This window comes from Helianthus annuus, chromosome 7, assembly GCF_002127325.2.
Source record: "Helianthus annuus cultivar XRQ/B chromosome 7, HanXRQr2.0-SUNRISE, whole genome shotgun sequence".
In the NCBI taxonomy this organism is placed as follows: Eukaryota; Viridiplantae; Streptophyta; class Magnoliopsida; order Asterales; family Asteraceae; genus Helianthus; species Helianthus annuus.
The window spans coordinates 11448134-11519478 of NC_035439.2; the positions used below are offsets into that span (position 1 = coordinate 11448134).

The 71345-nt window shown below is 34.1% G+C and overlaps 6 protein-coding genes and 3 long non-coding RNA genes across 25 annotated transcripts in view; 4 read left to right on the plus strand and 5 right to left on the minus strand.

Annotated features, from left to right (window-relative positions):
* LOC110877691 (probable acyl-activating enzyme 1, peroxisomal) overlaps positions 1-572 on the minus strand; it is a 9176-nt gene extending 8604 nt beyond the window's left edge. The window contains exon 1 of the mRNA XM_022125881.2: positions 478-572. Coding sequence (XP_021981573.1) covers positions 478-493 — 16 coding nt within the window. The 5' untranslated portion in view covers positions 494-572. The remainder of the gene's footprint in view (positions 1-477) is intronic.
* Positions 573-7579: 7007 nt separating this feature from the next.
* On the plus strand, positions 7580-8311 carry LOC110874334 (chloride channel protein CLC-d-like). The gene is made up of 2 exons (XM_022123069.2): positions 7580-8080; positions 8210-8311. The coding sequence occupies exons 1-2, from the start codon at positions 7895-7897 to the stop codon at positions 8255-8257; spliced, it is 234 nt and encodes a 77-aa protein (XP_021978761.1). The 5' UTR covers positions 7580-7894; the 3' UTR covers positions 8258-8311.
* Positions 8312-11757: 3446 nt separating this feature from the next.
* On the plus strand, positions 11758-13532 carry LOC118480366. The gene is made up of 5 exons (XR_004862196.1): positions 11758-11965; positions 12060-12189; positions 12370-12522; positions 13071-13398; positions 13485-13532. It is a non-coding gene; the product is annotated as an uncharacterized LOC118480366 (long non-coding RNA).
* A 2085-nt stretch (positions 13533-15617) lies between these two features.
* On the minus strand, positions 15618-18711 carry LOC110877690 (AUGMIN subunit 8). 10 transcript variants are annotated; one of them, XR_004862199.1, is made up of 5 exons: positions 18187-18701; positions 18065-18100; positions 17712-17828; positions 17552-17648; positions 15643-17468 (listed from the first exon to the last, which is right to left on the minus strand). XR_004862199.1 is itself a non-coding variant. In XM_022125878.2 (5 exons), exons 1-5 carry the CDS (start codon positions 18288-18290, stop codon positions 17448-17450), a joined length of 387 nt encoding a protein of 128 aa, XP_021981570.1. In that variant the 5' UTR covers positions 18291-18705; the 3' UTR covers positions 15644-17447. The 10 variants fall into 10 exon arrangements, 4 of the variants coding, with proteins under 4 accessions (XP_021981570.1, XP_035831061.1, XP_035831059.1 ...); XM_022125878.2 differs by having other exon boundaries at positions 15644-17468; positions 17552-17641; positions 18065-18119; positions 18187-18705; XR_004862200.1 differs by having other exon boundaries at positions 15645-16183.
* Positions 18712-28987: 10276 nt separating this feature from the next.
* LOC110877688 (protein TPX2) lies at positions 28988-42986 on the minus strand. 6 transcript variants are annotated; one of them, XM_022125873.2, is made up of 16 exons: positions 42652-42985; positions 41593-41706; positions 41271-41505; positions 41103-41187; positions 40919-40969; positions 40724-40821; positions 40118-40193; positions 39973-40035; positions 39783-39869; positions 33172-33230; positions 32993-33071; positions 31689-31754; positions 31083-31145; positions 30912-30986; positions 30721-30810; positions 28988-29308 (listed from the first exon to the last, which is right to left on the minus strand). In XM_022125873.2, the coding sequence occupies exons 1-15, from the start codon at positions 42842-42844 to the stop codon at positions 30748-30750; spliced, it is 1407 nt and encodes a 468-aa protein (XP_021981565.1). In that variant the 5' UTR covers positions 42845-42985; the 3' UTR covers positions 28988-29308; positions 30721-30747. The 6 variants fall into 6 exon arrangements, with proteins under 6 accessions (XP_021981565.1, XP_021981564.1, XP_021981567.1 ...); XM_022125872.2 differs by having other exon boundaries at positions 30721-30820; positions 42652-42984; XM_022125875.2 differs by lacking the exon at positions 42652-42985 and adding an exon at positions 41779-41916 and having other exon boundaries at positions 30721-30820.
* On the plus strand, positions 34035-39617 carry LOC110877689. Of its 2 annotated transcripts, none has more exons than XR_004862204.1 (2): positions 34035-35469; positions 37843-39617. It is a non-coding gene; the product is annotated as an uncharacterized LOC110877689 (long non-coding RNA). The 2 variants fall into 2 exon arrangements; XR_002557236.2 differs by having other exon boundaries at positions 34035-35378.
* A 2809-nt stretch (positions 42987-45795) lies between the features above and the next one.
* Positions 45796-50248, minus strand: LOC110877687 (probable LRR receptor-like serine/threonine-protein kinase At1g12460). Its single transcript, XM_022125871.2, has 2 exons — positions 48496-50248; positions 45796-47392 (listed from the first exon to the last, which is right to left on the minus strand). Exons 1-2 carry the CDS (start codon positions 49671-49673, stop codon positions 45892-45894), a joined length of 2679 nt encoding a protein of 892 aa, XP_021981563.1. The 5' UTR covers positions 49674-50248; the 3' UTR covers positions 45796-45891.
* Positions 50249-63306: 13058 nt separating this feature from the next.
* On the plus strand, positions 63307-65626 carry LOC118480367. 2 transcript variants are annotated; one of them, XR_004862205.1, is made up of 5 exons: positions 63307-64085; positions 64725-64825; positions 64932-64993; positions 65067-65249; positions 65417-65626. It is a non-coding gene; the product is annotated as an uncharacterized LOC118480367 (long non-coding RNA). The 2 variants fall into 2 exon arrangements; XR_004862206.1 differs by having other exon boundaries at positions 64747-64825.
* Positions 65627-70706: 5080 nt separating this feature from the next.
* Positions 70707-71345, minus strand: part of LOC110877686 (TVP38/TMEM64 family membrane protein slr0305) — a 1922-nt gene continuing 1283 nt past the window's right edge. The window contains exons 3-4 of the mRNA XM_022125870.2: positions 71248-71345; positions 70707-71166 (exon numbers count right to left, since the gene is read on the minus strand). The exon at positions 71248-71345 is cut by the window's right edge and continues 120 nt beyond it. Coding sequence (XP_021981562.1) covers positions 70983-71166; positions 71248-71345 — 282 coding nt within the window. The 3' untranslated portion in view covers positions 70707-70982. The remainder of the gene's footprint in view (positions 71167-71247) is intronic.

The following is a 71345-nucleotide window of genomic DNA, read 5'->3' on the forward strand; positions in this document are numbered from 1 at the left end:
GTTTGTTTGTTTCACACGTAAACTTCAAATATCACAGACAAAACTTAAGCCACCCGGGTGGCCTAAAAGTTTACAACATCAAGAATTATTTGCATGTGTGTATATAAAAGAAAGTGGTAATAATAAAACAAAATATATAACATCAAACACCACATGCCATCAAGTAGATCCTAAATTCAAAGTTTGACCAACAATAGTCTTGCTGACCCTACAACCCCTTTCTCCATAACAATTCCGGAAGCGACAGCCATGGTGGTTAAGTGATTACCGACGGCCCTCGAAAAGACCGGGTGTGTATGTGAAGACGCGTGGGGATAACAAAGCGCCGGAACTAAAAGAAAAAAAATCTTTGGTGGCCAATTTTTAAAAGAAACCAACTTAACTGGCGCTAAGCAGTTGGTGTTTTATATATAATAATATCATCTTATTCAATAGTACTGAACATAAAATAATAAATAAAAGAAAATCAGATCTAACCTTTTATGCCTAACATTAGAATAATGTGATATCTTTCGGTGAATTATTTGATACAATTTATGATCCCTAGTGTTCGTATTTATATGCGAATGATAAGGATCCCAAGAACAACAAAGTGGACTTGTGTGGTATGATAAGTGTGAACTTTAGTTAAAGAGCCATATCGATCCCTACGATATCCACCCAACTCACACTCTCTCACTCAACCAAGAGAGATAAATGTCCCACCCCTTGAGGTGTGGTGGCAACTAACTTTCTAAATTTTAACTAGTGTTACAGTGGTGGTCACGGGTATTAAGTTTCATCTATGGTAGGTCCGGTGAGTTTTCTCCTCCAGGTCTTAAGTTCGAGTCTGAGTGATAGTGGTTTCGCATTGAGGGGTTTAAATTGAGGATTTATTGTGGGAGGGGGCTCTCTAGCGCGAACCCAGTTAAGATAACGTATGCTCCCGACATTCATAGATAATTCACATCTTTAAAAAAAAAAAAAAACTTTCTAACAATCTAACTTGGAGGTATGGGGTTTGATCCCCACTTGGTGTGAAACATTAGCCGGTCGAGATCGAGAGAGAGAGAGAGAGAGAAAGAGAGTGAGAGAGAGAGAGGTAAATCGATCACTCATTCAATAATAAAAAAGTAACATGATACCTAATTCAAGGGTTAGGATCAAATACAAAGGATAAAATAAATAAGAAGGGTAAGAAGGATTCTAGTCCATTGATCTTAGATTTGGATGGCTAAGATTAGTTGTAGGGAAAAGAAGATAATAGAAGGGCATAAAGGGAATCCTATATTTATGGATTTTCTCTCTCCACATGCAAGGCACATGCCAATTCCCCCATCGATTTAAAACGTCCATAACTTTTTCATACGACATTTTTTTTTTAAATTTTTACCATAATAACGAGCGTTTTTTTATCTTTAATATGAGTACCATATTATCATATAAAAATAAAATAAAAAATTTCATTTTTACTGGGTTTTTTTTGTATTGTGTTAAAGGTTCAGGTCATTGTGTCTTTTAACTGGGTTTTGGTCACTAGAGTTTCTATACATTGTGTTATTATCAAAACCTATAACACAATGTTTATTTGGGTTCTATCCATTGCGTTTTTATAAGAACCTATAACACAATAAATGACACAATGAAGATGGTGTTATATCTGGGTTTCAATAAATTGTGTTATTAGTTCAGATCATTGTGTTTAATATGTTATTCATTGTGTTTTAATATGTTGTCCATTGTGTTTTAATTATTTGTTCAATTTTTTTTATTATCTTTGTTCATTGTGTTTTAGTTTGTTGTGTATTGTGTTTTTGGTTTGTTTTCCATTGTGTCTTCATCTGCTCTCCATTGTGTCTTTTATCTGTTGTCATTAATTGTGCCTTTTATCTGTTGTTATCAATTGTGTTTTTATTTAGTCTGATACTTATTGTGTTATATGTTATCGCCATTGTGTTATACGTTATGGTCATTGTATTTTAGTATGTTGTCCATTGTGTCTTTATCTAGTTGTCATTGATTGTGTTTTTGATCTACTTTACATTGTGTTTTACATCATGTCCATTGTGTTATTATCAAAACCTATAATACAATGTTAATTTGGGTTTTATCCATTGCGTTTTTATAAGAACCTATAACACAATATACGACACAATGAAGATGGTGTTATATCTGGGTTTTCTATGAATTATGTTATTAGTTCAGGTCATTGTGTTTAATATTTATTTATTGTGTTTTAATATGTTGTCCATTGTGTTTTAATAATTTGTTCAATTTTTTTTTATTATCTTTGTTCATTGTGTTTTAATTTGTTGTGTATTGTGTTTTTAGTTTGTTTTCCATTGTGTCTTCATCTGCTCTCCATTGTGTCTTTTATCTGCTGTCATTAATTGTGTCTTTTATCTGTTGTCATCAATTGTGTTTTTATTTAGTCTGATACTTATTGTGTTATATGTTATTGACATTGTGTTATACGTTATGGTCATTGGGTTTTAGTATGTAGTTCATTGTGTCTTTATCTGTTGTCATTGATTGTGTTTTTGATCTACTTTACATTGTGTTTTACATCATTTCCATTGTGTAATATGCAACTGGGTTTTTGAATTTTTTTTTTTTTGAAAAATATAACAATATGGTACTCATATTAAAGATAAAAAAAAAGCTCGATTTTATGGTATAATTTTTTTTTAAAAACAAATGATGTATAAAAAAGTTACGGACATTTAAAAATTGAGGGGGAAATAACATGTGACTTGCATGTGCATATTCTCTTTCCTCTTGTAGACAAAATTACCCTTTTCATTTAATTACTCATAGGACACTTGTCACTCTCTGGTGGCTTCTTACCCTTCTTATTTTTAAATACTTTGTATTACAACTCAACCCCCTAATTCAATGATCTCTTAGCCTATTAAGTTAAAGGGGATGTGGAAAACTTTGCTTATTTTGGAGGTTTTGGGTTCAAGTCCAAGCATACTAAGTTTGTGACACTAACTTGGTTAACGATATCCTAACCGTACGCCGTTAAAAAAACATGATACCTAATTAATACACTCATTCAATAATCAAAAATGTAACGTCATAATTAATTAAGACAAGTGTACATTGTAATTCTTGAATGAGACTTGTCTTAACTAACTCAAAAGTTAGGCTTATGTGTGTTCTAAGTTTCATTAATGAAAGAAAAGAAGAGAAATGGAAGAAAAAAACTTGATTGTGTTTTGAAGATATATTTTTTATAGAGAAATTGAAAGAAAAAAAAATCAGGCTAAATTATCCTTCCAAATTGGAAGGAGTTGGAGGGTTGAAAAAGAAGGGAAAAGAAGAGAAATAAAAGGAAATGAAAATATAGTCTTTTTCCTATTTTCCCTCCTTAAACTCGGAAACACAACATAATAAAAACAATTATTTTATTATTCGTCTTTTAATATTTTAGTTAAAAAATTAATAATTAGTTTCATATTAAATTAATTTGGTTGATGATATGAAAAGTTAAAAATTATCTTTAATTAAAAAAAATAAGTATCCAAAATTAAGTAGGAGAGAGAGGCATGATGGTGGCATTCACACAAATGGGTTAGCAATTTTTTCAATCGTGGTAGTCAACAAATGCAGTATAAATGAAACTGCACGTGACTGGATCTTTCGTTTGGTAAAAAACAAAGCTGGTGACTGGTTTTTGATTGGTGAACGGGATTTTACGATCAAGATGTGATCGTTGTGGGAGCTGTGTGGGATAATATGAACAAACAAATGATTAGGTGGGTGATTGTTTGACTCAATCATTTTTGTTCACATAATAAAATGGGTCAAGGCCCGGGGGTTTAAGTGTCTTTTAAGTTGGGTTTATTTATTTAAAGAGTTTATTTTTATATGTGGAGTCATATTTTAGGTTTAGATATTGAGTCTTTGTTTAGTTTCCTATTTGATTGAGTCGGTTTCTTGTTTTCCAATATGTTTGATTAGGATAAACAGATACTTAAAATATTGTAATCTATGTGCTTTGATTTATAAGTAAAATAGTCGAGCGAGTTTGTTTAATCTTTTGTTTTGGTATTCTATCATTTTGACCAATCTTAGCTTTTAGAATTATATCATCCAAGTAACAACTGCGTAGTATAAAAAACGATTTTGACGTTCCTGTTTTATCACTATTATGCTCACAATCACTTTGTACACATGAAACCATTGTAATTTTAAGTTTATACTTATCCAACATAATAAAGATATTTTTTAGTTTTATATCTCATATTCTACTACCATGATCAGTTCACTTTCACATCTATCTTTCAAACTTTTAGGATATCCATTTCAAATCACATCTATCTTTCAAACTTTTAGGATATCCATTTCAAATTAAGTGACTTTATAAACTCAATAGTCAATATCATTACACCGGTATGTTCATCATGAATTGCCACGTTAGTTATCATCGTCATCAATCGTGAGGTTTCATTTTTTAGCACTCAATTTTGAGGACACCGGTATGTTCATCATGAATTGCCACGTTAGTTATCATCGTCATCAATCGTGAGGTTTCATTTTTAGCACTCAATTTTGAGGGTAAATTACAATTTTTCATCCTCTATGTTTATATCGAATTGCAATGGATAACCTTTAACTTCAATAATTACAGTCACAATCCTTTATTTGTAAAACCCACTACAACATACGTCCTTTAACATTAACCTGGTTAAAATTTTCAGTTAACTTTAATCACATAAGAATAATTTAGTCTTTTTACCAATTACCAAATCATTTAAAAATATTTTAATAAACAATACTAAAATAATACCTAAAATCCTCTCTCTCCCTAGACAACATCTGGCAATCACCACCACCATTTAAGAACCTCTTGTAACAATCCCAAAATTCGATTTGTTTAATCATAGTTATAGTTAGACATTAAGATATTGGGGCTTTTGATTAGAAGATGAAGACAAGTTGTTATGTACCGATTAAATGCACTTTTGAAGGCCACGATCTAAATTTAGTTTAGCAGTTTAACTCTATTGTTTATGCATGTTTTCCATAATTTCATCATTCCCATGTCTTCCATTTTTTATTCCTAGTTTTTAGCAAGTAGTTATCTTCATCCAGTATTTGTACGTTGTTTTGAATTAACAAAGATATGAATGAAAAGAATTATTCTAAAAACTCTCTCTAAATTGCTTTCTTGATTCTTTCTATTTTCTTAGGCCAATCGATTCTCGGTTGGAACCACAACAGTGGTATCAGAGCCGTCGTGATCCCCCCGACCATGGTTGCTCACACTCTATCCGAAACCGAGTTCTACCAATGGATGAACGAATCCCTTGCGAAGCTCGAGTCTCAGTTGCAAACCTTTCTCAACGAGTTCCGATCGATTCGAACCGCATGGGAAGCCCCCCAAACCCATATCCAATCACCAACCTCTTTCATTTCCGAACCATTACCTGCATCAACAGTTGCAAAATCCACCCATTCCGTCCAACCTTCCGCGACAACAGCCGTGAAACCATCCCCAGAAAACGTATCAGCCCTAAAACGGGTGCCCGCAGCCACACCGCCAACAACTACAACACCGTCTCCACCAACCCCTGCACCTCCTTCCACTGCCCTAAAACCCATACTAACCCCAGCTCATGTTTCTATGGAGTCATGTCAAGAAGTTAAACTCATGATCAGTTTCTCAAAAGCACATGATGTGTCTTCGGAGTTATACTCTGATCATGTGGGTGTGCTCACTTCCCAAAATCTCCAAGTACCCACCATGTGGGAAGTGATGGAGTTGTTGAAAAAATATTACAACACATTTGGAACAATCTACCCCTGGGTTCTTGCTAAGGTTGCTAATAGGCATGAGGTTATTCCTGGTAATGATTTCCATGCTATATATAAAGAGGCAGCCTCAAAACGCGAGTGGCGTCCACCGTGGGGACTCGTTACTACTTCTCCAGATGCTACGGTACAAAGCAAGTGGCAACCGTCGTGGACAACTCCAAGTGCTTTTTCGATTTCACCTTGAGGACAAGGTGAATTTGAGCGGGGTGGAATGTTATGTACCGATTAAATGCACTTTTGAAGGCCACGATCTAAATTTAGTTTGGCAGTTTAACTCTATTGTTTATGCATGTTTTCCATAATTTCATCATTCCCATGTCTTCCATTTTTTATTCCTAGTTTTTAGCAAGTAGTTATCTTCATCCAGTATTTGTACGTTGTTTTGAATTAACAAAGATATGAATGAAAAGAATTATTCTAAAAACTCTCTCTAAATTGCTTTCTTGATTCTTTCTATTTTCTTAGGCCAATCGATTCTCGGTTGGAACCACAACACAAGTATGTTGGCGTAAGAATTACGTTGAATCTGTGTGGTCAGAGACTATGGCCGGCGGCGATCTCCTTATGGTGGAAATCAGATTATGAGTGAAATCTGATCAAAACCACAAGTTTATGAAAGGCCAAAAGATGATATGGTGGTGGTGGGCTTTACGTTACAAACTAATCAAAATTGACTTTCTTTTCACCTAAAGAATTTACATTGTTTGCATTTAGTTGTGGCTCAATTGACAAACCACGAGGGAGTTTTAAAAAGGGCCTGGAAGTGGAGCGGGTTTGAGATGATTTACATACTAAAGTGAAAAAATAGATTGTGAAGCCCTAATTCTGAATTCAAAGATGATGATGAGGATGTGGTTGATGTGGTTCACGGTGGGGTTTGCTTCCACTGCTGCTGTCATGGGTAATTCCTCTACAAAGATCTCTTGCACGATCGTCACTCTCTCTTTCCAGTTGAAGAATCAGTTTGATTCGTTGAAATCATGCCTCGATTCGGCGTCACCAAAGGTACTAACTACTATCTGTTAAGGTTTTTGATTTGGAAGAGTTTGAAACAATCCTCAATATATAGATAGATCAAACCCCCTGGCCTGATCTGTAATGAAATGGAAGGATCATAACGTTACAGATCTAGTGGTGGTGGTGGTGGTGAGGTTGGTTGAAGATGGTATCTCTGTGGTGTGGTGGAAGTTAGAGAGAGAAAAAGAGCAGGGAGAGAAGGAGAAGAGAGAGATGAGAGTTATAAGGGCTAAGGGGAGATGAAACAAGGGTGAAAATACATAATTGCCCTCACATGAGGTGTATGTGACTTCACTTAAAGTTAAAAATTAACCAAGTTAGTGTTAAAGGATCAAGAGTGTAATGTTTTTAATAAAAAAAAAAAAAAAGATTGTGCCTGTAATTATTGAAGTTAAAGGTCATCCATTGTAATCTAGTACAAACATAAAGTACAAAAATTGTAATTTACCCCAATTTTTATTTTAAAAACACTTTTGAAACTCTTAAAAACAATTTAGAACCATTATTAGCTATTTGGTAACTAGTTAATACATTTACATTTTCTATCGTGTTGAGTTTTCAAACGCCTTTTTCAACCATTATTTATCTTAAGCATATCTATCTACTATACTAAAGCAAAATAAAGGTTGACTATTTGACCATGATGTGGCATCTCTCTTTGGCCAGATAATTGTGAAAATGGGCGCCATATCTCAATTCTCTCAATTCTCAATCAATTCTCATACCGCCTCACAATTCCATCATTCTTCTTTCACAAGCTCCTTTGATTTTGGTCAATCCAAACCATAATTGTTCATCTCTCTCCAATCAATCCAAACCCTAATTGTTCGCCTGTATGTTTTAAAACGCTTATAAATCCTCCTCCTCATCATAGGTGACTACGAAGGGTTTCTTTCACTTTTGAGTTGGTTGTGAAGAAGAAATAAATTCAGTCATTCTGTTGGATCCACTTGATGAATCAATCGCACCAATCATCAACTTCAAACGTTTTCATCTCATCAATCTCACACAATTGATCCAACAATAGGGCTCCAATTTCACGAGATCAAGTTTCTGGATCGATCTCGTCACAATTATGCTTTCGAATCAACTTCAGAACGGCGTCGAGACCGCCAAACTGATCTGGTCTCGGCTGGCCAACGCCGAAGATGGCAGTGACGCTGAGGGTGATGAGGATGGGGTTTTGAGAAGCGAGGGTTTTGATGCTGTTGAGAGTCTTGATTATGAAGTTATCGAGAATTACGCCTATCGCCAAGAACAGGTCTCATCGTCTTAAATTCATTCTTATTCAGTTTAAATAGTTATAATTATCGTAATTCTTACTGAGTTAGATTTATTTTTATTGTGTTAAATTTGTGACTTATAAACATCTAACTGTTTGTAAGTGCAGGCGCGAAGAGGAAAGCTATATGTTTGGTACAACGTGGGGGTGAAGTAGTTCTTTGCTTTGCTAATTGGCATAGGTGTTGTCATCAAGAAGCCGACCACCACGGTGCGTGTCAAACAATGATTCGTCATGTTTTTCTATACGTGTTTACTAATTATACCTGTGAAACGTTAATTGTAGGTACAGGAGGGATTATGATTCTGTTATTTCAAAAGTCTGAAATCTTTCAATTGGGTCTTGATCACAGGAATTGAATTAGTTGTATCACAATGTGTATTTTGAGTGCACAACTGATTCTAAAGGGGTTTAAGAAATGGAACCATACAGGTTAGAACTTTGATTTTTTTTTTTTTGGTTTATATAAACATTTATTCGTCTAAATTGTGCGTATTATGTTCTTACATACACTTGGTTGAGTTCGGCATAAAAACCCCTATTTAAACAAAATTTTCTTTTTCGGGACTTTTAGATTTTAAGAACACCAGGGGTTTTGTATTTTGTATTCCCACTCTTATTTTTTCAATTCAAAGTTGAAAAGATTGTCTCATATATGATGTTTATATGAGTAGGATTGTGTGTCAAGTTGAAACCGGACCGAACATGGAACTTCTAGACAATAAAACCGAATCAGATGGGAAGTGCACGGTTGCCATTGTTGTAGCATGGGCATTTTTGCTTCTTTTTTTGTATGAAATTGTGATTTTCTTTTATTGTGTATGCAGAATGGAGTGACAACCAGGTTACCGAATACCTGGTGGCAACATTTGGTATTCTATTGTGTATGCAGAATGTAAGTTTTCAAGTTTTAGCATTCATAAAAGCTATATAATTATGTCATTTTATTGGTCATGTGCTCTTAATTTGGGACTAAAGTTGTCTTTCTTTGACCCCCACCCAATATGGTTCGTTGTGCTATCTTTGTCATGTATTCATATCGTATTTGGGACGTTAAAATGATTCATCAATTTTGTGGTTTCGTTGAGTTTAGTAATGGATTCCTATCACTATTTTTTTTTATTGTGTTATTCGATAGTATGTGTTTGAAAATTTCATGATGATTTAATGTTTGGATCTAAGCATTAGGGTTTGGACGAAGAGCTGAAAGTAGTCTTAAAGTTGTGCAAACGGGAACGTAATGAGTGGTATATATATGATGATGGAGACTTCAAAAAGGACCCGTGGGACGTTTCAAAAGCTGATTCAGTGGTATATTCATTTTGACCCATTTCACATTTTTATCCTTAATTCTCTTTAGGACCTTAAATGTACCTGTTATATTGTTGTTGTATAATAAAAGTAGTCATTTACCTATGTTTCTTTAAAAGTGCATCATTCAAATGTTTTTATTCTTTTGCTTATTAGAAGTCTAACCCATATAATACACAAGATATTATTTGTTTTTTGATGCAGTTTATTCCTATTCAGTTTCAACATGAATACACCTTTCTACAGAGTTCTTAAGCTTTGTTCGACCAGATCCTTTCTACACATCTTTCCAGGTGGATCTCTTTTTCTTTATAAGTTGGTTCATGTTAATTGGGTTAGATTATAAATCGGATCATCTTAACTTCAAAACGTTTATGAAACATTATCTTTTACATGAAGGTTTGCATGAGAGAGGATGGAAAACAACAGGTTAGCATAGATATGACATTTTCCCCTATTATGCTATGGTAGTGATGATGTGTCTCTTTTTATTTACACATTAGCATCGGATCTCCTTTTTTGCATGTCTTTTGATCTCATTTCATCGAAATTGTTCATGTGCTTTGCTTCTGCAGTTCCATGAGCTACACTTTCGCCGAATTACGGTAGGTTTCTCATTTTATGTCTTTGATTATTCATGCCTTTGTATATTTTATGGAGCCTCAACAGTCAACCCAGATTGGTGTGTTGTATTGGTTGAGGGTTTAGTGTCCTGCAATTTCCTTTACATGTTAGTTTATTGGTTAAAAAACCATGATAATTTTGATTGTGTTCTATATATTTTTTGTTGCAAGTAAACTGATGAATATTCTTATTTTAATCCGTTATTGGTTAAAAAACCATGAACCCGTTAGTTTATTTAAGTACCATGAACCATGAACCCTTATATGAAAATTGGGTCGGGAAATTCTGACCTAGGCTACGATAGTGTATCGTTGTTGGTTGGATGGTCATGTGGTTTATTTTCCTACCAAAAGCCAACCAGCAACAACAAGCATTTGTTCCGTTCTTACATGAGTAATTTACTATTTATATACATTTTTTTGATATTTTATTTTACTTTAAAACACTTTACACAAACATAAATGACTGCCGCAAAAAAAGATCAAATACGACCCAAGTCATTGGCCTTCAAACCGATCTCTGTTATCAACGAGTATGATGAAGCGGAACCCATACAGATAAAGAGTGGTTAAAAGGTGGATTCCAAACTTCTAGAATATAGATCTCTTTCATATGTTCCTGGACATGCATGTAAGCATCAATTATCTTACAAGCCATTTTATATATTTACTTAAACAAAGACACTTATACATTTTTGTTATCTTGCAGGTTGATATACAACTTGATCTTGCATCACTTTTTAATTTGTTGCCACGTTTTGTTTAGTTTCACAGGTCATGCCACAACCGATAATATGTGCTATCAGCATAGAGGAAAGAAAAAACCCAACTGAGAGGCAGAAAGATATGGAGATGCCAGAGGTGTGTGTATGCAAGAGAGAGCTTGGTATCAATTACGGCAAACCTACTTCAATTTTGAACGATGAGGATGCATATCGAAGGGCGATTAAAAAAGCGTTTCCTGTTTACAACGAATCGAATATGATTTATCACCAGCTTCCTAATCGAAGTGACGAGGTATGATTTTTGTTTTTTTATTTACAGTTGATTGATGATGTTCTTTGTCTTGACCTAGAATTTAAACTTTCAGATATGAGTTCTCTCAGTGAGTCAAACAGTGAAACTATTGGAGTGAATTTTCTCATTAATGCTTGTGATAAACAATGCTTACCTTGCAAGGATAGGTCAGTTATGACTGAGTTGACTCAGTGAGTCAAACGGTGAAACTGTAGGAGTGTGTCGTTGCTCCTACATTTTCTTAAATTTTTAAATTGTGTTTCGTGATCTCTGATCTGCAAGTAGACAATCTTAGATATTTGGATACTGGATTTTTTAATTTAATTTTCTTCTTGAAAATATGTATTTTAGATTAAGTTTTTTGGAAACCCTAGGTTTATTGATTGATTGAATTTTTCAGATTTGAAATTAGCCGACAGTGAAAAATTGGTGATTTGAAGACCTAATTGTAAAGTTATGGACAAGAAGGGAGGAAATGCGATACCGAGTTCACCATCTCAGACTAGGGATGAGCAAAATGGACCCGGTACCGGTACCGAACCGGTACCGGTACCGAATTTACCGAACCGGGTACCTTTTCGGTACCGATTCGGTACCGACTTTTGATATTTTCGGTACCGGTTCGGTACCGGTCCGGTACGGTACCGGTTCGGTACCGGTATTTACCGGTTTTTACCCTTAAATACCGGTACCGTACCGGTACCGAACCGGGTATATTCGGTACCGGTACCGGTTCCCACTTTTGAGGATTTTTTGTACCGGTACTTTCGGTTCCGGTACCGAGCTCATCCCTATCTCAGACTCCGAGATCTGTTGAGAAGTCAGCAAGAGATATTCGACATGTAGAAGGAAATATTAGTGGTAAATATGATAAAGAAAAAGGGGTAAATGTTCAGGTTGTTGTGAGATGCAGGTGTGTACTTTTTTGTCTTCAGGCATTTAAATATAATTTTAAATTCTGAATGTTGGTACACAAAAATTTAAAAAATGGTATTATTGTGTTGTAGACCGCTGAATGCTGATGAGGAAAAACTACACACACCAGTGGTGGTTACATGTGCAGAAAACAAGAGGGAAGTATGTGCAGTTCAAAACATAGCTAACAAGCAGATTGATAGATCATTTGTGTTTGATAAGGTGTGTTTTTTACTAATGCATTTATGTTTATCATCTTTATATACAAATGTAGTATGTCTCCGAAGAGAAATGAAACCAAAGGGTAAAGCTTCTCTTAAAGCAATCATAATCTTTATTTTTTGAAGAAACCAAAATTGAATTTGTGTTGTTTCATGTGCTAATCTGGTACAATATCCGTAGGTATTCAGTCCAAAATCCCAACAAAGAGACTTGTATCATTCAGCAGTGTCTCCCATGGTTTTTGAAGTTCTCGAGGGCTACAACTGCACTATATTTGCATACACCCAAACGGGAACCGGAAAAACATACACAATGGAAGGAGGGAGGAAAGAGGTATACTTTCACCCCAAATGAAATGAACCCGTTTGTTTTTCGGCTTTTATTTTGGGCTATACCGTTAATATCGGTGGTATATCACCGATATATCGGTCCTCCTGTAAGATATCGGTGTTAAATATCAGTCAGAATATTGGTACCAACATTATCAGCGATATTGACCAATATTTGACCGATATATCACCGACTTTCCCGATACCAGTACCTTTCTTCTTAAATCTACCATTCATCTTTCTTCTTATTGCTATTATTAGTGTTTTAAGTCTTAATTGTTAATTGTTAGTGTAAAATGTTAGTGTTTTAAGCCTTCATCACTTGCTACAATTTAACTTTTGCAAGTTGGAAAGGTTAATTTCTTAATGATAGGAGAGTATACTGAATTGTTAGTGTTAAACTGCTATATATATAAATTCTGCATGATATTAAAATTACCGATATCCCACCGCGATAACCCAATCTTAAATATCTGTCTTGATCGATATCTGATTTTTTACCGCGTTAACTGCATAGATTTTGGGTAATAACCAACTTTTTTTTTGTTTTAGAACGGGAATTCCCAAGTGATGCAGGTGTGATTCCGAGGGCTGTTAGGCAAATATTTGACATATTAGAAGCTCAAAATGCAGAATACAATATGAAAGTTACGTTTCTAGAGCTGTACAATGAGGAAATAACCGATCTTTTAGCTCCCGAAGAAGCTTCAAAGTTTCCAGAAGATAAGCCTAAGTAACCGATAGCGTTAATGGAAGATGGAAAGGGTGGTGTACTTGTTAGAGGCTTAGAAGAGGAGATAGTTTCTACTGCTGATGAAATATACAGAATATTGGAAAAGGGTTCTGCTAAAATTTTCACATGAACTGCTATTACGAATTCGTGAGTTAAATCTATTGATTAGGTGCAGACAGAACTGATATTGGTGATAATTTTTCTGATCCCATTATATTTTGTTGTCGTTTTAGTTATTCATTTTTCCCAACGACCATTGTTAGATCATCCAAATATGAAGGTATAGAGCTATAAATATATATTAAGCAGTCTAAGCACGTTATCATCCAAGTTTTTAATATGAAAAATTGTAGTTCTGGATCTTGCTAACATTTCTGAATTTTACAGGCGCTTGCGATTGATGAAGTCGGTAATTTCTTTTCAGACCTCATTTGGTGATGCAAGCGAACTACAATGTATTTTCCAAACACTTAAGGTTAGCTATCTAATCAACTTAGCATCTGATGGAATCTATTGTGCAGGTGTAAGTGTAATTTGAGTGACATATACCTAATCAGATTATTCGGTCATAGATGATACGGGTCAGTAGCATAATTAGTAGTGGAAAGTTAATTTTGGAATGATGAACATAATTCACGGCTTCATTTTCGTCAAGTGAAGCTAGATCATCAAGAATATGTTCATTAGAGACGCTTGTATTCATGGCTTCACAACTCTCTGAGGTTGAAGAAAGGGAACACGCTTTTGCTAAGTGTGGACATCGAAACTATGGATGAGCTCGGTACCAAGCGGTACCGAACCGGAACCGAAAATACCGGTACCGGTACCGAAAATCCCCAAAAGCTGGCATGTGAATTTATATCTATAGAGTTGGATGGATATAAGGCATCATAAGTTAGTTTTGTGTGAAGTCAGGGAGTTGTTATAAATGGGTCTGGCATGTGATTATGTATCTTGGTTGGTTCAGTTTATCATTGTGATGGGCATGTATTATCATTGGGTTTAATTCAGCAGTTGGTTTGGAGTATGAACTAGAAGAAGACGAAGATTACCTAGACTAATGGTTGCTATTAATCTAGGAACGTTTCATTAGTGATAATTTATGACTTGGGGCTTTGAATAGATTAAAAAACACAATTGTTGAGTCCTTTGATGGTTGGTGTGCAAAAAAAGCGGGTCATCAAGTGGTTGTGGGTATAAATATTATTAGTTAAATACGGCTCCAAGGTTATTCGTCATATACAAGTGTGGTTTGCTATATTGGCGGAAAGGAAGTAAAAGGTTGGGTGAATGCGGGTCAATATGATGATCCAATGGCATGATGCTTGGTCGAGATTGTTCATCGTATCCGTGAGAATTTTATAGTCTGCTTTGAGGTGTGGTTAATTTGTTTTTAGCTTCGGTCTGTATTAAGGAAGTAAATTTAGGTGTCATTAGCTTATTTTTGTTTGTTAAGATGGTAGTATTTTCTATAAGTTGGCCTCAGCTGAGGTGAAATTTTTGTACCATTTCAGTAGTATTAATGAAAGTTGTTTGGCTGGTTGAAAAAAGTTTATGGTTTCTGTGTCCAGGCATTTATAGATTGGTATTAGTTATAAGGGTGTAAGGAGTGGTTAACCATTTTGGAGTGGTAAACTAAAAAACCGATCAGTGGTAAAGCTTCTTCAATGCAGCTGGTAGTGGAAAAGATTAACGCTGGATCTTACTGGTGGGCTGTCAAAAGATCCAAAATTATTTGGCTTGTGTTGGAGAAATGGAGCAATTTTGAAAACCTAGACATTGTATAGGGGGCGGTGGCTGTGTCTTTTGGCTAGCAATTTGTTGAACACTTGCGATGAATTATTTTGAGTTAAAAACTTCTCAATTTCCTAGACTACTTCCATGTGCGAAATAATTCATCTGTCATATAATATTTGGTAAACACAGTGAAACAGAATAACGTAAAAGATACCTTTCGCATTTCAAAAGATGCAATTTCCAAAAGCTATATGTTTTGTGATGACGATCAACAAAAGCCAGGGCCAGTCGCTATCTAAGGTTGGTTTGTACTTGAGACAACCAGTTTTCACACATGGTCAATTGTACGTAGCTTTATCGAGGGTTACAAGACTAGATGGAATCAAGTTACTAATACTTGACAAAGAAGGCAAATGTACAATAAAACAATGAGTGTTGTATATAAAGAGATATTCAATGACTTGTGAATTTTTTATGTTTATCATGTATTTTTCTTATTTCACGTAGTTTCTATCATTTATGTTAATATTCGAACGAACATGTAATAAAGTATATACGCATTAAAGTATAAGTTGTTTGTTGTTTAGCAACCCGTGTATTACACGGGTACTTAGACTAGTTATTTAGTATAAGAAAATAATTATATTCAAAGTTGATTACTTTTACCAAATTTTCAGACGCGTGCATATCCATCTACTTGCTAGATTTTCAAACTAAACATGGATGACAAGTTACAAAAATCTCTAATATCATATTACATATGTTTTCTAATTTGTAAGTTATCACTTCCACTTCGCTTCTTCTAGTAATTGTTCGAGACAATGGTGAAGGAGGCGACTGAGATGATGATGGTGACGATGAGATGAATGATGACATGTTAGTCGAGATCGTCTTAGAAAAATCTTGATATCTGATACATTATGCCTCAACTCTCGAAGAAATAAAGAGGATCATACTCCAGTGAAGTTTATAAATTTATAAAAACTAGAAAACTGTCACACGCGCGTTGCGCCGCGGGCAACGAAATTGACTACACGTTAACGTGTAGTCGATCAGCAAACTCCGGTTATAATTAACCTCCGGATCATAGTTCGTAGTAAGTAGTAACTATAACTACAATGTTATATCATGGTTGGTCATGCCAAGCTAAGCCACGCCACACCCCTAATGTGTATATACAATATCCCAAATGACACTTGTCGGATTACACCACAAATGTAAATGGTTAGTAAAGGTAAAATTAAATCAACATGTCTATTTTTGTCAACATTTAGCTTAACATACAAAGAAGAGTTAACAACAGAGTAATTCAAGAACCAATAAGTGGCCTATAATCCAGGGGTGTTCATCGGTTCGGTTTATGGTTTATTTGGTTTATTCGGTTCGGTTTATTCGGTTTTCAAAATTTTGTACCCCAAACCAAATAAGAAATATGCAAACCGATCCAAACCAAACCAAATTCAATTCGGTTTGGTTTCGGTTAGAAACCAAACAATCCAAATAAACCAAATCTAACCAAATTGTACTAAGTACTTTTTTTCCCTAATTTATATTTATGTTTGTGTTCTAACTTTCGAACATCGCAACTAATTTACACCTAAAAATATATGAATACAAGAACGTTTCATTGCGAAATAAAACAAACACATCCGTAAAGTAGTCGTAGACACAACCACAAAGTTAAAGCTTCAAAACGTAGATCATAGAAACTATAAATAGTTAACAAGTCTAACGGCACAAAATATAAATAATCTTCAAACATGAGTCTTTCTCCAAGAAAATGTAGAAATCCTAAACCCTAGTTTCTATAGGTCTAAACTTCTATTATTTTAGAAATGAGTGAGTTTGAGTTGGGTTTTTAGATTTACATTTGGTATTTTGGGCTGCATAAAAAAATAACTATTTTGGGCTAATAAATTGTATATGATTTATAAAATATTTCATTTTTATTTAATAATTAATTAAGTTAAATGGTTTATTCGGTTATCCAAATAAACTGAATAAACCAAATAAAATAAAATGTGGATCCATAAACCGAACCAAAAACCATATTCACAATTCGATTTCGGTTAGAAACCAAACCAAAAACCGAATTCGTTATTCGGATCGGTTTATTTGGTTACGGTTACAGTTCGGTTTACGGTTTTTATTTGGTTACGGTTTTTTCTGAACACCCCTTATAATCCAAGATTCTTGATTTTTCTATCATTTAAATTAGGGGTGCTAAACAGGTCGTGTTTGCGGGTTGGCGGGTCCAACCCAACCCGACCCGAACCCGAAAATTTTATATGAACGCGAACCCGACCCGAGCCCGAAAATTGTCTCATACCAATGAACCTGAACCTGACCCGAATATTCCTGGATTGACCCGAACACGGCCCGTTCAACCCGAAAACTTTTATTATTGAAGGTCGCACTTTCGACCCATTTACTTGTGAATGGGCCGATTTATCAAAGCTTTAGATAATGGTTATCGTTGCCTGTAGTGTATTAAAATCACTCAAGACAAATATTTATGTAATATTAAAATCACTCAAGACAAATCACTCAAGAGAAATCTCACCTTTGATAGTGTTGACTGTATACAGGATATTGTTGCCTGTAGTACTTGGATAGTTGAAAAAACAATCAACTTCAAACTCTTAAGATCTGCCTGCATGCTATAAGTTGATTGTTACTCTATATGTGAAATGACTTAAGTAACCTTTTAGGAAAAGACGTACCTTTACCCCTCCGGTAATTGGAAGTGAAAGGCTTCTTGCTTGTAGATCATTAGTGGTTGCAAATAAGGCAGATTCGTGCTCCTTTTGAATTGAAGCCCACTCATCAATGTACGCCATCTAAGCCACATGATGAAGAGAGCGAACCGGTACCCATTAAATTCTTGTTTTTTTCATCATTATAATATAACAGCATCAAGAATATTGATTCTTCTGATCAATGTAGTCTAATGATACAAAGTTTAGACATTTTATCAAAAGACACCCAGTTAAGAACTAAGAGTAAAAAGTAATTGCATTCTGAATGAAGCTGGTTGAATCACTAAATAAATTTCAACATACAGTGTAGCACATACCTCTGTCTGAACACGAAAGGCTTGCTTCCATAAGTGCTTTAAAAAAACAACATAGCTATGAAATAAAGGAAAGTGAAGTTAAGATTATGGTCTGATGGATGAAGATTTGTAAGAAAACAAACCATGATTGTCGTGACGGAATTTTCTTCATGACAATCTGAAACAACTTCAATCCAGAGGGCCGAGGAAGGTGAAGGAAACATAATCTAGCCACCATATTGTTCATCCTCACCACTGTCGTAGCTCCGCCTCAAACCACCGTGGATCTGTCGTCACTGGAGACTGGAACCTCTCGGTTTCCTTTCTTCTCTGCCCTTTCTCATTTGGTGCTCTCTCACTCTCTCTCTTGCGTAAACAACACCCACGACTTTAGGTATTGGAAGGAGGATGTGGAGAACGCCCATTTGAGTTAGGGTTTGTTTGTGGTTTTAACTGAAAGCTTAAAGATGAAGCTGATGTCAAGTGCACAAAGAAAACAACACAAAGTGCAATAAAGAGATGCCTATAATACAAGTAAAGCCTCCCATACAACACACTAATGCACAGAGTTGTTGCACTGAAAGCTTAAAGATGAAGCTGATGTCAAGTGTACAAAGAAAACAACACAAAGTGCAATAAAGAGATGCCTATAATACAAGTAAAGCCTCCCATACAACACACTAATGCACAGAGTTGTTGCAAATTAGACTATATATAAATAGTTTACCAACAATGAAAGGAGAACCAATTTGAGACAATTCCTCAAATAAAGGTTTATCTGTCTTTATCATACCCAACACAGGCAACTATTTGAGTTGGGCCCAAAACAATTGGGACTAAGCCCGGCCCAACACCTCATCTTATAACTCCTACACCCCTTACTGGGCTTATGTGTGATCCAATAACAACAATACAAAGCAATACACAGTTACACACCGAAATGTCTAATCTGTAAAAGCTATATAATATGAATACGCACAAGATCTAACATATACACTCTATTCTTAAGCCCACGAGACACGAGTAATCCATGATCTATAACCTTTTAGTATTCTTTAACAATGTTAAGTGATTATTTTTTAAATTTATCCCGAGAATGTTATAAAATATAGATTAAGTGATTATTTTTAAATTTATACCGCCGAAAATGTTATAAAATATAGAGTATATTAGGCTAAAAGTGTGTTAACATATCGTTAGCACACGGGTTCTTGTGGTTTTAGTGTACATTCTTTTTTTTTTCTTTTTTTTAATGTTTTATTTTTTGTAACATAAAAATCAAGAGTGTTATAAACTTAAAGATGTTTATTATAGTTTTGGTAGGTATGTATGTAATCTTGAGTTAGTTTCTAAGAGACATTATGGTGGTAAGGTGTTTCCTTTCTGTTTAAAAGATGGATGGTTCAAATCTTATAAGAAGCAGGTATAGGTGGTTAATAACAATATATTAGGATTGGAAGTCAATAAAAAAAATGTAACGTTGTTTAAAGAGCTTTTGATCTGATTACCAAAAAAGGTGAACCTATAGTTAGAAAATCTTGAGTCCGCTAGGCGCATTACGGTTGAGACTCTTATACTCGTATATTTTTACCCTCTTTGAATTCAAAGCCTCTATTACCAAATCTATTCGATATCAAATCTATTCTAATTTATTGAAAGAGAAAAATGCCCGGATAGTCCTTGTGGTTTCGCATTTTTTCACCTATAGTCCCCAACTTTCTAAAATTACCTGAATAGTCCCCAACTTTTCATTTTTTGTTCCCGGATAGTCCCTGGGTCTAACTTCAGTTTGTTTTCTCTGTTAAGTGAGTGTGAAATGACAAAAATACCCTTTCCTTTAAAAGGCCAAACCACAGGAACTATCCGGGCATCTTCTACATTTTTAGAGAAAAACCCTACCACCACACTTTCCGGCGAACTTTTAGAGAAAAACCAAATCCACAGACACCGAGTCAAACCACAAACACCACGTTCCTCACTGGCGACGTAACCGTCACTGGAGAAACCGAGTCTGACTCACCAGCGCCACCGCGAACAACCGTCGATCTCTGATGCTCCACACAACCACCACCTGCAACTTACCTCCGTCGACCAACCTGCAACCTTGTTCCGTTCATCTCCGACCAACCTGCAACTTTTGTTCTCCGTTAACTATCATCATCAAAACAACTTCCACCGATCTTCATCTTTTCATCTCCGACAACACATGATCTTTTCCGATTCTCCGACCTCCGTTCACCTCCGTCACTAACTATCACACCATTTCTCTGTTTCAGATTGCTATTGTATGACGTTTACCCTAAAATGTAAATTGGTTTCTATTTCGTGCAGTTGACACTTTATTTTACTAAACTGAATTGGACAATATTTACACACAATGCAGATTATAAACCAGTCCACAACTTTATTGTACCTAACAGTAAGTGGTTAGTTCGTGAGAGAGAGAGATCTTACTGCATCTTCAGGTGAGAGAACATGTTCAATGGGTGTTACGGTGCCACACTCGGTCATTACTCCACCACACAGTCCTTGTATCTCATCACTAGTTTTTCCAGCTGCACCATCCCGACAAAATGTGAATTTTGGGAGAAGTTCAATGTCCTCTTTGCTTGCTCCCTCCTGCCATGATAATGTCAATGTTAGTTGAGACAAAAGCCACGAGTTCATAGGCAGTTGTAGAATACATAGTTTATAAAGTTCAAACTTCAAACATGTGTAACACCCAAATTGAAGTGGCTACAATGGACTTTGAAGATACAAATAAAGATCCAAATGATGGTTACGTCGCCGGTGAGGAACGTGGTGTTTGTGGTTTGACTCGGTGTCTGTGGATTTGGTTTTTCTCTAAAAGTTCGCCGGAAATTAATTTCGCCGGAAAAGTTCGCCGGAAAGTGTGGTGGTGGGGTTTTTCTCTAAAAATGTAGAAGGTGCCCGGATAGTCCCTGTGGTTTGGCCTTTTAAAGGAAAGGGTATTTTTGTCATTTCACACCCACTTAACAGAGAAAACAAACTGAAGTTAGACCCAGGGACTATCCGGGAACAAAAAATGAAAAGTTGGGGACTATTCAAGTAATTTTAAAAAGTTGAGGACTATAGGTGAAAAAATGCGAAACCACAAAGACTATCCAAGCATTTTTCTCTTATTGAAAACATGTAAAACTAGTCCTTTATGACAAAAGTCCTTTTACAGGAAAAAAAGAAAACAAGAAAAATAGAATTCATTTAGTTGTGATGATGGTGACAAAAACAATAATAAAATGACAGACGAGATTGGATAAAATAAATTAATAGATAATAATAACCATAGTTAGTGGATTAAAATTGGGTCCTAATATTAATACATGACAAAAACTTATTTACACATGGTGTATACGAGCTGTATACAGTTATACGGCCCGTATATAATAAAATAAAACTAACAAAGTCTGTGCCTTCAGACTTTGTCAGTTTTTTTTCATTCCATACGGGCAGTATAACTGTATACGGCCCGTATACACCATGTGTAAAGAATTTGCCTGGTCGTATACAATGGATACGAATAATGTATACGGGCCGTATAACTGTATACGGCCCGTATGAAAAGAAAATTAGATTTTACCCAAAGTATTTAATGGATTTAAGATGTCAATCACACGAGACATTTTACAGTCGTTAGGTGGCCAAATCTTTCTAAAAGTAGAAAAAAATAAAACTTTAACAAGTAACAAAGATTGAAAACAAAAAAACGTGTCGTATGACTGTAATAAAAAGGAAGGGTGAGGCATTTGATGAGAGTTGTAAGGAGAAGCGTTTTAATCACTTGTTTTTAACGGGGATGTAATGCAATGATTCTGCTAGTGGTCGGGCTTCCAATGCTTACACAGGGTGATAAACAACGCTGATATGAACCCAAACCAACTGCTTTGTCTTGAGTCGTCGGGAAAACTTTTCCTCAGGGGAGGGTGAGTAGTATGAGTCTGATTCCATTGTGGTTCGTGAATATTTCGAATCATCATAGAAGACGTGTTGGGTTCTGCTAGAAGAGTATAAGGATTTTGTTGGTTTGTTTCCAAGTAGGGTTTAGAATGTTTGAAGTATTCTTGGTTCAATACCAACTCTTCTGAAAGACAAGAATACAACGTTCATGTATCACAAGGAATGACCGATCTAAGGCAGAGAACCTGATTTAGATACACAAATTCATCACCGGTTTCTACAGGACAAGCACATACACAGTTTGTGTAGAGATCTTTACGTACAAATTTGCATTATCCTTACGGTTACAAATGAAGTATTAAAAGATGTTAGTTTCTTGACAATATGGTTTCTTGACAAATGAAGTATTATCTGCCCTTGCTGCCTCTTCGGTTGGTAAAAGACATAGGATGGTTTCTAATACAGGCTCTTTTAGAGAAGCGTTGGGATTCAAGGGTTTATGAGTAAAAGATGGTAGTTTATTGACAATATGGTTTCTCGACAAATGAAGTATTATCTGTCCTTGCTGCCTCTCCGGTTGGTAAAAGACATAGGATGGTTTCTAATACAGGCTCTTTTAGAGAAGCGTTGGGATTCAAGGGTTTATGAGTAAAAGATGGTAGTTTATTGACAGTATGGTTTCTCGACAAATGAAGTATTATCTGTCCTTGCCGCCTCTTCGGTTGGTAAAAGACATAGGATGGTTTCTAATACAGGCTCTTTGTCAGTTGTGGTTGATTTATAGGAGGAGATTATGAAACGAATATATGTTTATGCGAATTCACAACATCCTTGCTTTATTCTCTTTAATCTATTAGAACGATCCTTGTTTTGTCACGTACATGCGTTTAATTCCCAACATCCTTATTGTATCAGACTATCTCACCTCATTTTCTCTCTCTGACAACCTAGACCCAAACCACCGCAATCAACCACGTTCTGCGAAAAAGACATCATATGTTCATCATTGTTCTTGAAGATGAAGATGAAGAAACGAGGGTTTATTCTCATTAATCTATTAGAACGATCCTTGACTTGAATTTGTGGATTTCGGTTGGGTCAGAAAAACTTAACAAGAGAATCAACTAAAAAAATACAATTGATTACTCAGTCGAATAACCGGTCCGTTAAATTTGAGCTTCCTGATGCAACTTTCACAGTGGTACCAATGTCCTACTACTACAATCCTTCCAACACCTGATTCCGATACAACCCTCGATGTTGAAACCGGTTTTACCTCATGAAAATGAAAGAGTTAACATTCTGATTCAGATTCAGGAAGCAGATGTTTATGAGTGAAAGAGTTAACATTCTGATTCAGATTCAGGAAGCAGATGTTTATTAGTGTTTGAGAAACTAACAAGGTAAACCTGAATTTTCAGAATTTTAGATACCTACTTGAACCGTTAGTAATGCTAGATGTCATTTTGGCTGAACCACAACCTATTACAGCACTGTATGAACCTGTGTTTTGAAAATAGACTTTGTTCTTCGTTTATTGGATCATTCTAATAGATTAAAGAGGTTTTTACCATTTTTTACCATGCGTATACGGGTCATATACCGTTTATATGGCCGTATACGATTGGTAAAAAATATTTTTACCGATCGTATACTATGTATACGATGATTGTATACGGGTCGTATATTTTTATACGGCCCGTATACAATGGGGAAAAAAATGGTAAAAATTGGTTTATTCTCTTTAATCTATTAGAACGATCCTTGTCTTGAGAACCTGATTCTGATTTAAACAATGGAAATAACTCGCCATTCTCTTGCATATGTATACATTGATTGTGGATTTAAGTTGCAAGAATTGTGTCCGTCGCATGGACCCAGACTCATACTATTAGCAGAACCCGACACGTCTTCTGTGATGATTTGAAACATTCCCAAACCACAATTGACTCAGACTCATACTACTAGCAGAAGAACCCGACACGTCTTCTGTGATGATTCGAAACATTTCGAATCACTAGCAGAAGAACCCGACACGTCTTCTGTGATGATTCGAAACATTCCGAATCACTGCGGTTTTTTCTCTTCCGGTTACCAGGCATATCATCTCCGTCTACGTTTGGTTTCAGCTTGGAAAGATGACCGAATAGAGATCTGAATACAACCGGTCAAATCACACACTATATAAAGTGTAAAGTTATCGTGTGTTGTAGCTTGGAAGGATGACCGAATAGAGATCTGAATCAACATTTACGTCAGATGTCCAAGTTTGATCACATTTCACTTTGTTGGAATTTGTGGATTTCGGTTGGATCAGATCTCGGAAGTACTAAACAACAGAAATAACAGCTTCGGTTTCATCAACCGTTTTTTTTTACAAATCATCTGTTTCCTGAATCTGAATCTGAAAGTTAACTAGACCCCTCAAGTTGTCAAGACTGTTTGTCGGGTTTCCAACGTTCTACAGCACAAGTTCATCACCGGTTTCTACAGCACAAGCACATACACAATTTGTTGGAAGAACCCAACACGTCTTCTGCTAGTTACTCTTTTCTTCGATTTCAACAAATCTTTCAAGGTCTTAAGTGATGGACGATTTCAACAATACGTTCACGAACCACAATGGACTCAGACTCATACTACTAGCAGAAGAACCCGACACGTATTCTGTGATGATTAAAATGATCCCACTCACAAGTTGTTGATACATATCGTCCGGTGATTGTTGATACATGGAAAAACAAGGACCATTCACCTCTTTCAACCTACCAAAACACCAAAATCCGTACCGGTGATTGTTTATCCATACTATTCTTCATAACCATATTCCCACTCACAAGTTGTTGATAATGAGCTTCCTGATACATATCGTTCGTAAGAAACTTTTCGTGCACTGAACCTTCAGTTGTGTACTCTTCAATCTTCTTGAGTATTTTTCTAACTTTATGCTTGCATCCACCATAGTGAATATTAACTTTGAGTGAAAGAGTTTGGAAACCGGACGGTAAAAACGAAGTAACTGTTGGAATTTGTGGATTTCGGTTGGTTCAGAAACTTAACAAGAGAAGCAACTAAAAAAATACAATTGTTTCTCTTCATGTTACGGAGAATGTTCTAGAAATTGAAGGAAAAGGAAAAGATTTGTTGAAATCAAATTCAACAGTGATAACTTAATACAACCGGTCAAATCACACACTATATAAAGATTACAGAGGTTTTTACCATTTTTTACCATATATATACGGGCCGTATACGGTTTATACGCCCGTATACTCTCGGTAAAAATTTTTTTACCGATCGTATACAATGTACACGAACGATGTATACGGGTCGTATATTATTATACGGCCCGTATACTATGGGTAAAAAATGGTAAAAAATGGTTTATTCTCTTTAATCTATTAGAACGATCCTTGTTTTGAGAACCTGATTCTGATTTAAACAATGGAATTTGTGGATCAACAGAAATAACTGAAAATAACTCGCCATTCTCTTGCACCTGTGTCCGTCACATGATAGAAGACGTGTCGGGTTCTGCTAGAAGACTATCAGGATTTTGTTGGTTTGTTTCCAGGTAGGGTTTAGAATGTTTGAAGTATTCTTGGTTCAATACAAACTCTTCTGAAAGACAAGAATACAACGTTCATGTATCACAAGGAATGACCGATCTAAGGCAGAGAACCTAAAAGACAAGACACAAACTCTTTTAATGTGAGATTCTTCAAGTTTGCACATTTTGAGAAAATATCAATGTGTTTGTCAGCTTCGTCAACACACAAAGTGACAGAATGATGTGGAAAAACAAGGACCATTCACCTCTTTCAACCTACCAAAACACCAAAACCCGTACAACTTATTAAAAGTAGCAATCACCTCCAATCATTTCCAGATGTTGATTGTTGAATGTTTGAACTGATTATTTGTTATCAGGTGAGTTCCAAGCATTTTATCGTGTGTTGTAATTTTAATGAAGCAATGAAGATTGAATATGCACTAGGGTTTTTTCTCTTCCGGTTACCAGGCCTATCATTTCCGTCTACGTTTGGTTTCCTCAACGAAGAACCATCAGCCATTATCTGCCCTTTTTCCTTTGGTTTGTGGTTGATTTTGAGGGTGAGGGTTTTGCATTGATTCCTGCGCTCAAATCATCTGCTTCCTGAATCTGAATATGAAAGTTAACTAGACCCCTCAAGTTGTCATTCGTAACAACTAAGCGTCTGGAGAAGAGTATGTTGATATAGGAGAGTTGAACCCGACACGTCTTCTGTGATGATTCGAAACGTTCCGAATAACTAGCAGAACCCGATCCACTTACATTCGAATAACGCTGAGAATCCACGACGCTTATTGCTAGATTCTTTCCTTCAATCTTGGCAAAATCAATGTCTGCTTGTTTTATTATCACGAAAGTACCGTATAAACCGAGATAGGCACAATAACAACAACAACTTTCCATGATTTGGAGACTGATCGGAATCGAATCAGTGATTTTACTGGAAGCCGTTTGATTATTTCTTTTTTTATTATCACGAAAGTACTGAACAACCGAGATAGGCACAATAACAACAACAACTTTCCATGATTTGGAGACTGATCGAAATCGAATCAGTGATTTTACTGGAAGCCGTTTGATTATTTCCTCTTGGATCTCGAAAGGCACGTTGTCTGACCTCTTGATTTTGATTACCAACTCACCATATCAATTTCTAGGTAGTTAACAACGCTAATTAGAAAAAAACGTGATTCATATACACAACGGTCTCTTTGCTTCGTCCACTAGAACTATTTGTGTATGCATTATTTTGGTAGTTAACAACGCTAATTAGAAAAAAATCTGTAAAATTAATCATATTGATTGCTATAACAGGATGGATGGGACACACACAGATAGATAAGCTGTCACAGTTGTCAAGACTGTTTGTCGGGTTTCCAATGCTCACACAGGGTGATAAACAACCCTGATACTAACACATGTGTTTCGAAATAGGCTTTGTTCTTGGTTTAATGAAGTTACACGTAACATCTACTTATATTCAGATTTAAACAATGCCCGCCTCAACTGAGATAACGGACATCCATCAACCTCAAAAAGAAAATTTGTATTTCCCATAGTCACAAAAGATTGCGGTTTGTATTTCGCATAGCCACCGTTTCCGTAGTAAAAACGGTTGCGGTTTGTATTTCGCATAGCCACCATTTCCGTAGTAAAAAACGGTTGGGTTTGCACATTCAATCTTCAATACTTCATTAAAATACCACTAGTAGAAGAACCCGACACGTCTTCATGTTACGGAGAATGTTCTAGAAATTGAAGGAAAAGGAAAAGATTTGTTGAAATCGAATTTGACAACTATGACAGCTTATTAAAAGTAGCAATCACCTCCAATCATTTCCTGGTCAAATCACACACTATAAAGTTTAAAGTTATCGTGTGTTGTAGTTTGGAAAGATGACCGAATAGAGATCTGAATAACAAACTGTGGAGAACTTGTTTGTGTCGGGTTCTTCTGCTAGTTACTTGATCAACGGACTGATCGGTAACGTTACTCTACTTGTGCTCCGATTTAAGCGGCGTGTTCCGATCAACGTTGTTTAAAGGTGATGAAGAGTTTAGAAACCCTAGAATGATGGTGTTTTTACGGGAAAAACGTGATAATTGAAAAACATCCATCTATACGGCCCGTATACAATTATACGGCCCGTATACATTTTGTAAACATCAAAAACCTCAGAAATAAATCCATTGAGCCGTATAGTTTTTATAAATTGTATACACTTGTATACGGCTCGTATAACTATATACGGGCCGTATATAGTAAAATAAAAAAAAAACATTCTCTGCGCATTTTCCTATTCAAAAACATTCTATATGGGCCGTATATATTGTATACGGCCCATATACACTAGGGATGTGAAAATAAGATATAGGGAGTGTGGGAATAAGGGGGGCCTTAAAATTGATATATACAATATAAGGTCATTGGTTGTCCAAACAACTATCATAATTATGTTGGGTCAGTTTTAGCGATAAACCCTTTTTCCGCAAATATATTACCTGATTCAGAATTTTTTATAAAGTTATCATATTCCACATGACCGTCTCAAAAAATCACAAAAAAAAAAGTTTAGGCCCTATTCGAGATAAAAATTTAGGCCCTATTCACAAATTTCTGATTCTTTCTATTACCGCCCAATAGCGTCCCTCAATTCATAAATTGGGTTTTGAATTACTTTTGTTTATTCAGTTGGATCTGAGTTACTTTCATTACATTTTCACAAGTTGGGCTTCTCAAAAGGATTTAGTCATTCAGACCCTTTACGAACTTCATTGGCAAATTGGGCCACAAATCCAAATTGGGTTACAAATCCAAAATTCTTAAAACTGTTGGGCCAAAAAAATTTAGGATACCTCTTAACTTTCCTTCTAGATCCGGGTGAAGGGTTGGTTGGTTGGTTAGAACTTATCATTTTTCATAAAATTACACTAGCCAAAGACAACAGACCAAGTGGTTCTACGTTTCAACCGAATTTCGTCCCCACTAATCATATAATTGGCATACACAATACAGTAACAACATATGGAGTATAAAAATGTGTATACTTGATACATATTAAATTACCAAAAACTACCATATAATCATGTCAAGATTTATGCAAAGCAACCATTATCGCCACTCAATAAACATATTCATAATACATCATTAACCCTTGGTACCAATGTTTTTATCTCTTCATATTTGGTAAGACAAGCTTACACACCCGCATGCGATTCATTGATCTCACTAGGAGATTTGTAAAACTCACTACACCATAACCAGCATAGGTGAAGGGTTCAAATCTTGTAAATCACAGATAAAGGTGGGTAATAGGAACATATCAAGGAGTAGAATAGTTTGTCATTCAGAAAATGAATACATAAATAACTGTAACCACCTGTCAGTTATCAAACCCCTTCCAAAGCCCAAACCTCAATTCCACCTACGAGTTGCCCCCTTTCTTGGGCAACTCCAACACGATCTTCTGAAACTATTTCAATGCAATAGTAGAGTTTTTAAAACTAGTAATGATATATTGCAACATATGCATATGGTTAAATGCAAAGTTAGTTTCTTCTTTGTAAGACAAATGTTCTTGATCATCGTTAAAGAAAGTAGAATCAAACCATTGGGGAGCTGTACAATTTTGCTTTTTGTGGGCATTTTATTAACAAGTTTAAGGTCGTATGGTGTAGATGACAAGATTTGGTAGATCCAGCTGCGCCGAAAATAGATGCCATCATATTCGCTTTCATGGTTTAATCTTCCATTAATGGATTCGACGTTTTGATCATTATAACAGATTCCCAAATCTCTGTTTCAATTCAACAGTAGAAATTTAAAAAAAAAAAAAATCACAGGTGTGTTTAGTACATAACTGTTGTCACATGTACATAACCTACGCATACATGGCTCAATTTTGTTTTGCATGGGAAAACACATGGTATTGTCATGTACATAAGCTTAGACTGTTTGTACAAAAATAGAAAGAGTTAATTACTGTTTCCGTCCCTGTGGTTTGTCAAAAATCACTATTTCAGTCCATTAGTTTAAAAATTGCGATTTCAGTCCCTGTGGTTTCACTTTCGTAACCATTTCAGTCCACATCGTAACAATTTCAGTCGCTGTACTTACAAAATAAATGGATTGAAATGGTTACAAAAGTGAAACCACAGGGACTGAAATGGTTACAAAAGTGAAACCACAGAGACTGAAATGGTTACGAAAGTGAAACCACGGGGACTGAAATCGCAATTTTTAAACCAAATGGACTGAAATAGTGATTTTTGACAAACCACGGGGACGAAAACAGTAATTAACTCAACAGAAAATATATGAACCATAGTTATTAAAGCGAGTGCCCAGGCGCGCCTAGACGCAAATAAAGCCCCGGGCCCAACAAATTGCCTTAGTGCGCCTCGCGCCTTTAATAACTATGGTTCATGTCATAGTTATTTAAGCGAGCGCCCAGGCGCGCCTAGGCACAAATAAAGCCCCGGGCCCAACAAATCACCCAAAGTGCGCCTCGCGCCTTTAAGAACTATGATATGAACAAATTAATTTGATGGATTTTTATGTACATAACCTACACATGTGATGAAGGAATATGGATCAAATATTAAAACTAGGTATTGTTAATGGCTGATATTAAAGAATTCGGTATTAACCGGTATCATACCGAAAAACCGGTACCGATACCGATACCATACCGGTACCGTACCGGTATTTTCGGTACGGTATTCGGTATCAAGTTTTCATGAATTTCGGGATCGGTATCGGTTCAGTACCGTGCTCATCCCTAGTGAGCAGTACAAAATTTTTAAATTATAAATCACTAATCAAAAAGTTATACAAACTTGTTATTCCTTCTTGCAAAAACAGTGTTCTAAAATAATCCTCTCCCTACATATATGGAAAAGCACATATGGTGTTGTCACGCACATGAGCTTAGATGTGAATCCTTTCAAAACTATGTTATCAAAACTACGACATTGTTAGTTAAATACACGTAAATTATTTTTCCAAATTTTATTCCCTACATCAAAATTTCTACTCATCATTACATAAGCAAGACGTGTGTGATAAGAGAAACATTGTAAATTTGTAATTAAAATAAATTTTGAGGTGGAGCCGTGGAGGGTAAAATTTAAAAAAAAAAAGGTTTGTAGGTATTTAACGAAAATACACACACGCACACATATATATATATTGTATTCATTGTGTTACCTGCTAATGATTGATGATGGAATGCCTTCAGTGGTCACCTTTCTGCTGTCGAAATGAATCTGTTTTGATCCAAATTTTGTACTCTGTTTTCTTTTGAACCCTTGTGCCAATATAATATTCAACTCAGTAAAAGGTTTAAAAATTGCAAATTTAACGAAAATGTAAAAGTTTAATCAAGGTTAATCACCAACCTTTGAAAAAATAGAGGGAGCCCTAGACAACCTAGGCTTGTGTGATTGACAACCGGATTCTGATGCCAATGAGAGCTACAAACAAAATAATTAACCGAAGTGTTTTTGTTACAACTTTTCCTATGTGAAAAATTATAGCGAGACGATTATCAAAAGATAGAAAATATATACCTTGTTAAAGAGATCAACTGGTGGAGCATGATGAGCTCGTTTTTCGGTTTGAAAATTAAACACCTGTGATGAAATGAAACATTAGAATATAAGGAAATGAGTAAAATGCCATTTTCATCCCCGAGGTTTGGCTACTTTTGCGACTCTTGTCCAAATGTTTGTTTTTATGCATATGGATCCAAAAGGTTTGAAATTTTGCCATTTTCTTCCAACTCGTTAACTCCATCCATTTTTAACGTTAAGTCAGGGGTATTCTCATCTTTTTAGATATTTTTGTGATGTTTAAAGGGTTTGGGTGGGGAGAAAGTCAACAGAGGTGGATCTTTATTTCTTTAAGTGTTTTTATTTTAATAAAAAATGTCTAAGACGACGGAAATGCCCCTCATTTAACGTTAAAAAAAATGGATGGAGTTAACGAGTCGGATGAAAATGGCAAGATTTCAAACCTTTTGGATCCAGATGCGGAAAAACAAACCTCCGGACGAAACTCGCAAAAGTGGGCAAACCTCATGGATGAAAATGACATTTTACTCTAAGGAAATTGATTAATTAAAAAATAATAATGTCATAAAAATAAAAGAAATGGAAGTAATCATGGGGAGTTACCATAGCTACGGTAGTCTCCCTCTTGTTACTTCTGAAAACTCCTAAATCTCCTTTACTTGAAAATATCTGTTGCATCCACAAAAGCATGAATACTTTATTTCAGAACTAGTTTATAGACCCGCGTATTACACGAGTTTTTACAATATAAATGATATAGTTATATAATCTTTAAAAAACTTTATATTACTAACCACCTATGTTAATTAGTAACGAAACTTTATATAAACGAATTTCTATTACAATATAATGGTTCACACAAGTAATTTGAATTTATCACAAAAACAACTGGCCCATCTTAATTAGTAATACTGAAAGTACCATAATAGATGTGTATTACAAAGGTTGAATACTGAAAAACATGTAATAAACAAATTTATATATTTTTAATATGAATGAAATTATGTATTACGTTACATATAACAATGTATAAATAATAATAATTTTTAGCATTGTGTATCTTTTAAATATAACTTTTATTTAAACTAAATCTCTAAGACCTCAATTCTGCTTACAAAATTCATTATTTAAGTTGTTCTTTTTCTCTTTCTCGGTAAAAAGCCTATTTTATTGATATGACATAAATTAGATTTGAAATTTTTCTTAATAATTGTTATGCGAATTTAATTAATAAATAGTATTTGTAAAGTTATGAAATAAGTTAAAGGTTTATATACGATTAATAAAATCTTTTCATTATTAAAGGTAATTGACTATGTTACAAATGGGTATAAAATGAAATTAATATATTTCTTAGCTCTATTAAATTGAAAACACATCATATATCAATGTAGCTACAAATCTTAATATTATCTCATCTATAAAACTTCAAAACCTTAAGTTCTCTCCGTCTATCATTTTAAAATCGAGTTCAATAAAAGTTAGTCTTGTTGCGAGATAGTCCTCTGGTTAATTACTCTTTTTTAGCTTTTATTTATATGTTATAAAAACTCATATATTGAATTTATAGATAATCTCAGATAAGGATAATAATTTTTTTTCTTTTGTAATTTAAACTATTTTATTTTTAGAAGTACTAAAATCATGGTTTTAAAAATTTTAAATCATTTATGTATATTTTTAATCATAAATTAGAAATAGATATTAATTATTATATATTATTAATGAGTTATCATACATTTGGATTAAATATTAATTATTATATATATTTATTATTAATGAATTAAATATGAAAATGCCATGTGGCATTAATTAGAAGGATGTTAAATGAGAAATTGCCATGTGGCATTATAAGTATTCTTTTATTAGTATTAGATTATCGGTATTCTTGAGTCTTGAATCCATACCTTCTTGTTAAGGGGTAGAGCTTTGAATCTGTGAATTGTTTCACAATCCTCTTGTTTTGGAGCACCAGTTACATGTGGTCTGTAGAGAGACAAGTCGACAACGGATTAAATCATATTATACATATACATTATTTCAAAAGAAACAAAACAAAAATTTTACAAAATAATTACTAAAATACCCTTTTGATCCTCTACTGCTACTTTCTACGCCGAAGGCAAAAGTAGGCTTCTGCGGTGTCTGTATAAAAACACATATTTTTAACACATTCTATCTTAATCTCGATTTAAAATTTCCAAATTTGATATGTAATACTTAGGGGTGTATATAGTTTGGCTTTGCCGGTTTGACAGAATTGTGGGCTGGAGTGCTGGACTACTAACTACAAAACCGACAAACAAACCGGCCAGTTTTGGCGGTTTGAACTGATCTTTTAGTACTATTTTCAAAATCTTTTGTTTGTATTAAAAGTTTTAAAAAGTTGAAATGGTTGAATATCTATGTAGTTAATATCGTGATATATCGGTTATCGGTCCCTTGGTGAGATATGGTGCAAAATATTGGTGGGAATATCGGTACTGATATTATCGGCAATATTGGTCCGATATCTGTCCGATATATCACCGATTTTCTCGATATCAGTACCTTTCTTCTTAGTTCTACCATTCGTCTTTCATGTTATTGCTGCTATTAGTGTTTTAAGTCTTAATTGTTAGTGTTTTTTAGGTCTTAATCAGTTCCTACTTGCTACAATTGTAGTGTTTTGCAAGTTGCAAAAGGTTAATTCGTTAATGGTAGGAAAGTACACTGAACTGTTAGTGTTAAATTGCTATATATATAAATTTTGCATGATATTAAAATTACCGATATCCCACCGCGACAAACGATATCTCAAATATCAATCCTTGACTGATATCCAATTTTTTACCGCATTAAAATTACCGATATCCCACCGCAATAACCAATATAACGGACAGTTCGGTTTACACGGCAGGTTCCAAGTTCCAAACCATTAGCCAGACCTTTAAACCGTCAAACCTGTTGAAAACAACTGTCCAGGTGCATTACCAAAATTGTTAATCAGATATAAAATTGTTAATCAGATATAAACTGGTATGTATTAGTTTTTTAATGATTTGTTTTGGTTTGTTTTACTTGTTGCATGTTAGATTGGGCTGAATGAGAGTTGGGCTTGCTGATTAAAGACAAAGGAGCTGATGGGCTGGCTTGCTAAAGATAAAGTATGATGGGCTGGGCTTGTTGTTGCAGAGCAGCTGATCCGGATTTCTTCGGGTCGTTATATAAGTGTGCTTGATGACAAACTTATTGACAAGCCTTCAAATCAATGGCCACCGAACCACCACCATCATCCGTCGTTTCCAGAAGAAGAACCAAGAACCAGGCCAGACAATTTATTTCTCTTTCTATCTTAGGTCTCGATCTCTCTGGAATGTAACCAGAGATCTAGGGTTATTTGTGTTTAAGAACTTGTTAGATCTTGTTGGTTTCTGTATCAAATCGTCGTGTTGTGATCTAAACCGTAGAGGTTGTAGAGATTGTTTGTTCATGAGTTTTCCGTGAGGGTTTTTTGTTTAAATAAAAGTTTTCCGGTGAATAACTCTGCTCTGTACTATCAAATTTGACATGGTATCAGAGCCTCATGGCTTTGATCGATTCTGGTTCTTTCGTTGATATTGAGAGTGGGTTGTCGTCTTGGTTTCTTTAAGTCTGAAACCCTAAATAATTGATGTCTAGGGTTTGCTTCGAATATGTTTTTAGAGAAATTGTCATCGGCTGAAATTTTATTATCCGACTTATTCTTGGTTTTATTGACCACTCCCACATCATCTAGGGCTTCAACCAGTAGGTAATTTTTAGCCACGAGTTAGGATTTTCTGATCGAAGGATTTCTCGGCTGATTACAGTTTCGTCCATATTCTACAGCTATGTAGATCTCTGTCTTCCGCTGTGGTTATCATTAAATCTGGATTTAGGGTTTGAAGTTTATTCTCTATGTCAGTTAACGAAGGATGTTGGCTTTGATATGTGGTCTTGGTGATTTAATTAAGATTGTGTGTGTATCTCTGTTCAAGATATGTTCAAAATCTATTCATGTGAGTGATGATCCAGGTCTGAAGGGTTCTTGGATTTGGGGATTTGGTGTTCCGATCGTTTTTGGCGGTGAATCAAATAGATCTGGTTAGATCTAAGTTATAGTGGAGTCTTGGTGAGCCTGGGTTTGCCGATTTCATAAATGGTGTCTTCAGAAAAAGGAAACTTAAGGAAGCTGCTGTTCCGTTCAAGGTTCAACCCTTGAAGGTTGCAAAATCCTTTTCGGAACTAGAGAAACCCTTGCTAGGGTTTGCTGTCTCGGTGAGATTGTTCCTTGTAATTATTTCTTTCTTTATTTTTCTGTCTTGCATTTTAGGTATCTTGTTACCAGACTAGTCGAGCGGCTTTGTTTTGGGACACAGAAAGGGTACATTCTGTTGCATTGTTATTTTTTGTTGTGTCTAGTGACTTCTGTGCAAAGGCTTGGGTAGGCACCATGAGTGATGAACTTACTATCTGGTCCTTGGCACAGTTTCATCTTTAAGGTTTTACCATCTTTAAGGATTTCTTGATAGTTCTATTGTGATTCTTGTTTACTTTCTGTGTTCTTATTGTGTGTTGTATTGAAATTTGTGCTAGTGGTTGCGCAGTTGATTGTCTGGTTGGTCTCTTATGCAGTGTTTGTTTGTAATGATTGAGTTCTGTTTCTTATCTGAGAGTTCTTTGTGTATATTTTTGTCATGATAATGTGACATGTTGGTTTGTTTCAAACTCTTTAAATGTTAAAAAAATTGTACACATGATGTTTCTTGTTATTTGATCCTCATGCTTATGTGCTATGATTATAAGATCTTATATTCCTTGTTCAAAAGGTGTTTGACTGGTAGGTTGTTTTCTGGTCGGTTCAAAGTATTTGTTCAAGATTATTTCTTGAATGTGATGATAGCCTTATATTTTTCCCTTGTGTATTCTGGTCTTAAAATCATGTGTTTTGTATTTTGCCAGAGTTTGTCTAGGCGATAATTGTTTTCTGGTATAGAAGTGTGTACTTCGTTATTTTCAGATTTGTTTCTTGAATCTTGTTTCTTTATACAACTTGTTAGCTTCTCGGGTACACTTCATAGATTTAAGGTTTTTTTTTGGTTTGAGATCTGTTAAATCTCAGTGTAGGTCATCATGTTGATGGTCCAAGTTATGAATTGCTTTGTATTCTGTGAGAGATTCGTAAGATTTTTTCTTGTGACTCTCGTACTTGTTGTTCCCAATAGTATCTAGGGTTTCACATATTGTGTTGATCTGCTTGATACTTGTAGATATAGTATAGGTTATTTTGCGGTAATCTGTAGGGTTGACTTGTGAGAGTTTATTGTATTTGAGTATCGTCTCTAGTTGCTACAAGTTCAAAGTTGGTTATTGTTGTTCGATACTTGTGTTTACAAGTCTTGTCTTAGTTCATAAAGTCATGTGACTTTATTTGTTATCAGATGTGTATCTGATGATTCTTGAACAATCATGTATTTCTTTCGCCGTGTGATTGTTTTTCTTGTAAAGGTTATGCTATATTGAAGATGTATTCTTCGATAGTGTTTTGTATTTGTCTCACTGGTCTAGGACTCTTCATGTTTTGAGTCCGACCGTAGTGAGGTTTGTGTAGGATCATCGTATTAGTGATCTTATTTGTCTCTTTGAGACGTCATCGCCGATCGTAGTGTTGTTAGTTCACTGATCTAGGCGATGCCTGTTTTTTTTCACACTGGTCTAGGGTCGTGTGTAGATTCTTCGTGTTGTTGAGTCTAGTCCCGTTAGATCGTAGTGTAGGTTTCTATTAGTTCTTCGTGTTGTCGATCTAGTTTTATACAGACCTGTTCTGTAGTTGCACTGGTTTTGAGCTGTCGTTAGTTTCTTGTATTGATCGAATCTAAGCTCTTAAGATCATAGTGCCGATTTGTATCAGACCTTTTTTGTCTGATTTTGTGTATGCGTTTTTAGTATGCATCTGTGTTACATATTGTTTTTATAAGAAATAAGTTTGAAAAAGTTTTTAAAAGGGTTGTTTTAGTCAGTTGTCACGTCAACTCTTCTTGTTTTTAAAAAAATGGTAATGTCTAAGATGTCCGCTGTAGAGCCATGTGGATCTCGGTTTATCGGACTTGTTTTGCTGGTTGTGGAACTATGTGGTTCATGTGTTTTTAGCCAGTTGTGCTGTAAAGATTGTTCTTAGAATGTTATTACAGTCTTGTATACTTTCTCTTGTGTAAGAGATATTGATTTCCGGTCTTAAAATTGTGTGATTTTGTGTTAATCAGAAGTGTTTTTTACTGTAATTTTGTCTGGTGTAGAATCATGTGATTTTCAAGGTTATCAGGCATGTTTTGAATCTTGTGATTCATTTTGTTTGTTATCAGTTTGTGAGCTGTAAAGGTTTTTTGATAAAAATCAAATTAATTTTTTAAGTTCTTTACAAATCGTTGACATGATTTTTAGATGACATTCTGATGCTTTATTGAGTCTCGTGACTCTTATGTCTTTTATGAGTGTTATTTCTCATATTTGTTGTGATTCGCCGTATGATGATAATGGCGTTTCTCGTTTGTATGTTTCTTTCTGTAGTGTTATAAGCAGTTGGTATGTCTTATAACATGTTGTGTTATATTAGTGGTGAATCTAAATTCCACTTGTTGGATTAAGGATGTTATGAGGTTTTTTATCTTGTGACTATTTGTTTTGATGAGATATTTTTCTCGTATGATTATTGAATTAAGTGATTCATTGTTACTCCGAATATTTTTTTGGGTTTCAGTGAACGAAGAACAGAGCCTCCTCAAAAGTTTTCAAATCAAGATCAATTGTCATTTGTGGATTCAAATTCCAGATCTATCTCGATCAAAATCTGTGAACGCTAAAGATTATTCGAACATCAAGGTCAATCTGCTCCCTTTTTCACTTTAATTTCATCTTATGCATACTATATGCATATATGTATACATGCTTCTGTAGAATATCAATTACTGACCCTGTAGTAAATATCTCAATCAATCTGATACGATCATTATTTGTTCATATAAATTGGTGAGTTAAATTGTTAGGTTATCAATTAGGGCAGTTAGAAAATTAGTTTAATTTGTTGAATTTTGGGGACAGTTTTACAATATGGGTTTTTGAATTTGATTAAGTGTTTGAAGGAATGAAAAACAAAAATTGGGAGTGGGTTTTGGGTTTAATATATGTATATTTGCTGTTGCAACCATTTGGAGCTGCTGCGGTTACTGGTTGGTTTTGCGGGCGTTATTGTTCCGTCAAATACGTGTTCAACCCCCAAAGAAGCTAGTGTTGAACTTGAAAAAAAAAAAATCATACGATAGATAAATGATGATCAGTATTACATTGTTGATATGTTAATGTTATTCATCATGGTTTTTCGCATTTTTATCAACCAAATTTTATGAAGGGCTTTAATGGTTTGTTTAAAAAATGGATATTTGTCGTTGAAATATATATATATTTTTTTTTTCTTTCGAACAAAATTTAAATGTTAAGTCACATCCGGAAGTTTGCGTCTTCATTAACAAAGTTTTGACGTAACTATAAAGTTTAAAAAACATTTTTTTTTACTTCAGGATGGCTTCATTATGTTTGTATTTTGGGTTTTGATTTGTTTGAAAAAGGTTGGTCAAAAGGAATTTGTAGGATTATTTGAGCTTTGTAAACACTAAACTTTGAAGAGGAGAAGGAAATGTTATATGAAGTTTAGAGAAGTCACATCATCGTGAAAATCAGGGAAGTTAATTGAATTTGTTTTGTTATTATTTTTCATATACTTGGTATTTGTGAAGTCTCTGTTTTATCTAGCCCTCATCCAAGTAAGTGGTTACATGTTTAAAAGGCAAGTATAAATAGCTAATATTTTTTATCAAAGGTTTATTGGTAAATCAACACGTTAGGTTGTGTAAATTGCTGAACATGTTTAATGTGTTTGGTCATGCAACTGAGGGGGGGTGTTGAAAACAACTGTCCAGGTGCATTACCAAAATTGTTAATCAGATATAAAATTGTTAATCAGATATAAACTGGTATGTATTAGTTTTTTAATGATTTGTTTTGGTTTGTTTTACTTGTTGCATGTTAGATTGGGCTGAATGAGAGTTGGGCTTGCTGATTAAAGACAAAGGAGCTGATGGGCTGGCTTGCTAAAGATAAAGTATGATGGGCTGGGCTTGTTGTTGCAGAGCAGCTGATCCGGATTTCTTCGGGTCGTTATATAAGTGTGCTTGATGACAAACTTATTGACAAGCCTTCAAATCAATGGCCACCGAACCACCACCATCATCCGTCGTTTCCAGAAGAAGAACCAAGAACCAGGCCAGACAATTTATTTCTCTTTCTATCTTAGGTCTCGATCTCTCTGGAATGTAACCAGAGATCTAGGGTTATTTGTGTTTAAGAACTTGTTAGATCTTGTTGGTTTCTGTATCAAATCGTCGTGTTGTGATCTAAACCGTAGAGGTTGTAGAGATTGTTTGTTCATGAGTTTTCCGTGAGGGTTTTTTGTTTAAATAAAAGTTTTCCGGTGAATAACTCTGCTCTGTACTATCAAATTTGACAAAACCACCAACACCCAAACGTGTTAATCTCAAACCGATCGAACCAACTGACTTTTTTTCAGTTTTGGCGGGCTGTGCGGTTGGTTTAGACGGTTTATAGACACCTCTAGTAATATGTTTATTGGCTTTGATTTATAACCTTTGAGTTGATGTTGCAACATGCTGAACTTGATGGTCCTGCAGCAGTGTTTTGTACAGCCCTCTTGGTTGTTTTCAAGTGAAACTCCTGGTTTTTAATATTAATACGATTTGTAATGTAAATATTTAGGTTTGAGAAACAATTATTACCACTGAGACTGATTGAAAAAAAATATGAAGCAACAACTTACTTGAAACTCTGGTAACTGGGGAACGCTTCTTTTTTGGTGTAAAAATGAAGGTGCCTCAAAAATCTGCAGGTGACCAAACAATATATACATAAAATTATAAAAACCGAAGAATACTATAAAATGAAGTTATTATGTGTGTACAAACTTTTCTGTTGAGTGGACGAGCTCGAAACCCGTGGGCTCTTGTTGCTACATGCTCATTTCCACCATTATCTTTTTGCCTATTACCAAAATATTAAATTACTTCAAGATTATTAAACATAAAAACTTGTTTTAAAGAATGCCATTTTCGTCCCTAAGGGTTGGGCAGTTTTGCGACTTTCGTCCAAAGTTTTGTTTTTCCGCATCTGGATCCTAAAGGTTTGAAATCTTGTCATTTTCATCCGGCTCTTTAACTCCATCCATTTTTCTCCGTTAAGTCAGGGGTATTTCATCTTTTTTGTTAACTTAATGAGCAATTCGGTCTTTTTCACTTTATGTAAAAGACTGAATACCCCTGGAAAAGACCGAATTGCCCCTTAAGTTAACAAAAAATACAGAAAGACCTCTGACCTAACGGAGAAAAATGGATGGAGTTAACGGGCCAGATGAAAATGGCAAGATTTCAGACCTTTTGGATCCGGATGCGGAAAAACAAACCTCTGGACGAAAGTCGCAAAACTGGCCAAACCTCAGGTACGAAAATGGCATTTTATTCAAACTTGTTTAAGGTGATAATCATAGGAGTAGAGTTGTGATATGTGGATTGAACCTTATTCTTTGTGCCCTTTGAGCTGTTGCAAGATCAGGAGGTCTAGGAACAGTGATTCGTAGCCTACCATGACCTAAATTACCGTCTACATTGCCTTCCTGTAAACCATCAATAAAAACTTATTTACAGAATGCTAAAAAAACTAATAAACAAATGTGAGGGAAGCGCCAAATGTGTTGAACTTATGCAACTTACCCTTTTCGGTGCCTTGTGGACAAAATGAGCTTGTTGATTTGTGTCTGTGACCTGTTAAGTAAAACATTTCGAATGTTCATAACATGTAGACAAATTTATTTTTGAATCAAAGTGAAACCTGATGCACAAATCACAATCCTTAAAAGAGAAAAACAATATAGAAAAATAATAATTAATTGCTAACCTTACACAAGTGGCCTCCCTCGAGCTTTTGTCTTTTAGCAGCTTGACTTTCAACAACCGAAGAATTGTTCCCCGATTTTTGAAACCTAACAGCAAAACGATAAAAGGTCTTTAAAAATAATGACAATAGAAGATGAATTAACAACGAATAGAATTCAACAGTAATTACCTGAAATTATCCATTAAACGCTCCTGGTTTTGTTTAGCTAGTTGACTTGCTGTAGGTTTCATCAAAGTTGAGGTCCTTGAAACAGACGGTTTCCAACTTGACTTTGTTTTAGATTTACAGTTAGCATTTATTATGCTTTCTTTAAGTGCAGCACCGATAGACTGTTGGTTTTGCAGTGTTTGTAGACAGTAATTCTTCAAGTCCAAAGAAACTCCCTCATTTGCCACATCACCATCTGCAAGATAATTAACAATCTATAATCCAATGCTCTTAATAATATGTATATTGTACTCAATGAAAAATATAGTAGTCTAGTTGATGCCTGTGTTGCTCAAAGCCATTGAGGACTCTCCGGGTGCATTATCAGGACCTTTTGACGATGTAGCACCGCTGGCATTTCCACTTTGTTCTCTCGAAAGTAATCTGACCGCAAACGCTGAAATCATAATTAAACAGAAATGACAAGCTAATCATATTACAATCAGCATGAAACATAACCATTAAATACCCTCGATCGAAGACATATCAAAATTGAAAACGGGACAGTAACCCCTCTAGTAAATGGACTCCTAACCCAATAATGATGGGTGAGAAATGAGAATGAGATGGACCACTCATTCACTCAATATATAAATTTTGGTATCTATATTAACCAAGAATAATATGGACCACAAGTACAAGACACTATATTAACTTTCATCTGCATGAGCCAGGACTAGCCCCACACTTAACAAGCAAGCAAATACAACACGCAAATTTCTATTATTAGTGTATCCGTGTGATCGTTGCAAACTTGCAACAGAGAATCAATTATCATTTATCAACAATACCAGTTCACTGCATACAGTTAGACTCTAAAAGTCAAACCTATAATTTCAAATTCAAAATTAACCTAAATCATCCACCAAAATTAACCTTAACTAACTCACGTGAGTGTAATTTTGCATAAACCGGATCAAGCAACCAATAATTTTGCTAAAATGCTCCAAATGTTAACCTAAAACTCTATAATTCACCTCAAAATTATTTAAAACAACAAAACCTAAACAAAAATCAGCTCATATTTTAACAATCAGTAACAATCTCCATAAAATACAGCAAAAGTTTACCTCAAAATCATCTGAAACCACAAAATCTAATCAAAAATCAGCTCATATTTCAACAATCAATAACATATCAATCACAATCTCCATAATATACAGCAAATGTTAACCTAGAAACTCTACAATTCACCTCAAAATCAGTTCAAACTCCAAAATCCTCAACAATCAATAACATATCAATCACAAACTCACAATCTCCATACAATACATCAAATAGCAATCTCTATAACCGTAACAAACCTCTAAAAACCTACAATAACTAATCAACAACAACTTACGTGAAGGCGGATAACTTTGAGCCGAATCAAACCACAATTCCGCATCACTCGCTTCATGAACCGACTCCTCTCGAGCAAAATCGAAGAACCGAGGCGCGTCAAACTCGTAATCGACGTCGAATTCAACGGCTGTAAACGTAAACTCTACGGCCGTATTGTTACTACTGTTATCATCCTCCATTTCAACCTCCATTGTGGAAAATCTCTACAGAGATTGTGTGATTTTGGCTGCAGATTTGAACAATGCATATAGGTTTGTAGGTGTGTGATTATAGATACAGATTTGTGTATGTATAGATTGAGTGAGGGAGTGTAGCAAGTAGGAAGGGACAAGAAGGGGATTAAAAGGGATTTGGGGTTTGAATTATGTGGGGTATGAGAAGGAAGGTAACGTTATGTTTTATGAAAAGACGAATTTGCCCTTGTTGTTTGCTTGTAACTTTAAACGGCTTTTTTATTGTAATTTTCGGTTTTTGGAAATAAGTTTTGAGGAATGTGTTTTCGTGAAACGTGAACGATGAGAATTTTTGAAATTTTTTAACATTAAGAAACGCGAAATCTTAAACCGAGGCGGTCTAAAAACACGAACATTACATAATTACAAATTTACACTAATTATTTCAAGGCATATTTACTGGGTGTTCGGTTGCTTCTATGTTGTGGTCCTTTATTAGCAGCTGGTGCAAGTGTCAAAACTTCATGATTTTCTCGTTCAGAGACTTAATCGAAGTTCACAACCATGTGGGGTTGAGTGGTCAGAAAATTGAAGTGGTTAAAGGCCTTATTCGCATCGGTTGCATCGGTTGCTGGAGCTTATGGAGAATGAGGAATGAAGCGAGATTTAATAACAAACCGGTGAGTTTAGAGTTTATTATTAGGGAGGTTAAAAATGTTGGTTTTTTGTGGTATAATTCGAGATCCAAAAAAGGGCCTGTCCTTTGGTCGGACTGGTGTAGATTTGTAAATATGTAACTGCTTGTTTTGAGGGGCTGCCTCGGTTTGAGGCTGCGTTTCGTTTGTGAATGAAGTTTACTTTTCAAAAAAAAAATAAAGGCATCCTATTCTTTTTATTTTTACTGTTGTACCATAAAAACCCCATCAACTTGATTTCGCTAATAATGTCTCCAGTCTTTATTGGTTTGTTCTCGAACTTCGCCTTATTTCTCACTCTCCAGATGCTCCAGCAACCAATCCTAATAATCCCTTTGAAAACTTCCTTCTCTTTACCCTTTAATCCCGCGTACTCATGACATTCCAAAAGATCTTAATGAGAAACTAATTAGAGAAGGAATTTTGCACCACTTACACACATTTGCCCAAACCACAGTAGCAATGAAACAAGTAGTAAATATATGTTCTGTCGAGTCTTCACCGTCAATACACATCAAACATAAAGTAGCATCCACACTGATGTCCCTCTTCTTTAAAGCAGTCAATGTCGCAATCTTGTCCATCTCAGCCCTCTAAATAAAATGTTAACTTTACTTGGGATCCACTTACACCATTTTGGCATGTAAAGAAATGTCACGAACCTTGTTTTTATCCAGCGTTCGTTTCACTGCACCCACCGAGAAATCCTCGTTTGCTTCCCCAATCAAGCCCAAGAGTCTTTCATGTTGGACAACAGGGCCGGTTTTAGGCCTGTGCGGGAGGTGCCACCGCACAAGGCCCAAGATATCTAGGGGCCCAAAAATATTTTAAAAATATATAGTTCATATTTATAATTATTGTTAGAAAAGTATTCACAAATTCATCCTTTGGTTCCATGGATGCGGCACTCCCTGATGAACTGGCTATGCCACGTTCGAATCCCGCGCTGATTTTTTTCTTTTCTTATTTTCTTTATGTAGTGTTTTGTTTGTATTTGGGCTTTCAAAGAGCTGATTATAAAAAGGCCCATATAGTCACACCAGTTGTAATATTGCTTGTTTTTTAGTTTTAATTTTAATTTTCACATTTTAATTTGAGCCTCAATAAATTTATAAGTTCTTTCAATTTTTTTTCTTCTCATTTAACCATTTACATAATAAATTTTATATGTTTTTTTTTGTTTTTTATATGTTTTTTTGTTTAAATTTGTAGGTTTTCTATTTCTCATTTAACCATCTACAATATAAACTTAGAAGAACTCAATATTAAACTTAGAAGAACTCAATATCTAGTTCGGTTTATTTTATTTGTATGAAAAGGTTCGTTTTGCCAAATTAGTTTGGATATGTTTAAACATATTATAGTTCTTCTCCTTAAAGGATTCAAGTGTTAGTTATTTTTGCTTGTCCAGAGGGTGTTGAAACTAATGTTAGGTGTATTAATTTATTTGTAATATAAAACTAGGATTTATTATTTTAATCGATGTTGGCATTCACTCTATAAACATGGATAATTATGATACATTGAAATATAGAGAAGAATCGGCATGGTTTATAAATACTTGATCGGGAACTTTACATTCAAAAATGCTAAAAAGCCTCACGATTCGCTTAAGTAATGTTTCAACGTAAGTTTGTTCATTTTGCTACACTACTTTTGTTTGTTTATTTTTACAACAATTATCGTCGTATTGTGATTTATTATATATGATTGATGAGTTTATATTATAGGAAGGGGCCCAATTTTTTTACCTTGCACAAGGCCCAAAAATTTTTACCATTTTCGGAGACGGCCCTATTGGACAACCTGAAAGAAAATAGAATATTGCACAACCCGATTAACTCCTCCACTTCAGTTCCACGTTATCGAGCAAAAAAAAGTCTCAAAGTTAAAGGAGTTGTAACATCCACATCATCGCCAACAAGACACTAGCGATCCCATTGGCGCTAAAAATCAAGAATTTGTCAATATGGCTGAAATCATTGATTTTGAAGAATATGATAGAAAAGGAGTTCATATCATTTACGGGTACTAGGGTGCAAACGAGTCGACCAGCTCGCGAGTGGCTCGAAATCAGCTCAAGAAAAAGCTCGAAACAAGCCGAGACTTATCGAGACCGAGCCGAGCTCGAGCCTAAAATAAAGGCTGGCATGTGAAGCTCGTCAGTCTCGTCGAACCTTAGTGTAATATTAGTTGTTATTATTATTAATATTTTAATAATATTTAGTAAAGAACGAAAGCCGAGTTTATTTAAACATGATAATGATAACCAGCTGATCAATAATGAATGAATCTTATTGAAGACAAATTACGTTAAACAATCAGTAATGTTGATCATAAACTGAATACAAAAGAATATCCCTAGCCCAACTAATATGACCCGGATCCAGATCCGGGCCTCGACCCGGCCCGCACAGACTCGAGAACCTGAACCACCTCCGCCATGCTCGGTCTTCTCAAAGGCGATTCCGACGTGCAAATCAACCCCAACTTCATTACTTGTATCAGTTCGTTATCAACAAAACCGCTTAAACTTCTATCAAAACAATCCGACGCTCTTCCCCGTTCGATCAAACCCCGAACATATTCACACAAAACCACCACCTCGTTGCCGCCGAGGCTCTCCACCGGCTTCCGGCCCGTAACGAGCTCCAACAAGATCACACCGAAACTATACACATCACATTTGTCACTCAACCTCATACTCTGAGCCAATTCGGGCGCAACATATCCAACTGCATTGTGAAATCGGGTCAACCCGTAGTTATCGAGCAATGGCAGCAACTTGACTAACCCGTAATCCGAAAGTTTCGGCTCGTAATTCTCATCCAACAAGATGTTATTTGATTTCAAATTGAGATGGAGTATCTGAGGTTTACAGTCATGGTGAATGTACGATAACGCCCTTGCGGTCCCTAGAGCAATCCGAAACCGTTTCGGCCAGTTTAAGTTGTGGTTTCCGACACCCGAACTTGTCCCGGGATAACCGACCCCGTGTAGATTATCGTACAAGTTTCCGTTCGAGGCGAAATCGGATAAGATTAATTGCATAGTTGAAGACCAATAATACCCTTGAAATATTACAAGATTCACGTGTCGGAGAGATCCTAACCGTCCGATTTCCTGCTCGAATTCATCTTGACTCTTGATTCTTCCTAAAGCTTTAATCTTTTTCACTGCTATTGAAATCCCGCCTTCGAAATCGGCTTTGTATACACTTCCGATCGTTCCCGTTCCAATTAAACAATCTTTATCGAGCAACGCTTTCGTCCCGGCTTCCCAATCTTCGTATTTCGATGGCAAAGTTTTGCTAAAAAGCACCAGTTTTCCAATGATTACATTAGAATCTGATGAAGCTAAAGGTGTGCTTTCGATAATCATCGCTTCATCTTCTCGTCTTCTTCTTCTTCGAGCTTTCATGTTCATAACAGTTATCAAACAAACTCCAATCAAGATCAACGAAGCAGCAACAATGGCAACGATAGTTGAAACGCTTAGTTTCGGCCTTCTTGATTCAGAATTTGTCGAATCTCCCGAACAAGATTGGTCCAATGGGGCCCCACATAGTTCCGGATTGTTGGAAAACGCGGAGGAATTGAAACTTTGGATTGGAAATGACGGGATCCGACCCGATAAGTTGTTGTAGGAGACGTTGAAGTGGTTCAAGTTCGACAGATTTGTTAAAGAAAACGGGATTGACCCGGATAATGAATTTTCGGACAGATCTAATGTTTGGATCTTGGAAAGATTTCCTAAAGGTGACGGTATTGTTCCGGTAAGGTTGTTTTTGTGAAGATCGAGGATTCTAAGGTATGACATGTTGTAAAATGTTTCTGGGATTTGTCCCCGCAAAGAGTTTCCGGAAACATCCCTGTAAATGTAACACAATTAGAATTCGATTATCATCGTTATCGGATGTACATTAGATTTTATAATGTGCGCATTAAGAGCGTGATGCGCATGACGCAATGATGAAATCGCATGACGCAATGATGAAATCGCATCACTGAAGTTGATGCGATGCAATTCCATGATGCGCATGTGATGCGAGCTGATGTGATGCTTTTTGCAGTTGACCAGTATTTGAACAAATTAGACCATCGCGATTTAACGGTGTGTTCCCGAGTTAAAAATTCCTCCCCTTCCCTCCCCTCCCCTCCCCTCCCCTCCATGTCTTTCCAAATTGGAAAGACTATTTTCAGGCAAAAAAAACCCCATTTTCCCTCCCCTCCCCCTGTTAAGTGGATCTCTGGAACACCATTTTCCCTCCCCTCCCTTCCCCTCCCCCTGTTAAGTAGATCTCTGGAACACAGTGTAAGTATTTTAACATATTAGACCATTTATTGAAGATGATGAGAATATCTTACATTCATCATTTAGAAGTTAACAAGTTAAAATATTATCTCTATATAAATTTTTTAATATTGGTGCACACCACTTGCGCATTGCGCATCGGCTTTCAGTAGAGGTGCAAACGAGCCGAGCCGAGCCCGAGCTCGAGCTCGAGCTCGTTTCACATATGAAAGCTCGAGCTCGAGCTCGAGCTCGGCTCGGGCTCGAGTCGTTTAGTATTTATTAATTAATTTATATTAATTATAATTATTATTATACATATAATTTAGTTATTTTTTATATTTATATAAATGGTAATTATTATTATATAAATATATGTTTAATATATTAATAAAAAATATATAAACAGAAAGCTCGATGAGGCTCGCGAGCCGGCTTGAGCTCGATAAGCGAAGCTCGGGCTCGGGCTCGTTTACTAAACGAACTTGTTTTTAGGCTCGGGCTTGAGCTCGAGCTCGAGCTCGTTTAAGCTCGGCTCGTTCGAGCTTTTTTTCAAGTCGAGCTCGAGTAGCTCGACTCATTTGCACCCCTAGCTTTCGGGATCAAAACGCATCAGATCTCGACACGCTTTCTAAACCAAGAATGTACAACAAGGAAAGCACAAGGTATAACTGGACTTACAGCTCGAGAAGAAACCGGCAATTGCTTAAAGAATCCGGGATCCCGCCTTCAAGTTCAAGGTTATGCAGATCAAGAACTTGCAGAAGCTCAATGGATCCAAATTCTTCAGGAATTTCACCATTTATCGAATTATTTCCCAATTTAATCACTGTAAGTCTTTTTAAATTCGAAATCTCAACCGGGATTTCGCCGTTTAATCTGTTATACCCCATGTTTATAACCTTCAACCCACTGCATTGTGTAACAACGCTCATAGGGATCTCGCCTTCGAAACTGTTGCCAGCAACATCAAAAACTTCTAATCTTTCACTACAAGTTTGAATCTTTTGAACTTGCGGATCAAACCCGTTATACGAAATGTTAAAATAGCTCAGATTTGCGAACTGAAGAACGTGAAAAGGCGGAATTCCCGAGAAAAGATTGCTGCCAAGATCCAAAAGTTCGAGTCTTTGACAACTTTTGATCTGTTCTTCAACACTGCCTGTCAACATGTTGTTTCTGACAGACAAATAAACAAGATTCGGAATTTCACAAATCTGTGAAGGGAATCCACCCCTTAAACCGTTGAACGACACATCAAACCCTTCGAGATTCAAGCAATTGTCGATAATAATCGGAATTTCACCGGAAAGATTGTTATGGGACAGTGAAATGAACTTTGTTTTGTCACAAACTCTAAATAAAGACGACGGAATCGGTCCTTCGAACCCGTTTTTCGACAGATCAAGAAACCGAATGCTCGGTAAATCCCCTAAAAACTCAGGGATTCGACCCGATAACGCATTCGAGCTCACATTGATCTTCCACAAAGTGGTGAGTTTTTCAAACTCCAGTGGGATGTTTCCGGTGAATCGGTTCCCAAACAGGGTGAGGATCCTTAAAGATGGTAATTCGGACAATGCAGGCGATAACACACCGGCTAAACTAGTGTTCCACAACACAATCTTATACACATTCCCAAAAGAATCACAAAACACACCACTATAATCTCTACACTGATCTGTATTCAAATCCCATGAAACCAAACTATTGTAAGGGTCATCTGTAATGTTACCTTTGAACTGAAGCAAGATCTCCTTTTCTGTTGTGGCGGCTGCAGCCCCTGGCGGCTGAAAAGCAGCCAGCAGCAACAGAAGACCAGTGGTCAAGTAGCAGCATTGTTGTAATAAGCTTCTCATTGGTTAAAGATCAGTGAAAACATCTTCAACGCTGCTGCTTTGTGTACCCATTTGAAATGCAATCATCAAGAAAGATTAAATATTGAAACTTTTTCAAGATTTAGCTTGTGGGTCAGTCAAGATTCAAGAATTTGGGGCTAAATTACTGGTTTCTTGATTCAATTTTGCAAGAAATGAAATGGGTATTCAAGAACAAGTAAAAAGTTTTGATTTTCGGAAGAATCTGCTTCTGGGTAGTTGTTGGATCAATAAAAAATCAAGAACCCTAGATGTTTCTTGAAAAAAAAAACAAATTTTTGTTTATTAAAAGTTGAAGAAATGAGATTGGTGTGAGCTCAACGGTGGTGGTTCACGGTGGTGATGCGGTGGCGCCGGCGGCGGCGGTGGTGGTGGTGGTGAATCTTGAAAGTTTAAAGCATATACTAATTATGATGTTGTTTGTTTTGTACAGAAATAATGGTTGTCTTCACATACTCTGGTCATCTTCTGCTGTTTTAATTGAAGGCTGGTGAAGAAAGAATGAGGTATTAATTAACTTGAACAAACTTAAAAAAATATAAAAGTTAAAAAAATAAAAGAGGCTATGAGAGTTTATTAATTATATTCTATAAAATTTAATATGTACGAATGGTTTTAATGGAGAGTGTGTGTAGTTGTGTACCAGTTCAGCATTTATTCCCCCACCAACCCAAGCCAGCACCACCATATTGCCGTTACCATCACAACAACACACCCTTTGTCAAATATATAGTTTTGAAACTATGAAAAAGGTTTTGTTTGATTTAATTTGTAACTATCAACCAATCATGAGGATGATTTAAAGTTCATAAAGTTGGTTAATCATTTCATTTTAGTTTCTTGTTAGCTGCTAAAGCCAGTTTTTTTAGAAAAGGGGTTGATTATTGAATCGGTTAAAGTACTGGTTTACTGGTTGAATCGGATTAAAAGGTTTTTGATTGGTAGGTAAATGCTCTCTTCTTTCTATTAAAGGTCTTGATTTCAAACAAAAAGATACGTCCGTATTAAGATATTTATTTAAAACTTGTGCAACCATTTGACCTCTTGCCAAGAGGCAAGAACCAAACGGTCCAACCATTGGTTGTTCAATCCATGCGAGGTATTCAGGGGCGGATCTAGACTTATTTACCGGGTTTCTAGAAACCCACTTGGTTTGGAATTTATAATGACAACCTAACCTATATAGAATTTATAGAATTTTTAGTGAAAACCTATAAAAAACCCACTGAAAAAGGTTTATGGATCTACCACTAGAGATATACTTGGCCAGTTCGGTTTTAACAATGTTGGCTAAAGAAGTCTTATGTCTTTCTATATTTTTAAAGTGATTGTAACTTGTAAGTGAAATGATTGTTTTATACATTATAAGCTATAAAAGGGGTTTTACTCAAATGATATAAATAGTTTTATTAGAAAACTAAAAATGCAATATTTTATATTAAAACTAGATTATAAACTTGTGTATTACACGGATTTAAAGATAGAAATCATGTAACTTTACAACGTTTGCACAAATATACATAAGTGGATTATTTTTATACATAAACCAATTTCCATAACTTAGGTATTCTTTATCTTTGTCGGAAAGCAATGAAAGTATATGATCATTTACTTTTTGTACAACTTTGTTCGTAGTAAGTATGGCTCTGTTATGAAAATATTCAGAATTTTTGAAATACTGAAGAATAATAGCAGTGGTATGGTATTATAATAGAAAAGGTAAATTGCTATACTTTGGTAAAGTTGAAATTGTTATTAGCTGTGATGTTTATAGATTAACATTTAGATGATCTAGAGTATTTAAAATTGATTATTACATTCAATATACAGATGTTCTCTGATTGATAGAACCTGTGAATGAACAAAATTGGGGACATGAGAACCTAATTATTTATACATCGATTAGATATTAAAGTTGTTGAATTTAAATTTAAGATTTAAATTTTTTATCGTCTAGAATATTTAAAATTGCTTATTTCATTCAATATAGATGTTCTCCGATTGATCGAACCCGTGAATAAACAAAATTTGGGACATGAGAACCTAATTATGTTTACATCATTTAAATTTAAATATTGAAGTTGTTGAATTTAATTTAAAATTTAAATTGTTTATCATCTAGAGTATTTAAAATTGCTTGTTACATTCAATATATCATTTAATTCAAATACAATTATATTTAGACAGTATTTATTTAATTAAAATAAATATTCATATATTTAATTCAATTCAATAAGTAAAGTATGATACAACAACTCAAGTAAAAAAAGATATAATGGATTATTTAAATTGTTTATATGATTATCTTTTGTTATGATAAATATCTATTATTTTACTATATACCATAATATTTTAACTTAATATTTACCATAATCATAATCTTTTTCTATAATGTTAAGTTGACAATTTATAAATTTGGCTAAAAATCTGTTGTTTATTACTACATAGTAATATCTTTTTGAAATATGTAGACAGTTGTGGTTTTAGGTTAAAAAATGTGTTTGATTTACTCTAAAAATAAAACCTTTATAAAGATGTTAGTATAGTAGTAGAAACATAATAATTATTAATGTTGTAATATCAACAAAGTACAACATAAATAAATAATTTATAGGTTATCAACTAAAAGGGTTTATGATTATGGGTAAAGATCAAATAGGAAGTTAATTTTCTCTAGGAAGGATAGGAAGCCATAGGATTATGACATGTGGCAAATTTTAAAATAAAGAGAAAGGGTATTTTAGTCAATCCAACTCTTTCTTCTTCCTTTTTCAAAACCCAGTAAATTCAAAAACCCATCATTTTCAAAATCCACCATCTTCAACTATTTCTTCACTTTATATCTCAATAATCACTACATTATAGTGCGATTTTCATCACAAATCAATGATTCAGAACCCGATCAACGTGTTCTTCAGCTTTTTTTTTGAAGAAAACCCAGTTTAATTTCATAAAAAAATCTCGTTTTTTCCGGTGATTTTGGAGATAATCACTCGATTCGTTCGATTCGAGCGTTGATAAGTGTTTCTATCATTCAAATTCCGTCAATTGATGAAGAAATCGGCTTCGATCCATGTAAGAAATTCTTTAATTTCATTTTCATGATCTGGGTTTTTTATTTAGTCATTGCGTTTTACGATCTTTGCGGGGGTCCGGGGGCGGCAGCCCCCGGTAGCGGGGTCCCAGGGGCGGCAGCCCCTGGCGGGGTCCAAGGGGCAGAGCCCCTGGCTCATTTCGAAAAATTGGCTATTAAATTGCTGTACTAAAAACGCATCAGAAAAATTAAATTTCCATAAATTGGCTCATTTCGAAGACAGTAATTCGTAGACAATTCAGACAGTTCACAGTGACAGACAGTTTTATGTGTCCATTGCGTTTTAGAAATAAGACAGTTCACAGTGACAGACAGTTCACAGTGACAGACAGCTATTGCGTTTTAGAAAAAAACACATTTTTAAGTGTTTTTAGTCATTGTGTTTTAGGTAAAACACATTTTTTAGGTGTTTTCAGTCCATTGCGTTTTAGAATGAGTCATTTTTAAGTGTTTTCTGGCCATTGCGTTTTACATATAAGACATTTCTTTGTGTTTTTGGTGCATTGCGTTTTAGGTAAAACACTTTTTTATGTGTTTTCAGTCCATTGCGTTTTAGAAAACAGACATTTTAAGTGTATTCTGGCCATTGCGTTTTACAAATAAGTCATTTTTTTGTGTTTTTGGTGCATTGCGTTTTAGGTAAAACACATTTTTATGTGTTTTCTGGCCATTGCGTTTTACAAAAAAAGTCATTTCTTTGTGTTTTTTGTGCATTGCGTTTTAGAAAAATGTCATTTTTTAGGGTTTTTTTTTCATTGCGTTTTACGATACTGGGGTTTTTTCTATTGCGTTTTACGCAACTGGGTTTTAAATTTTTTTTTTCAAAATATAGCAATAGTATACTCGTTTTAAAGATAAAAAAACACTCGTTTTTTTGGTGCAATTTTTATAAAAAAATAATGTCGTATGAAAGAGTTATTAACGTTTAAAAAATGGGGGGAATTGGAGGAGAGAGAAACTATTGGCTTGGATTGACTAGATTGCCCCTGAAAAAAGTCACGCGCCTCTTTTTTTACTTTCAATTTCCCTGATTTAATCTTAGCCCTTGATTAAGTAAATGGATGGTCAAGATCACTTCCTAGCCTTCCTAGCCAAATAAACTTCCTATTATATCTCCACCCTTATGATTATATATAACATACGATATACGGCTGGCTAAAAATAAAATAACTATAATCGTATACTTGCTTAAAAAATAAACAAATCTTTTTGATATAATACAATAATGATAGTAATATTAGATATTAATATAATATATTAATAAGATTGTTATTAATAAATTAATATAATTCATAACACATCTTCAACAAAAAAATGTATTACGTTTAGTAATTATAATATTAGACACCCATCAGAATTATTGTAGAATTGATTATTATATTAATTATATTTGACTAATATTATTATTATTATTATTATTATTATTAAATTAAAAAATAAATGTCATGTGACATTATTTAGACTGTTTTATTCTAATTAGATATATATAACAGAAAAATAAACTTTTACAACCAACCAGAAATCTTTTCAAATTTCGCTTAAATTCTTTAAAAGGCATACACTAAAAAATATATAAGAGAAATATAAACTTTTACAACTTTTTAAATTTCGCTTAAATTCACTAAAAGGCATACACTAAAACATAACTAATTTCGTCTTTTTCTAAGTTATTATATGCAATTTATTTCTTTCTTTTTTTAAACGGTAGAAGATTCTACGATTATAGAACAGGACCAGCAATTCTGTAAAACCCGCAAACAAAGTACAAGAGGCAGGGCTGGCTCAACCTATTTGGAGGCCCAAAGCGAAAAGAAAATCGAGGCCTTTTCTGAAAAAAAAAAATAAATAAATAACATTTTTAAATGTCCAAATTCATCCTTTCGATTTTGATTTAACTTATATATACGAGAAGGGAACCATTGATGCATATGACAATACCTTATTCCTTTTATGCACAAAAAATCAGAAAACTTTTTTTTATGCCTAGAGAGTCTGCTTACTTAAAACAAAATAAAAAATATTAATTAAAAAACAAAGCTACATGGATTCGAACCATGAATCACTACAGCGACTACTATATTTCCTCACCACTACAATACAAGAGAAATGTGCTTATAGGTCATCAAATTAAATATTAATATTCATATTAAATTTATAACTTTTTTTTTAAATAGAGGCCCTAAAATTTTGGTGGCCCAAAGCCGATGCTTCATTTGAATGGCCCATGGGCCGGCCCTGACAAGAGGAAAAAAGAAACAAAAAAAAACTACAACAACGAGCAACAATTACTATGTTACGACATCTCGAACGTTAAAATCTCACCATCTCATACGTTGAAATCACTTTATTTCTTTTTCAACTTCATGTAACATAATTATAGGCTTTCATCTGTTTTACCTTATGTAGTATTTCCTTAGTTGATAAAAGCAAGATCGCCCTCACGTCTTGCATATAATAATAAAAAAGAAAATTATAAGTATTTCACACGTAACAAAAAGAAACATTTACATGTAAACATAATATAATGAAAAAGAAAATAAAGTAAATATCTATTAAACACAAATTTTAAAATTATATAGTATTTTCTTAGCCTTTTAGGTTAGCTGTGACGTTTGTTCTATTTTTTTCTTAGGACTTTTGGGTTGTTACTTCAAAAATAAAATAAAATAACAAAAACGTTGGTTAATTTAATGTGGGTACCATTGGATTCTTGAAATACAAAATGCCAGATGTTGAAAGCAAATTTGCTTTATTCGGTTTCTATTTTGACTCGGTCCCAAAGAGACAAGTAGAATTTATTTATGTAAATACAATATAAAGGAATAATAGGATTGTTACGTATTTACAAAAAAAAGATAATCAACTTTCGGGTTTGGGTTTGAGTGGAAACTTATTTTATAAATGGATCATGTTTAGACTATAATGTAAATAAACGAGTCACGTGTTAACTCGTTTAAAATTATAAGTTTTAAAAGGAATATATTAAATGAAATATTTAGAATTTTTAAACTTCATTTTGTTTTGGTTTTGAATTTGGATATGTAATTGAATTTGATTGGGTTTTGATCTGGGGCGGACCCAAGCCCACCCTAAGGTGGGCGGGCGCACCCCCGGGGGAAAAAAATTAGGGCTAAATTCCGTCGAAAATCCCGCCCGCACCTCTTGGAATTTTTCGTCCGCACCCCTTGGAATTTTCAACCGCACCATTTGAAATTTTTCGTCCGCACCCCTTAGGTAAAAAGTGTTATCAATTTATATTTTAAATTTTTTTAGTAAACTCTTATTTTTTTAAAAAAATATACTACCTAAATTATATAACTTTTAATGCCTAACCAACTAAACTCAAATATACATACCTTTACCCACTTATAATTCCTAACTAGCTAGCCCACTAAGTCTTAGCCCATTAACCAAACCCAACAATATTTCAAACTATAATAAGATAACTAAAGCCCAAAACCTTTAGAAATTCTATTCCGCTCTCTTTCTCTCTCTCTCTCTCTCTCTCTTGCGTCCCTGCACTGTCAACGAACAACATCACCCAGCGACAACAGTCCAGCAGCCGGCGACCACCGTAATCAGCCACCATACAACCGTCGTTCGACACCAAATCTAACCGGAATCCGAACACGGGTAAGTTTCTTTGTTATTTTGATGATTTTGGTTGATATTATAGGAGAAAAAAGGGTAATAAAGTTGTTAAATAGGTTTGAAATTTTGTGTGTTTTGACGTTGTTTAGATGATTTTTAGGGTGATTATGTTGTTTATATATTTTTAGGGTGATTACAACTTACGTTATGATTTCTAGGGCTTGAATAGTTGAAAATTAAAATTGAAACATTATGTTATGGAGCAATGAACTTATGTTATATAGAGAAAGAATTGCTTAAGAAATTAGCTTTAGATGATGTTTTGGATAGATTTCAAAAAATGAAAACCCGTAGGGCGTCGACGTTTTAATTATGTTTGTAAAAAGGTTTAACATGTTTTTGATGATTATATAAATTTAGTTTGATGTTCGTTTGTTTTACATGACCCGACCCGACCCGATACGAACCGATTTTTTTACTTATATACCTAGGGGTCTAAAATTTTTAAAAATGTTCCGCACCCCCATGGAAAAATTCCTGGGTCCGCCACTTTTGATATGGATATGTGTAACCTATATAATTCTTAAACATAGTTAAATCAGATTTGAACTTCTGAAGATCAGAAGATAAACCCCTCGGTCAAACATTAGGTCCTATCCCCCACATATTAGACTCCAGCTTCTTGGATTTTTTTCATCTCTAATGTGAAGCTCTAAGGCGTGAATGCAAACATTTATATAAATTTAGTTGCCCGTATAATGTGGAACCGTGCATATTATATTTAATAAAGCATCATAAAAGCACAAAGTTCTTAGTTATGATGTATTGTGATGAACCTTTATAGTGTATCCGTATATTGATGCTCTTACCGTAGAAAATGAAAAAAAAGGTAAAGACCTTACTATGCTTACCGTATTCGATATTCGACAAAAATACGACCGCAAATCCATCAACACTATAAGACGACTCCCTACTATATTCACAGTTTTCATGCTCTTAGACCACCCGTAGTGGTGAACAAAAATAATGCCCCCACCATGGGGCATTATCCGATACATGACATCCTAGTCAGCGTTGGGCATTATAGCAAAAGTGGCGTAGTGAGACATTATTCCAATAACACCCGTATTATTTTTAATGCAAAAAAAAAAAAAAAATCAAATGGATGTGATTGGTGGGTCAAAATATATACAAAGCAATTTGAGCGTTTTAAATAAAACGCGAGCAACAAAATTTTTCAAAAATAACGCCGGAAAACGCCGGCCGTAATGGGGGTGGGGGTGTTTCCGGGCGTTTCCGGGCGTTTTTTTGCAATTTTTTTTAAAAATCACGCCCCACTACGGATGGTCTTACAAGTTACTCAAGTTCTTGTTGCCATCTTCATTGTTGCCATCTTCATGAATATTGGCAAGACCGTATGTGTACAGTTTTCGTTCTCAACCTCCATATTACTTGCTACACAATTGACCCCTTAAGATTTCTATGATTTTTCAAACACAACAACGATACGTGACATCATTACTTTGAACGCATAACAATATCACATGTTATGAATTTACATCAAGATAGATGGTAAACGGACAACAAGTTGCGCCGCTATAAATTGTTCCTTACCTACAGCTTGCAAGGACGTTTTATAATAGATATGACATATCACACGATTATTTATACAATACTACATACATATCACACGATTATTTATACAATACTACATAGTACCTACGTATAATATTATTATACTTTATTTACAAGGCTCATTGCCACAATTATTATTATTATTATTTTTTTTGAACGGCAAATTTGGATCACTGACGGACCACTGGAGTATCATCGTGCCACCAGCAGAACCACCCGATCATATCCATCTTCACTAGGCAATAATGCCTATACACCAATTCAGGAGGAAACCCAATAAATCTGGGAAAACCCCCTTTGTGGGAATCGAACCCATGACCTAATGATCATAAACCTTATCCCACCCCCAAGATACCACTAGGCTATAATGTCATGGTCATTGCCACATTCATTATATACAATTAATATAACCCTCCCTTGTTGGTTCTTTGTTAACCATCATTATAATAAATTGACTTTGAATCACATGTGCTATGAATTGTGTAATATTAACAAACGACGGTTAATCTTTCACTAGATCATGTCATAAGTAAAACTTCCAATGTTTACTAGATCATGTTCACTTTGCTTGGTTGACCAACCGGCTTGTTTTAGTCAAAATCGATGCAACAATGAACTAATTTTGAGTTTTCCATGTATTACATGTTATGTAGTATATCATTTATATTAGATATATCAATGAATTTGGGATATATTTTTTTATAAAAGTGTGTTGGGATATATTAAAGTTTCTTTTTTTTTTTTAATTTTGGTATTTTTTTTTTCTTTTCATAAACTTTAAATTAAATATAGCATCATCCAAGTTTTAAGGTAGTCTAAAGTGCATGTTTTGAAAATTGCACTACTACATATATATTCAAAACTAGGTTACAACCCTATGTATTACACGGGTTTAAGTTAATAAAATATTAAATTATTAAATAAGAAAAAAAGTAGAAACATTGGAAAAAGAAATAGTAAATAAATGAAATATTCATAAAGTAAATTTTAATAAAGAATAATAAATAGCTAAGAAACAATAAGCGGAAATAATTTCATTTAGTCACTATCAACATTTCTTATTTTAAAATCTTTACCTTAATATTCGACCTTTAAATATATATGTTAAACTAATCAATATTTTTTGTTAGATTAGGTCTCTTAAACCTTCTCACAAAATCAACCCATACCTCAAATATATTTTTATTTATAACTTATAATGTTATTTTTTGTTTAAACCTTACCAAAAATAGATTTTACGAAAGCGTTTTTATATTAGATTTATAATGATGACCATTATTTTATATATAAGCTAATTTTAAGCCTTTAATGACGGAAATTTATTTAAATTCAGTCCAGGACTATTTAAACATGATTATTTGTTATTTAAAAAAAATACAAATAAACAGTTTTCATTATTGAAACCATTGGATCCATATAATACACAAGACTATAACATAATATTTAATAAAATGACAAAAAAAAATTAAAAACCTAGCTCTATATACAATTTCTTAAAATAAACTAACAAACTATAAGTAAAAAACCTTAATTTAATTATGCCCTCTAGTCATACCTCCTGTGCGATAGTATTAAACTATTAATTAATAATAATAGCATTTTTTTTGAACGGAAAGAATAATATCTAATTATGCCCTCTAGTCATACCTTAATGATTTTTTCTACTTAAAGCGATTGACAACGTATAATTTATGTTATTTAAATATCTAGCAATATGGCTTATTTTTAGGAATAGAATAACAATAAGATGAATATGATTATTTTTTTATTTATTTATATCGATAGACACCATATAATTTATGTTATTTAAATATCTAGGAATATGACTTATTTTTAGGAATAGAATAATAATAAGATGATTATGATTATTTATTTTTTATTTTTTATTTTTTTAGGTGAGAAACATAAATTAAGAGTGATTGAGAGATTGACATGTGTCCTCAATCAGGTTTCTTTTATTATATGTATAAATTCGTGTACTAGGAGTTGGTCATTTTCCCTTTTACAATAATAAGCAGCACATTTAGTTGTTTTTTTTCCCTGTTTAAGACACAATAAAACCTATTTAAGAAAAAAGTACATTATGATTTTTAGTTGTTTATACCATTATTTATATTTATATTATATTATATTGCTAATCTATATCTATATACTATATAATAAAAGAAACCACGTTAGGGACACATGTCGCTCTATGAGGCGGTCTTAATTATTTTTCTAAATATTTATTATGGAAAGTCAATTATTGATAATATTAAATTTTAAAATTTGTAGAAAAGATTTTAATGATAAAGACAAAGATAACTGATAATAATATATTAATTATTATAATCATATATTAATTATTAGAAGCTAAAAAATATATTAGCGTTTTAAATATTTATAAAGATAAATATTTATTTAATTGGTAGCTTTAATTGTTTTTATATTTTGATGATAAGGACAAGAATAACTGATAATCACGTATTAAAAAAAAATATTTTTTTTAATCAACTATTTCGTTAAAAGGATTTATTCAATACATATAGAACATATATATTTTTTTATATATGTGGTATATGTAGAATCCAACTTCTAATAAAGGATCTCATAATCCCGTTTTACACTCCAATGAAATAATAATATTAAATCATAATATCCAGCTTATCTCTTGTATATTTAATATTTTTTACTAAAATATTTCTTTTCTTTTTTCTGTTGATTATCCAACATCAGGTAATACGTAAGTTTCTTACCTAATAATAAATAAAAAAATAAAGTAAAATGTTATAGACCATGTAATACACAACTCTCTAACCTAGTAAAAAATAAAGTGAGATGTTACAATAAGTAAATAGTAACTCAAAGTTCATTTTGTTAGAAAACACATCTTAATGACTAAATGTGTTAACGGATTACATTGTTCGTGTAAGACATGTGTTTATTCAAATAGTGTGATACACGAGTTTTTAAAAGATATAACTATTTTGTTACTTAGTATATAAAATTATATTTATTCAACACGTGTAATACACGATTTCTAACCTAACCTACTCTATTTATATGTAGCAAAAATATATGACATTTATAATAAGCGGCCCACGAAAATGACACAACAGCCCACCTATTTAATTTGCTAGCTTTCCCGTTACCAACGTCACCCTCTATTAGCTAATTTACCTTCTTTTTGTTTTTTCTAAATTTGTTTTTTATTTAATATGCATATAAGTAAATGTCGTCTCCAACCCCAAATAATAAATTCTAACGTCTTTTCAGGATTATTTCTGTATTAATTGTTTAAGATTCTTTCTATATATCTAACTCAATTTTTTATAATTTTATGTTTCAAAGTATTTTTATAAACTACTTTTCCTCAAGGCCGGTCATGCTTTAATAACAAAAGAATGCATGTTGATCACTTGACTAAATGGTATGTAAATCAGAAGTTGCTCATCTACTCCGCTCTCCAGATTTAGACGCTTACTCGTCTTCTCTATAACCATATGTTTCGTAAAAAAACAAAAAAAAACGAAAACATTCTACACTGTAAAACAATCGATTGCAGAAGAATGATTGGAATCGAACGAGAAACCAGTAGACTTGGAACTGACTGGAATTGCTATAAATGATTTTGTAATTGAAGATTCTGAAAAGCAAGTTTGTAAACCTTTGTATTGACCATTGAGCAAAGTTTCAGTAAGAAAGGGGTAAATATAAAATTAATCAAAAATTTGTAGAGGGACGTATGAAATTCTCCCAAATTTTAATTGTTTTGTCTAACTGTTTCTTTCCATAAAGTTTCCAACAATTATATAACGAGTGATATTCCCCCGCCGCAACGCGGGAATTCATTCAGTTCCTATTCGGTTCGTTACAATATTGGCACTCGTTGTAGTAAACGAAAGAGAAAACCTTACATCGATCGAAAACAATAAAAGCGAAATCGATACCGGTACCGATGTTTAGTTGAAGTTGATATCGGTTTAGTTCGTTTGCGTCCTATGTATATTTTTTCACCATTGCCATATAAACTTTTTTGAAAACTTCTATTGTGCCGCTATCGTACCAAACCGAATCCAAACCAACTGAACAATATTTGTTTCCAATACTGATATTTATTTTTATTGTTTTGCTTTCAATAAGCTAAGATCATATCGCTATCATACCGTACCGAACCGAATAACATCAGTACCGTTATTTATTACTTTTTATGATTTCTTGTTTGATAATAGATATCGTAGTGAACCGAATTGAAACCGAATGAACAACATCAGTTCGGTACTTGTATTTATTTTTATTGTTTTTTCGATAAACTGGCGTACCGTCCCAAATCGAAATCGAATGAACAACATCAGTTCGGTAACAGTATTTATCTTTATTATTTTTTTCTTTCGATGAACTGATATTGAATAGATGGCGTACCATCCCAAACAACATTGGAACCGATACGTATATTCATTTTATCGTTTCCGTTTTCAAAAGATTTTCATTTTTACAACTCTGTCTGTGACGATAAATGAATATCGGTACCGGTATCGTGACAATCTGAATCGATTGATACCGTTCGAACAACACATGTTGATTTCAATACCGAGCACATAAAGCATACCGGTACTGTAACGAATCAAACCAATACCGATCCAACGCCCGCGGTAATGTACCATCACAATGCGCTGGCAAATAACTTGCAATCTTAAAAAAATAAATAAACATAGATGTAGATTTACAATTTTACAAAAAGTTAAGGAAAAATCAAGTTAACGATGGCTTACCGTCCCAAACAACATTAGAACTGATATCTGTATTCATTTTTATCGTGTTCGTTTTCAAAAGATTTTTATTTTTACAACTCTGTCTGTGACGATAAATGAATATAGGTATCAGGATCGTTACAATCTGAATTGATTGATACAGTTAGAACAACACATGTTGATTTCTATACCGAGTATATAAATCGTACCGGTACTGCAACAAATCAAACTGATACCGACCCAACGCTCGTAGTAACGTACCATCACAATGCACGGGCAAATAACTTGGAACCTTAAAAAATAAATAGGCATATATTAGATTTACAATTTTACAAAAAGTTAACAAATAATCAAATTGAATGCTAAATAAATAAAATACTACCATAAAAACAACTAAAGAATTATAAACTACTATTTTATTACTAAAGTAAATGAATAAGAAATAAAATATCACTAAAAATATAAAAATTTATATATACTCTAATTTCTAACATTCTTAGGCATTTCTACTTGTACTTTGTGTTTTAAAATTTGTTTGGTGGGTTCTAAGAAACCATGTGTGGGTTTCTCACGTGTTCAACCCAAAAATGATTGGAAACCTAAGTAGGCTACATGTTCATCTTCAGATCATCAAGACTAAGAGTATTGCGGTGAAGTAAACAAACATTAGAGAGAAAAGGAAGGCTGGTGAGGGTGAATCGAGAACAGAGACCGGTATTTCAGTCGTGCAAGCCTCTTAAGCCCAAATCTGTGACAGGGGGAGGTTGACCGGCGTTGGCCGTTCAACTAGTGGTAGTCCTTCTCACTATAAATTGGGCTATGGTTTTCCCCGGAGCCCATCACTGACTACGAACGACTCTGGGAAGCCATCATATGTCTCACATACACGTAGCCTTTTTGATTTATCGATGATCGGTCTGATTGATTTATAAATCAGGTGTAGCATGATTCAACACTCGTCTGATTACTAGCGTTATTGTTACTACTCACTAGATTATTCTTGGGTTTTTTAATCTGATTTGATAGTTTGATTTCTGACGTTCACGTTAAGATCTGAGTTTCTTAGCTTAAAACCTTACAAGATGCTATCGGTTTCTAGCTTATGATTTAAACATAATTAGTTTAGAGTAATTGCAGATTAGAATAATGTATAAAATAACAAAATCAAGTTAAAAATGAGTACCTTAATTTGGTTGAATTTAAGCTAAACAATGATGTTTCTTTGATCTACTTTTTGCGTTAAATCTTGTATGTTAAATTTTTTTGCAGAGGAGAATAATCACGCATTCTGCTATGGCTCCCACTTTAGCTGGACTCAAGAAGCTAATCTTTTGTACAACTTATGTGAGTACAATGTATTGATATGATGATTGAATGTGATTTCATGAATGTACTATCTATTTTGTAATTAGAAAAATTCCCACCACTGCACTACTAATGAAATGTGGTTGAGTGACCGACAAACCGCCACTACGCCACCAAACGACCCATAGACGACCCATCATCACTACTCGACTCTATGTTGCTTCAATCCTGAGTTCAGCCTTTAGCAGGTATAAGTAATGAGTCATATGATGATATCATGTGATCTTGGTCTTCATCTGTTCTCATATGCTTTAAAATGATATGAGCCATGAGATGGTAGTGGGTTGTTTAGGCTAAAATAATTTGTTGAACTGTCTTACTTAACAATAATTTGGATATTGAAATTCTTAATGAAAACATTAAACTTAAGAAGTATATAAAAGAACTCACTCCAATTCAATGTCAAAAGCCGCAGTACCGCAGAGTATTAAGGATCATGAGTATGTATAGGATTTAAATATGTTTATTTTTTCTAAGTTTGCTAATTTCATGTTTGCACCTTATTTAGAGTGCCATTTTGTGACTACAAAAAAGTTAATTGTTTTTTTTTTCTGTCGCATTTTTATCTTATTTATCTTCGTAAAGTACATTTGATTGTTATTGCATCTCTTCGTAAAGTATTCTAAAGCCCTTGTGGTAGTTTCGCCACTAAATGCTCCGGAATACTCTCAGAAAAGCTGCTCATGGATAGAAGCTGATTATTGATCCTCGTCTGACTGGTAATCTTCATTTTAAGCCTGCAAATGGTATTGTGATACCAAGTTGAAGTAAACAAACCTGTTCTCATCATGTTTGCCTTAAGTATGCAATTTTTGTTTATTTCAGAAGAAGAGGCTAAATGGTTGCGATTTGATATTGATAAACCTGCTTAGACTGATCTTCAATGGGTAATATTTATATCTCTTCTTAAATTGTATAGTTCCCATTAGTTAGATTAAGTTGTGCTTTAAGGTGTATTAGTGGTGAATGACAAGGGAATGTTCATCCCGGCTATTGAATGACAAGGCACTGAAGAACAGAAAAAGAAATGGTTGTCGTTGGCTCAAAAAATGCAAATTATTGGCTGTTACGCACAAACTGAACTTGATTATGGCTCCAGTGTACAAGGTCTACAAATAACCGCAACATTTGATCCCTAAACAAGTGAGTTTGTCATTCACAACCCTATTCTAACTTAAATGTATCGTCAAATGGATTCGCAACAAGAAACCAGTTTGTTCTTATATTTGTATGTATACGAGATTGATTACTTTTCTTTTGTTACCTTTTTAAGGTGTTTTATCCTTTTTTGTTGGTTTATCGATGTACAGGGTGTTCTGTGTTTACCAAATAATCACATAGGAAGTTTACAAATTGACGTTGTTTGTCATAAGGAGATTGATTGCTAAGAAGTTTATGCGTGGAGATGTTAAGACTGGAGCTTCAACGTGTTTATTAGTGTACACAATTATTTATATAACGTTGTAGTTATAGTTGTTACTCGGATTTTGATGACGAAAGAAGTATGATAAGCTTAAACATAATTGGTGTAAATCTGATCGATTGCACGCCAATTTCGTTGCCCGCGGCGCAACGCGCGGGTCACTTTTCTAGTAAATACTTAAAAAGTAACAAATCACTATTCATCAAGACTTTGTATTCATATAGATAATATTTATTACTCACAACTACTCATTCTCACTTCCTTGTTTTCTAACATATTTATCTGGTTCCTCTAATTTTAGGCTATAGGGTGTGGTCATGGTGTGGTCATGATCCTTATGACCACCATGACCCTCCATGTTAGTGCCATGTAACTCATCTTTAATCTACCATCCAAAACCACTACCCTAAGGGTATGGTCATGACCCAAACCATTAGCCCCTTATTTATTATCTTTGTCTAAACAAAAAGGAAATGATTTGTTGAAAAATGGAAAGGAGGACCATGGTTGCCATGGTTTAATCCATGCAAACCATGGTGGATCAATCAAGAGGGTGGTGTAGCCTTCCATTCATGTTCCTAGGTGACAAATCATGTCCCAACAATGATCCCCACACCCTATACGTATAAATCCAACTTTGTTAATTATGACCGACAAAAAATAGTTACACTAATTAAAAAAATAATTTATTTAAGTTGGGGTCCTTGGGTTTTTAATTTGTTACCAACCCACCTAATAATAGTATCCATATTCACAAATGGACATTAAGTTGGTAGAACCCTAAACATGACATTAATATGAATACAACACAATTTAAAATATGTATGGGCGAGCGTTAATTTCTTTGAAACAGATAAATATAAGGTCACGTTTAGGTTCACCTATTCAACCTACCATATAAGCAACAAAGTTTTTTCAGTCCTTGGACTTGACAAAATTAACACCCATAGATAGCAGTGTCAAAAAATATTAATAATAACTTTTTAAGTTAACATGGGGTTTAAATATTCAAGCACTGCAATCATATTAAATAAATAATCCTGTCAGTTTATGACTAACAGCTTATTTTATTTTAGCTACCGTCTATATAGGACCACATTATTGGTCTGCGAATATAAATATGTTTCACTGTGACAATGTTGCAAGTAACTCTAATGTGACAAAAATGACCCATAAATGTGTCAGTATATTTCTGTTCATCTAAACTACATCAAGCGAGTAAAATATAAAATTTGATAACAAAAGAAAATGGGAGTCTAACCATGAGGTCTAGACAAGAATCGAAACAAGCAGAATGTGGATCGGTGACTTTTATTACAACAATCTAATCTACTCATAATTCTACACGTATGTCCACCACAGGACTCAGCTCTTGACCTCTTGAGGAGGGGTATCATTTAAAACACCTGTATACTGCTAGGCCAAAAACCCTTTGGTATTACTAGATGTTTTACAACAGCTTTGTTAAGATGTAGATAATATTAACCATTTAATTCGTCATGTTTATGCCCGCCTTCTACATTAACATACTACATTCACCTTTCACCAAATACTCAAGATGATAATTTGTAGTCGGTTTATATGTGAAAAACGTATAGATGCATACGTATAAACATCAAAGGTGTGTAAATAAGCAAAACATTTACATTGTGTGCGGACTAGTCCTTGATTTAGAACCCCATGTTGAAATGACAAAGACGAGGGTTGTGGAGATGACGTTGGAAATAGGAGATCGACAAGTGCTTTAAAGGGGTTAAAGACATAAACGAGCAAGTGGAAGTCATCAGTATGTATGGATTTACTAGAAGATATTAAAACGTCAGTATCTTATAATAGTAACATCTACTTTTTTTTTGTTTTTTCAATATTAGTATCAGATATTTATTGATGAAACAAAAGAGTCAATTTGTTTGTTTCGGCTTAAAAATGATGTGAATTGAAGTTTATTAGTAACAGATATTTATTCATGAGACAGAAGAGTCAATTTGTTTATTTCGGCTGAAAAATGATGATTGATGAATTGAAGTTTTGGACGTGGATGCTAACAGGCCCACATAGAGTTATGAGATATGGGCTAAGCCCATCTGGTTAGGGCACATTAGCAAAATGGGTTCTAAAATCATAAGAATTTTAAAGGGAAAGAGAGGTTTCTAATTTCTAACTACTTTTGAGTGATATTTTATTTATTTATTATTAGTTACTAAGCTTATGATATATTGTTAGATGAGTATTCAAATAGTGGAAGGTTCAAATGAGAAGAACTTTTTTGTAAGAAGAAAAAAAGAATAAGTTTCAATCAATAAGAATGTTTCATTTTACTTCATTTAATATTTGCATTTAATTTTAATGTAAGGGTATATTTGTAAAGTTACATAGATCATTAATATCTAGTCTTCCTTTTTAATAGCTAACTATATTAATTTTGTAACTTATTTTCAAAAAATATATATTTTTTCAAAAATTTAAAAAATAATTTAGAGTGTAGGATAAATTACTAGGTGTGTAGGATAAATTACGGGTTGTGTAGGATAAATTTAAGCATGTGTTGGATAATTTTCGAAATGTGTAGGATAACTTTTTATGTGTGTAGGCAATGAAAATTAGTGTAGAGAATAATAGTCTTTATGAGTAATTAATTACTTAAAGATTGTAATAAATGAGATTATAGAATAACTACTTAATATTTTACAATTGTACCCTTTATTCTTTTTCTTCTCAACTAAATTGTGTTCTCAAATGAACCTCCCCTATCCAAATATACTTTTAAAATAACTATTTTTTAACGGCAAAATTGGATCACTGATCATATCCAACTACACTATCGTACCACCAACGAAATCACCCGATCATATCCAACTTCACTAGGTAATAATGGCTATACACCAATTCAAGAGGAAAGCCAATAAATTTAAGAAAGACTCAGAATTGTTCCTTTTTAAACCATTTGTTTTTTTTTAAATCGTTCTTTTAAAGTTCTTTGTCTTTTAAAGTTTTTTAAGCACTTCATTTTATACCATTTTTTTAAAATCATTTTTTTAACTTTTTTAAACAATTCGTTATTTTAAGTCGTTAATTTTTAAAAGCGTTTCTTTTTAAACCGTTACTTTTAGAACTATTTTTGAAATCGTTCATTTTTGAAACTTTGTATTCAGTGTACTTATAGCCATTAGGGTAAAAGAACTTCAGAAAACTGAACGATTTCAAAGATCGAAGAAATTAAAAACGATCGATTTAAGCGAACGAGTGGTTTAAAAAACGAAGATTAAAAAATTACGTTTGTAAAAAAACCTTAAAAAATAAGTTAACAAGTGTAAGCAACTAGAAAATGCACGAATTTAATAAACGAAAGGTTAAAAAAATGACAAATTTTGAATAAACAAACGGTTCAAAGAAATGGAAGATCTGAAAAAGAAATAAACCATTCAAAAAAAAGTTTAAAAATAACGATCTTTTGAAAACTTTTTATTAGAATATTTATTATTTTTTTTTCAAATCATGCATTTCTTTTGTTTTTTTATACACGTCGTTTTATAAAATTTAAAAAAGAGTTAATTACATAGTTAGTTCCTGTGGTTTGCACAAAGTAACATACTTAGGTACTAAGGGGACTCGGGGCGGTCCGTTATGGCCCCCCGAGCACGCGTTATGAAGATCCACAACACCGCCGCCGCCCAAAAGAAAACGCGTGGAAATAAGAACGCGTTAAACCCAGCACGCGTGAAACATTTGAGTTTTATAGGGTATGACTTGTACATTGTGCATTAATACTTGTATATTGGAATACCCATCACTAGTGATTCCACCCCTAGTCCATTTCTATCACTAGTGATGGAAATATGGTTGATGACATGGCATTTCCTGATTGGATAGTGGGAGTGATGGAATCCATCACTAGTGATTCCACCCCTAGTCCCCTAATAGTTTAAAATCACATTCTAGGGTATTAACTTTTCATTTTGTAACGTTTGGAGGTATTAACGTTATTTGTAGGTTTAAAATCATATTCTGTTAGTACCTAAGTATGTTATTTTGTGCAAACCACCGGGACTAACTATGTTAATACCCTAGAAGTTAATACCTTCAAATGTTACATAATAAAAAGTTAATACCCTAGAAGGTGATTTTAAACTATTACTAGCTAAGTATGTTATTTTGTGCAAACCACAGTGACTAACTATGTAATTAACTCTTTAGAAAATGAACGACTTAAAAAAGTGAGTAGTTTAAAAAAATAAATGATTTTAAAAATAATGGTATAAAATAAAGTGCTTAAAAAAACTTTAAAAAACAAACGACTTTAAAAGGAATCGTTTTAAAAAATAAATGGTTTAAAAAGGAACAATTTTAAAAATGATAGATGGTTTAAACAAAATGTCAAATAGCAAATTATTTTTTAAAACAACTTTTCTAAAAATAAACGGTTAACGAAAATACATATATATTTGTATATTTAAAACGTATTTTGTTAAATAATAATCATGAAAATAACAAAATAATAAAAAAAAACTTGAGTAATTGCATTTATAATTTCTTAAATATTAAAATAACTTTGTAATTATAAAAACAGCTCCTAAGGTATATAATGACCTAATTACCTTTACACTTAATTGCAAAAAAGTAACAAAGTTAGTGTGAGGGTCAAAACCGTTATAAAAACTTAAAAGATTTTTTTGGGCTGAAATAGTTAAACAGGCTAAACCACATAACCCAAAACAGTAATTTACTCATATACTTAAATAATCATCTAGCAATATATCATAAGCTTACTTACTAACTACTAATAAATTTAAAAAAGAAAAATTATTAAATTTCCTTGACATTCCTAACCAGATGGGCTAAGCCCATATGTCCAGATAACTCTGTCTCTATGCGGGCCTGTTAGGATCCACGTCCAAAACATTCAGCCGAAACACAAACAAATTGATCGTTTTGTCTTGTGAATAATAAAAATATAAATATCTAATAATAATACAAGAAAGAAAAACCAAAAGAGCAGATGCTACTATAAGATGCTGATGTTTTAATATCTTCAGTTCAATCTATACATACAGATGACTAAAATACCCGCGAAATGTAAATTCCACTTCCTCATTTCTGTCTAAAACAAGCTGTAAGTTTTCCGGTAACAGGTTCTCATAATTAAAAAAAAATAATAATCAAGTTCCCATTTGTGTCGATGATTAAAAATATGTAACTTCATTGTTTTTCAGTCGTTTCCACGACTCTAGAACAGTCTTTCGGTTCACAAACACATCAAAAACAGCAAAATGAAACCGAAAGGAAGGATGGTTTATAGAGTACGTATGTCGGTTATATACAACTTATCGAGGGTATAAGCGGAATAAAACAAGCAAAACAAAGATACGGTCAAATCTTTCTTTCATTTATGTACTAAAAATCAATGAAAAACATTCTTTGTTTTGTTAGTTCCTCCACATTCTTTCTTCAAAATCTTACTGCAGCAGTAGCTGTTCTTCATCTTTCTGCAACTCACTCAACCGCCTTTTGGCATAAACAGTGACCACAACAGTGGTCGCAATGGTCAAAAGAAACCCGAAAACCGTACAGATAATCTGTGGTGCCGAAAGTGACTGATGATCGTTTGAAGCATCCGCTAATGTTCGGATCATTATACCCCTATGATTCATAACCAAATTCAAAATCAATAACCACAACAAAAATTTATAAATAACAAACTGCTAACAGCGTGAATCTTACGTGTATATTGCGACGAAAATCTCGGGTATCATTCCTAACAATGTACCCAACAAATAGGGACCGAATTTAACGTCGGTCGCTACAGCGCAGTAGTTGTA

Bases quoted from the DNA above. Each gene is read 5' to 3' on its own strand.
- LOC110874334 (XM_022123069.2), top strand. From the start codon at position 7,895: ATGCTTTCGAATCAACTTCAGAACGGCGTCGAGACCGCCAAACTGATC. The intron at 8,081-8,209 runs GTCTCATCGTCT...TTGTAAGTGCAG, and splicing joins ACGCCTATCGCCAAGAACAG to GCGCGAAGAGGAAAGCTATA.
- LOC110877690 (XM_035975166.1), bottom strand. From the start codon at position 18,290: ATGAACAATATGGTGGCTAGATTATGTTTCCTTCACCTTCCTCGGCCC. The intron at 17,642-17,711 runs GTACGTCTTTTC...TATAGCATGCAG, and splicing joins CAATTACCGGAGGGGTAAAG to GCAGATCTTAAGAGTTTGAA. The intron at 16,184-17,551 runs GTGAGATTTCTC...TAATCCGACAAG, and splicing joins TACAGTCAACACTATCAAAG to TGTCATTTGGGATATTGTAT.
- LOC110877688 (XM_022125872.2), bottom strand. From the start codon at position 42,844: ATGGAGGTTGAAATGGAGGATGATAACAGTAGTAACAATACGGCCGTA. The intron at 41,707-42,651 runs GTAAGTTGTTGT...TTATGATTTCAG, and splicing joins TCAAAGTTATCCGCCTTCAC to CGTTTGCGGTCAGATTACTT. The intron at 31,146-31,688 runs GTAACTCCCCAT...ATTTCATCACAG, and splicing joins GGGAGACTACCGTAGCTATG to GTGTTTAATTTTCAAACCGA.
- LOC110877687 (XM_022125871.2), bottom strand. From the start codon at position 49,673: ATGAGAAGCTTATTACAACAATGCTGCTACTTGACCACTGGTCTTCTG. The intron at 47,393-48,495 runs GTAAGTCCAGTT...TTACATTTACAG, and splicing joins TGCCGGTTTCTTCTCGAGCT to GGATGTTTCCGGAAACTCTT.